This window comes from Petromyzon marinus, chromosome 21 (genome assembly GCF_048934315.1).
Source record: "Petromyzon marinus isolate PM22_M1 ecotype Great Lakes invasive population chromosome 21, UKy_Petmar_22M1.pri1.0, whole genome shotgun sequence".
Lineage (NCBI taxonomy): Eukaryota > Metazoa > Chordata > Hyperoartia > Petromyzontiformes > Petromyzontidae > Petromyzon > Petromyzon marinus.
In genome coordinates, this window is record NC_133687.1 from 2326038 (window position 1) to 2377054 (window position 51017).

Below are 51017 nucleotides of genomic sequence, written 5' to 3' on the forward strand. Positions count from 1 at the left end.
CACTGCAGCACCACGGACAGCTACGTTCAGACGGACGAGTCCATCCATGGTTGGAGCGGAGGAGGAAGGAGGGGAGAAACAGCTGCCAGGCGCTGTTATACTCCATGTTATAAACCATACCATTAACCGTGGTGTCAAAGGTATTAAGAGTCAGTGCCAGCAAAAGAGCTGCGGTCTGAAGGTCCTCGTAAAATACAATTAATTAAGAACCGAAATGGTTTAAAACATCTTTCCAATGGTTACTAAGCCAGAATCCATTTTCTCGTTTGAAATCGTCTCTGTGTTTGTATATGTGGATGGCCTCATGAACGAATCTCTCATGGTAGCCGGTTGGTTTGCAAAGAACCTCTGTCTTGGAGAAGTCAATGTCATGTGAACCCACTGAATTATAACAGTGATCTGCCACGGCAGAGGATTCCGTTCTACCGTGTTTTAAGTCTGCTTTATGTTCGCGGATGCGGTCCGAGATATGTTGTTTGGTTTCTCCAATATAGCTACTACCAAAGAGGCACTTTAGTTTATAAACGCCCGGGTACTGTATGCCTGGAACAGCATCTTTTACAGATGGAACCAGATCACGGATTTTAGGTACTGTGTTGAATCGGACCTGGATCTTGTATTTATTCAGGATTTTGGTGATCTTTTTAGTGACCCCTGCAATGTAGGGTAAGGTGTTGGTTTTGAGTGGCTCCACAAGAGGATCCTTCTTCCTGACTGGAGTGATGGCTTTGCGGATTGTGTAGTCGGAGCAACCTTTAGCTCTGAGAGCCTGGTGTACGTGCTTGAGTTCACTGGTAATGTGTTCCTGGTCGGAAATGCATTGGGCTCTATGGTATAGAGTCTTGATGAGTGAGTTCTTCTGGGATGGATGGTGGTGGGAATCCGGTTTCAAGTAAGCATCTGTATGGGTAGCTTTCCTCTAGACAGAGTGGCTCATTGAACCATCAGGTCTCCTTTTAATTAAGATATCCAAAAAGGGTAGTTTGCCATCTTTTTCGACCTCCATGGTAAATCTGTTGGCTGGGTGTATGGAATTGATGTGGTCGCGGAATTGGTCAAGAGGAGGCTGGCCATGTGGCCAGATGACAAAAGTGTCATCCACGTACCTCTTCCATAAGGTCGGGCGTAGAGTGGCAGTCTGGATGGCGTCAGTTTCGAATTTTTCCATGAATACGTTGGCTACAACCGGAGATGGGGGGAGCCCATTGGGGTGGCCTCAGTTTGTTTGTAGAAAGTTCCATTCCAGGTGAAGTATGTGTTGGTTAAGCAATGTCTCACCAGGGGGGGGTACATCAGTGTGCAGTCCTTGATGAACCAGGTCTTCAATGATAGCGATGGTGTCAGGTACCGGAACTTTGGTGAACAAGGACACCACATCAAAACTGACAAGCAGGTCGTCTGGGGACAGGGAAATGCCTTTGATTGTCGATACCAGGTGAGTGGAATTTAGTACCGCAGAGGTGGTTTTTCCAGTGAAAGGTCGTAGTATATCAGCAAGAAAACGTGCCAGTTTATAGGTGGGGGAGTTGATAGTAGAGACGATGGAACGAAGGGGTGTATCTTCTTTGTGTTTCTTTGGGAGGCCATATAATCTTGGTGGTCTGGCAGCAGAGGGTTTCAACGAGAACTGTTTGGTCTGATCAATTAATGCTGTTGAATCAGAGATGATTTTGTTGGTTTTGGTAACCAGGCTGTTGGTGGGATCTCTTTTTATTTTTGTATAGCTGCCATCGTTCAGTAGTTCTTGAATTTTGTTGTTATATTCTGTTTTGTCCATGATGACAGTGGCATTGCCCTTGTCGGCTGAGAGGACGACAATATCATCTCTCTTTTTTAATTGAGATAATTCAAAGCGTTTATCTTTGCTGATGTTGCTAGGTGGCATCTTAGCGTTTTTGAGGGTTGCAGCGATTTCTGATCTTGCTACGTCTGCAGAGATGTGACTCAAGCCCTTGAGTGCAACGTCGACATGGGCAATGATATCATTAACTGGTATGTGTCTCGGTGTGACGGCAAAGTTTAGAACTTTAGCTAAAACGGATTTCAGGCCATCAGAAATGGAACTGTTACTGCGATTAATTACGACTTTGTTGACGTCTATCTTTTCGGTGTGTGGATCCGATTTTTTGTTGGAGAAGTGATTGAATTTGTAAATCAAATTGTCCCTACATTTAGTCGATATAGTGGCAGCCGAAGAGGTAGTCATATTGTCTACATGTTCCCAATCCGATGTAGACATTGTTGCTGTCAATGTTAAGTGTGATTTGTAGAGTGTCTTGTCTAACTGATCTAGTTCGGTGCGTGTAAGTCTGATGTTTTCCGAGATAAGAGCAAAGCTAGTTCTAGCTAGAATTCGTTTTGCATTGAGAGAAGTTACAGCAGCAGCAGAGGTTAGTGTAAATGCGGTTGGTATTACCTTAGAGTCGCGGCATCTCTTCAGAAAGGTGAGAGACTCGATTAGTTGAGCTTTCTTGTCCCGGAGTCTATTGAATGATCTTAAGGTTGTGTGAAATCCTTCCCCGTAGCGGCGGTTAAATTTCGATTTGAAGCTTTCGTGACTGCAAGGATTCATCTTCTTTGGTTCTTTCGGTCAAGTCAATGCATTTCCGACCAGGAACACATTACAAGTGAACTCAAGCACGTACACCAGGCTCTCAGAGCTAATGGTTACTCCGACTACACAATCCGCAAAGCCATTACTCCAGTCAGGAAGAAGGATCCTCTTGTGGAGCCACTCAAAACCATCACCTTACCCTACATTGCAGGGGTCACTAAAAAGATATCCAAAATCCTGAATAAACACAAGATCCAGGTCCGATTCAACACAGTATGTAAAATCCGTGATCTGGTTCCATCTGTAAAAGATGCTGTTCCAGACATACAGTACCCGGGCGTTTATAAACTAAAGTGCCTCTGTGGTAGTAGCTACATTGGAGAAACCAAACGACAGATCTCGGACAGCATCCGCGAACATAAAGCAGACTTGAAACTCGGTAGAACGAACTCCTCTGCCGTGGCAGATTACTGGTGTAATCCAGTGGGTTAACATGACTTTGACTTATCCAAGACAGAGGTTCTTTGCAAACCAACCGGCTACCATGAGAGATTCGTTCATGAGTTCATCCACATATACAAACACAGAGACAATTTCAACCGAGAAGATGTATTCTGGCTTAGTAACCATTGGAAAGATGTTTTAAACTATTTCGGTTCTTAATTAATTGTATTTTACGAGGACCTTCAGACCGCAGCTCTTTCGCTGGCACTGACTCTTAATACCTCTCACACCACAGTTAATGGTATGGTTTATAACATGGAGTATAACAGCGCCTCGCAGCTGTTTCTCCCCTCCTTCCTCCTCCACTCCAACCATGGATGGACTCGTCCGTCTGAACGTGGCTGTCCATGGTGCTGAAGTGGAAGGAAAGAATCCACCCGTTTTTTCACCATATAACATTGTGATATAACATTGAGGTAATTTATATTTTAGTTTTTATTGGTTTACTATATGATATTCATTATATAGTGTAGTGTATACCCAGTTAATGTTAATTGATCAGCTTATTGAAGAATATATTGAGTACATTTTTTTATATTGATGTAATTTAGAATTAGGTTTTTCACATCGCTTTACTGTATGACAGTTGAGTTGTTGCAGCCCCCTTTGGCGTCCATGTACGAGGTGCCTCTGTGGATGTGTAGGCTTTGACTTTAACATCTATTTCTGTGACCAGTCACAAGCTAATCCCTTAGCTATTTCAATGCTAAATTACTAGTTGCCTCTGTGGATGTGTAGGTTTTGACGTTAACATAGCCATTTCCGTGACCAGTCACAAGCTAATCCCTCAGCTATTTGCACAAGCTAATCCCTTAGCTATTTCAATGCTAAATTACTAGTTGCCTCTGTGGATGTGTAGGTTTTGACTTTAACATAGCCATTCCTGTGACCAGTCACAAGTTAATCCCTTAGCTATTTCAATGCTAAATTACTAGTTGCCTCTGTGGATGTGTAGGTTTTGACTTTAACATAGCCATTTCCGCGACCATTCACAAGCTAATCCCTCAGCTATTTGCACAAGCTAATCCCTTAGCTATTTCAATGCTAAATTACTAGTTGCCTCTGTTGATGTGTAGGTTTTGACTTTAACATAGCCATTCCTGTGACCAGTCACAAGCTAATCCCTTAGCTATTTCAATGCTAAATTATTGTTGCCTCTGTGGATGTGTAGGTTTTGACTTTAACATAGCCATTTCCACGACCATTCACAAGCTAATCCCTCAGCTATTTGCACAAGCTAATCCCTTAGCTATTTCAATGCTAAATTACTAGTTGCCTCTGTGGATGTGTAGGTTTGTCGACCCGACAGTTCTGTACCTTTCACCTGAAGACGGCCGCTTGCGTTGTGGCCGAAACGTCGTGAGAATTGTATTGTTATTTTATTATTTTATTCTCATTCTACGTGACTTTACCGAAAGAACCAAAGAAGATGAATCCTTGCAGTCACGAAAGCTTCAAATCGAAATTTAATTGATCAGGTTAAATTAATCTGTAAACATTGTGGCCACGGCTGGCGGGTTTAGCCAATTCCAATTTAGATCACCCACTAAAACAATTTCACCTTTTGGGAGGCCCTCAAAAAGCTCTCTCAGTGCAGATACAGCTTCAACATCCTTCCCACTAGGCGGTCTATAGCAGCACACTACCAATATCTGTTGATTATTTGGGAGAGTTATTCTGAGAGCTAAACCTTCAAAGCAACATTTTTTAAACAAGGAGTGAGCTGGTGAACATGCAATAGTATTACGAACATAGATGGCAATTCCACCTCCTTTAGATCCTCGGTCAAGCCGAAAAAGGTTGTAGTTGTCAATCGTAATCTGCAAGTCATTGACGGCAGGAGTGAGAAATGTTTCTGTAAGGCAAAAAATGTCCGGGTCAAGTTTTGCCACTTCTAGTTTTAGTTGACTTAATTTAGTCACAAGCCCTTTGATGTTGACATGTAGAACACCCACATCTTTTCTGCTAGAAAAATCTAATACTAGTTCTTTACATTTGGGCCAAGATGAAGCTCAATACCACCCAGAAATAAGAAAAGTTGAATTAATAGTTTGCACAAGTATTTTACATGTGTAGTGTCTTCAAAAATAATTCACACCGACACTTTGAAACAGGTTACCTGCTTACACTTTAATCACCTATTCTTGCACCAGTTGTAGGCACACCTATAACTATCTGTACGGTCACGTATACTCAACTTCTCCCCGTTCCTATCTATTCTGTACCTCACTTAGCCTGCACTTAGCAGCTTTGCTCCCAGCGACTCCGCAGACAGCAGCTTCGTACTCCGCGATTCCGCACACAGCGTCTTCGCACACAGCAACTCTACACTTCCACCGATGCCCTCGCCTACGCTCCCTCAGACCCGCTCACCCATCTGTCCCGGGCGGGGGGATCAGCCAACACCCGCCTGGCGACGTGCGAGGGTTCAGGTCCCGTTGACGGCTGGAGCGGCAGCGGCGAGATATCTTCACTCTCCGTTCCCGGCAACAACCTCTCCACTCACGCACACACCCTTATATCACCCCACTAATTATCCGAGACCTCCCCGTGTGTCCCTTTAGCTCTCGCCAGGCTGACACCAGTTGGCCCATCAACAGCAACCTCCGGTCGCAGCACGTGCACCTGCTCGACCTCGGTTGCACCCGGTTGCTCCCCTTAATTACTGCCAGTTTGTTGGTGCAAACCTAACGTTGCACATGCGCATCTGTTTGCCTTTGGTTGCTTTCGGTTAACAGTGCGCACCACGTATTTCACGACGCTACACACGTTTAATTTAACTTCTAGGACTATCACCATCTGACACTTTCTTAGCCAGACGTATGAGCGTCTTGATGGGAGAATTTCTGTACTGGGTGATGGTATGACTCTACATTCAGATAGGCATCATTGTGTCTTTTCTTTCAGTAAATGCTCTGTGTTGTGATGCTTGCATAATGCACATGCATCATGTACATTGATTACCATACAAACAACCCAACAGGCAATGGATACCCATCGTCATTTATATGGATTCAATAATCCCACCCCCCATCACATCTACCCCTCTATATAAGGAACGAAACAGGATGATTTTTCCACAAATCTGGCTGTTGCCTGATGAAGCTAGTTGTAATTACTGGCGAAACGTTGTACTCACAATTGTAAATCTTGACTTAAAGCTTTCCTGACTGCAAAGTCACGTAGATAAGTTCAAATTAATAAAAAAATAAACAAAAAACGACGACGTTTCGATCAAAACACAAGCGGCCGTCATCAGGCGGAGAGAAAGGGGGGGGGGGGGGGTAAGCCTCTAAATGCAACTGTTTATAAAGGTTTAAAAGTGGGCGTAGCCCAAGTGTCAAAACGGAGTGGGTGGGGCACAAGAGTCTAGGTCAGCAGTGGATAGACCATCCTATAGAGAACGGAATGGGTGGGCACAAGAGTGAAGGCCACGAGTGGATAGAGCATACTATAGAGATGGAGTCTAGGCCATGATAGAGCAAAAGCTATAGAGATGGAGCCTAGGCCAGCAGTGGCTAGCGCAGGCAATAGGCATGGTGTACTAGAGTTAGTCTAGGCTAGCAGTGGATAAAGTATGCTATAGAGATGGTGTACTCGAGGAAGTCTAACCTAGCAGTGGGTAGCGCATGCAATAGGCATGGTGACTAGTGGTAGTCTAGGCCAGCAGTGGATAGAGCAAGCTAAAGGCGTGGCGTACCACAGTGACGTGCGGTGAGGTCAATGGCTGGGGAGGCACTTACTCGTGTCAGAGCCAGATTCACACACTGAGGCGAGCGTGGCCTCACTGAGGGGCATGTCCTCACTGAGGGGGGCGTGTTAGACACGTACCCCTCAGTGTGGCAGATGTTTCAGTTTCATTTATTTGGTATAGACCTGTGAGCTATTCGGCTCTTGAATCGGGTGCAACCGCAACAAACAAAAACATGAACAACAAACATCTGAAAGTGACTATGTGCAAACAGAAAAATCCAGGAAAAAACAGCAAAATCTTCCAGAAAAAGCACCGTACACCAACGCTGTGCAAAAATCCCAGTGGGATGCAAGTCAAACAACAACAACAACCACAAGACAACTTAGATCAAAGCCATCAGTTTAACTCCGTACTACAACAAACATGGCCAAACAAAAAAAACGTTTTCGAAATCACCTAAATAAAGCCATAAAAGCAATGTTACAGTGATCATAGGAACTGTGACCGAAATTTCACAATAAACGACATAAACAACATGTACCACCAAACTCTGTAGCCATCGCTGGCTGCATGAGTCACTTCACAACAGCAAGAGCATCAGTAGGAGTATAAAAAAAAATGCACCTTTAAAGATCAGCACAGATGTGATAGCTGCCTCCCCTGGTGCTTTTTCATTGCAGTTTCATGACGAGACCAGCGAGCCTAAATATCTTTATACACATACGTGAAATAAGTTACCTGGAGTATGGAAGGCGATGACATGAAATGAAGGGGTCTACAAAAATTACATTGGTGACATACAGAGAGATAGTAACAGGCACGCGCTTATCCAGTTACTGAGGGGTTGCGCAATCAGAGGGGAGGCTGAGCTCGTCGCTGCCTCACCTCTCGTCTCTTCCTGTATTTGCAGCGGTGCTCCGCAATTTTGGCGATTTTGACTATAAAAATGATAGGAATCGTACAGAAATGACATTTATAACACAGATCAGTGGAAAATCTTAATATTTATTTTATTTGATTCTTCTTTTTCTTTTTACTTTTCGTAACAGATATTTTCATTGGAGTATGACAGGTGAGGCTCTGCCTCCCTTGACCGCACGTCCCTGGTGTACTAGTGGTAGTGTAGGCCAGCAGTGGATAGAGCATCCTATAGAGATGGTGTACTAGAGTTAGTCTAGGCCAGCAGTGGATAGAGCAAGCTATAGCTAGTAGTCTAGGCCAGCAGTGGATAGAGAAAGCTATAGAAGTAGTAGTCTAGGCCAGCAGTGGATAGAGCGGGGCTCCACGCCTTAGCTCTCTCCCCGGCGGTTGCAGGCAGAATGATTGGAGAAGGTTGTGTGAGGAGTTAAAAATCTGGTGAGCTTCAGAGAGTGTTAAAAATGGAAACATTACAGCAGTTATGACCTGCACCTATCCACGTGACTTTACCGAGAGACCCAAAGAATATCACATTGTAAATGTTGTGGTATTGCTCCACAACACACTGCTGTGCTAGTAACGAATTGGCATGTTCTGGTTACGTGACAAACCCCTACTAATTGGCTGTGTCGGATGGTGGCGGGTTTAACGACACGTTTATATATTTACGTGATCTAACCCAAAAACCCTGTTCAACGTTCTAATTAGTTATTGAACAACGATACATGGATCTTCTCATGGGAAGATCTCGATTGGTCAAACGGCACGTCACGTGTCCCACGGGGGCGTTGACGTTTCGTGAGGGAAAACCGTTAAACGCTGACGTTTCAAACACAAATAGTGGCCGCCTATTGGTTGAGCTGCTGATCACGTGGGGATGACCGCGAGCAACTTTTCCAGGGGGGCGTGGAATAAAAGGAGGCGTGGTCAATACTCGCGCATGCGCAGTGCGGCAGTAGCCGTGCCGTTCGAACATGTGTGACAATGGCCGAGGTGATGGCAACAGCAACAGCAGGAACAGCGGCAGCAGACGAGACAGAGGAGACAGGGGGAACCGCAGCGGCTCGGCGGCCACACCTACCGCCGTCGATCCTCCTCTCGTCGCGTCGCCGCCGCCGCCAAGTTCACCCATCGCGGCTCCCCGGCTGCCGGAGAGGCCTAACCGAGTCGAAGCCTGCGAACGCTGCCCAGCAGGGCGTGCCTTGGCCGGCGGGGCGCTAGGCGACAATGGTTCGGCGGTCGTACCGGGACGACCACACGGACGGGCTCAGGTGATGATGATGGTGGCGGTTGGATGGGATTGGAGGCGAGAGAATTGGCTTTGAGGATGGTGGCGAGGGGATGAATTGGCTTCTTCAAGCGTTCGGGGAACGGTGGTGGTGTGGTTATAACAATACCCATTGTGGTAGTCGTTATAACGCATATTCATTATCACCGGCACGAGTAGCATCGGCGTTATCCTCGTCAACAGCAGCGTCATCAGTATGGTTTCCGTAAAGGAGTCATCAGAGTACAGTACTTGAGTTAGTAGCATAATCATCGTCAACGGAAGCAGCGGTGTTATGATGACATCAGCGGCATCCAAACAATCGATCTTTAGTAATCGCCATCATAGCAGCATTAGAATGATAATTATAGCTACCGTCATGAGCACCATCATAATAACCATTCGCGACCGTCCGCGTCAATACTCTAGTCATAATTGCCCTATTCTCTGCATTGTAACGCGTTTCGGAAAGGTTACAGAAACATACAAGGCACTTCTCAAACGTGAGGACACGTCATAAAGTTAAGCAAATCTAATAGCCCACTTATGCCTACAGTACTGGATTATAATACTGTACAGGGAAGAACGTGAGTCTTATATTACGGAGAAAATTGTACCGTAATAATCGTTAACGCAATTGGCGCACTCGCATGACCGACACGGCTGAGCACACCTTAATCCAGTAGTGGACTGACATGTATGTGAATTGTTTTTTTTATAATTATTGACATTGACGATACAAAAGTGAGTTTTGACGAGTCGGGTGATTGACAGCCGAAGAGGACTTCGTCCGTGGAGATTGAGCGATAAGATCAGTTTGCGTGCAAGGAGTTTCTGAAATGGGTATGCCCACATTTAGCCGATCAGCGGAGGGGGGTAAAGTATAAGCCCTCGCCTCTTCCAAGCTGTGGCCAGCATGGAAAAGTAGGCCATATACTCTTTAGAAGGGTCTTACGCTCCGTCTGCAGAGGTCCGTCTGCCAGCAGTAGCATGGGCAATACATTCCTAGTCTGCACCATTGCAAACGTGCATCTAATTTTGCGTGTGTACCAGAATCGGTGGGTTTTTTTCGGTGCGTATACGTTGTATGTTATTGGTTTCACGTCACTTGCGCATCCATTAGAGGCCACTACATTTGGAGTGGAAAAAAAAGAAGTTATTGAATCGAATTGTAATGATGAATCATATCGCTAGTGAATTGATGAGATGGAACCAAAGCTGAACATTGCTCGTGCGCTTGCACACGAGTATGTGCTATACATCTCCATATTATAAGCCACTTTGTTGAGCTATAATTTTTGACCAGGTCGCTAAAAAATAAGCTGATAGCTTAAGGGGCATTTTCCCTGGTAAGATAAAAACAACATTGCTTTATCTGTACGTATTATTTAAGTGATTTGTTTACACTTCCTATACTTTGCCCTCCTATCGTGCTTTTGTATTGTTGTAACGTTCTGACCGGCCCCTACTGCACATCTGTAAAAATGAGTTTTGTAGCTCATCAGATTCCGCCAGTATACACAAATATTCTCATTCTGAGTCTATCTGCCCCCTCCGCCTCTTCCCCTTCACTGGTACAAGGAAAACGAGCGATTGCCCTGCTGGTGCCCGTCGTCCCGCACCTCGCACCAGCGCTCTCCGCTTCAGGAGGAGGGGAACGTGGCTGGAGGAGGAGCGGCAATCGTTTCTCCCGTGTCCCATGTGTCGCCCGTTAAGATGGGAGGCGCTCCAAGGAGAGGGACCCGTCCGCACAGTGGTAAGGACCTTGATTGTCATTGTCAATCTTGGTGTATACATTGCTGCATGTAACAATCCACCCAACTTCCCAGTACATTAACAGATTTCATCGCTCCTTCTTTGCCGGTGGATGTTCTCCGGGACGTGTTTCACCTGTGCATTTCTTTAAGAATTGAGTCACATGACCTCTGTGATCTGATTGGAAATTGCCATCCCAGGTGCCCACTGCGAGGAGCTGCAATAGGGTAGGTTCATGTTGTGGCAGTAACAATGAGAAATTCTGTGGCATTGCCATTGACAATTGTCCTCAAATTGCCTCCAATGGATTTTGATCTTAAGAACCGCAGAATGGACAGACAAAAAATATGGATATGAACCGGTGAGAGCGTTTAAAAATATTAATGTATTACTAATGTAATGAAAACGTGCTAAACCCCCCATAGAAGGAAGTGTTTAGTCAGTCTATATTATACCGACTTAGGCCAGAAAAGTGGGGCTGGTGAATGCAGAACCCAAGTCCTGGGACCCCCCCCCCCTCCCCCATTCATTAACCCACACTGACCAGCTTGGTTAAGTATGGGAAGACAAAATAATCCCACAATCGATATAGTGTCAGGAGGTCGCTTTCCATTGGTGCATTTAGAATGACATTAAAAAATGTAAAACCTTTATGCTGATGATACAGTTATTGTAAGAACCATTGGAAATGCACAAGAGCAAATGATGAATAACTTAATTCAGAGGGTTGCAAATTTGGGATCAAGATACACATGGGCAAAACAGAAGTCGCGTACATCAAGTTCGCTAAACACCAGAGTTTATATTCTTTGGGTCTTTCGGTAAAGTCGCATAGATAGGTACAAATTAATAAAAATAGTAAATATAAAATAAACAAACTACGACGTTTCGATCACAACACAATTTCAGTTTTCAGTTTATTTGGTATAGCCCTGTGAGCCATTCGGCTCTTGAATCGGGTGCAACCACAATAAACAAAAACATGAACAAGAAAATATCTTAAAGTGACTATGTGACTGTGCAAACAGAAAATCCATGAATAAAAAAGGCAAAATATTCCTGAAAAAGCACCATACACCAACGCTGTGTGCAAAAATCCCAGTGGGATGCAAATCCAATAACAACAACCACAAGAAAACTTAGATTAAGGCCATCAGCCTAACTTTGTACTACAACAAAACAAACATGTCCAAACCAAAAAACTTTTCCTAATCACCAAAAAATAAAGCCATAATTGCAATGTAACAGTGATCATAGGGACTGTGACCGAATTTTTTTTTATATTAAACTACATAAATAACATGTAACACCAAACCCTAGAGCCATAGCTGGCTCCATGAGTTACTCCACAACAACAGAAGCATCAGTTGGAGTATCAAATTTTCCAATGCACCTTTAAGATCAGCACGCTAAATCAAAATACAGATAATGCTTTGAAGCGTCATCCAGAGCAAAACATTTTATTTTATTTTACGCCAATGAATAGCAGTGGCAGCTAGGGGTGTACAACTCCTCTAGAGCAGTTTTGAGAGAAGATCTCATTGGTAGCGATTCAAGTTGCAGTTTATTGGCAATAGCATTCCAGACCCTGGGGGCATCAATAGCAAAGGCCCTTCCTCCAGTTTTTGTACGGCAATAGGGAATGTGAAGCTGGTAAATGAGCGAAGACCTGAGGTCAAATTTGTTCTTTGAAACAGAGAGGAGATCCAGCATGTAGTCTGTGGATTATTTTTTAAGTACATCGTGAATAAATAAGATCTGGTGCACAAGCCGTCGAACATTAAGAGATGTTAAGTTTGACCCAATGTAGAGATCACAGTGGTGAGTCCTGTATGGGCAGTTCAATGTAAAGCTTAAGGCCGAGTGATAGATGGAATCAAGCTTCTTCAGTACAGTACTTGGGGATGAGTTATACACGATGTCACAGTAGTCAAGTAGAGGCAGTATGGTAGCTTTTATCAATTCCAAACGGAATATTGGGGGGAAACAGTGCTTGTGTCAATACAGAAAACCAATTTTTATTTTTGTCTTTTTCCCAATATAATCAATGTGATCTTCAAAATTCAGTTTTGAATCCAGGATGACCCCAAGATACTTATAAGATCTTGACTTGCTCTATTTGATAATTATTTAAGGAATGTAATTGGGGAAAAATAACTTCCAGCTTTAGTTCTGATGAGAAGCATAGCACCTTGGTTTTGGAGGTATTCAGGACTAATTTAACAGCAACTAGCTGATGTAGTTTGTTGAAATCACCCTGTGGCTTAGCAATCACGTCATCCGGAGAGCGGCCAGCAGTAATCAGTATCGTGTCATCTGCAAAAAGATTTACCCTGGAATGATCCAGGTCAGTGCCCAAGTCATTGACATAAAGAGAGAACAAAAGGGGGCCGAGGATGGAACCCTGTGGAACCCTTTTTGTTATCTTAACACTGTTTGACCTCCAACCATCTGTGAATACAGTTTGGGTGCGAGAAAAGAGGTAATTTTGTAACCAGTTTACTGTGTTTTCTGAAAAACCGAGGTAACTTAGTTTACTAAGCAGGGTGTTGTGGTCTACTGTATCAAAAGCTTTGGACAGGTCAAGAAAAAGACAGGCACAGTACTGCTTATTATCAAGGCTACTGTAAATGTGATTCAGAGAGTCTAACGCAGCAGATGTGGTGCTGTATTTTTTTCGGAATGCAGATTGTTTTAGATTGTTTTAGATGTAGTAGATTGTTGGTGGACAGGAAACTGCTAATTTGGCAGTTCAATAATTTTTCTTAAATTTTCATCAACGGGGACAAAATTGAGATAGGTCGATCGTCATCAAGAGGAAAGAGGGGGAAAGCTGCTGAATGCAGACTTTTATAGGTTTCAAATGGGTGTAGGCCTCGGGCCATAACCCTGGATCATGACCCTAGGACTACATGACCCAATGACTTACACCCATTTTAAACCTATAAAACAGTCTGCATTCAGCAGCTTTCCTCCTGATGACGATCGCTTGTGTTGTGATCGAAGCGTCGTAGTTTTTTTGTTTATTTTATATTCATTATTTTATTAATTTGTACCTATCTACGTGACTTTACTGAAAGACCCAAAGAATATGAATTCCTGCAGTCACGAAAGCTTTAAGTCAAGTTTTAACCAGAGTTTGTCGGAGGGACAACTGGAAAACACATGTCACTGCATATATACCTATGGCAGTTATTGAAGGTGGTTGTGTGTCGCACTTATGCAGCCTCATATGAGCAACTGGCACAGTGTGTGTACACCAAAACTGAAACTAAACTATTTTTATTTTACCAAGTAAGGCTCACTGAGCTATATAGCCAATTTTTCAAAAGTGACCTGGCCACAAATGATAGCTCACCGAAGTGACTTATTTGGAATCGTATAGCAGCCAAATTCTCTGAACGCATGTTGATTCTAAATCTGGAGGCAAAATCCAGGAGGACCTGGAGAAAAATCCAGATGACCATGGGAGGAACATGTAAACTCCAAATATACAGGAGTCTCAGGGTCAGGATCGAACCCACACTTTCCTGTATACCAGGTGAGCTAGTTAACATCTCGCCACTGTCGCTCTCTCACCACATCGGCATTAATACGTGTTTGCCAACATCACTTGCCCCGACAGTCTGTTTAAAGACGATACGGGGGATGTTTTGTCTTCGTGTCATACCCGTGCAGGTAAGGGCAGCGGCAAGCCGCGGACTGCGCCGCTGCTTGTTTCCTCCACACTGCGGTCACCCCAGGCCTCCGCCTCCGCCACCACCGTCAAGTCACCTTCTTCGCCAGTGGGGAATGGCCTGCCCTTCACTATCCGGTCTTACACGACAGTGGGGTCGCCAGCCGCTGCTGCTACAGCTACTATTGGCTCGCCAACGATGACGTCGCCGCTTGCTACTGCAGCAGCAGCAGGGAACTCTCTCCCGCGGAATAACGTGGGAGGGAGGCGGAGAAACAGGGCGAAGAGGTAAGGGGGCCCCCGGGGTGCTGCCCTGAGACCTGTGATAATTTACAACGTAAAAGGTAAAGGTTCAGCCCTGAAATTGCTTGCTTGCACCACTGATGAAAGATGGCCCTCCACTAGAGTGTGCTCTAGAGAGCCACTTGAATGATGCTATTTGGTCTACTCTTCCATGTTGGCCTGATATCTTGAAAGAGGTGTATTGATTTAATCAGAATTTGTGTAACTTAATCAGTGTTAGTAGGGTTTCCAAGATGTGACGGGACAGAAGGAAGTGTCATCAGTTTACTGTCTTAGAAGATTGACATGTACACCCCAAATAGAGATCCCCACACCACCACAGAGCCCCACAGACTTCTGCAGAGCCCCCACAGACTTCTGCAGAGCCCCCACAGACTTCTGCAGAGCCCCCACAGACTTCTGCAGAGCCCCCACAGACTTCTGCAGAGCCCCCACAGACTTCTGCAGAGCCCCCACAGACTTCTGCAGAAACCCACAGGGATACTACGCCACTGCTTCCCATGTGCACACCACGCAATTTGCACAGTTCGTAAATGCACATGCGTGTTGGTGTGTGCAAGCAGGCAGGATGCTGTGCTCGCTCACAATCGCAAGGTCACAGACTACTTTCCTGTGCGGCGAAGCCTACGACGGTGCAAGTCCCAGCTGCAGGTGCCTTTCTCTCTCTCCTCCCTATATAGCTCTGTGCGAGTCTGGAGACGTGTGAATCAGTAGAACACGAAAAGTTTGGTTCTCCTCCCTAGTCTGTAGGTATCTTTGGTGATGTATGCGAGTCCCAGTGAATTTGAGCCTTTGGGTCTCTGTTACTCTGGGTCTGTGTGATCCTGTGTCTCTTAGTTTGTGTGTATCATTCAATAAATGAGTAATGTATTTGTCTCTATGTATGTTCAACTTCTTTCAGACCATACATAGCCAACTGTGCTAATCGGAGGTGCAATCTCCGATTGTGTGCCAGCGTCATCGTCAAAATTATCAAAATTTTAAAATAAATAAACTTGCAAATCTATTTTTATTATACATATCAGACATTGACTTAAAGCTTTCGTGACTGCAGAAATTAATATTCTTTTGGTCTTTCGGTAAAGCCACGTAGAATATCACAAATGATATTTTTATTTTTTATTATTGTTTTTCTATTTCCGTGGCTTTACCGAAATACCCAAAATATATCGACCACCTCCTGCAAAAAACTTGGCAGGACTCTCCTGAAAAATAGTTTGGAGACTGGGCAAGTCCTTCGTGGGTAATGGGCATAATAAATAGATATGGATCATGGGTCAGGTGTGGTTCATATATGACTTTTAAACCAAGTGCATGGCTCTTGAACGGGGACCGCTTTACTTTTGACACAAGATGGGATGGTATATTTTGTGTTATCGGTCTCATGTGTTCGTTTCCTCTCATTTGTATTGCCCGTGTTTGCTTGTTCTTGTGCTCTCTAATTTGTATTGTCTCATTTTTTTTCTTGTATTGCCTGCCTCATCTATTCTGCCTCATTTATACATTTAAATTGTTTTGTTTTTACCATTTTTTTCCATTTATTTAATCAAGTTTGCATTGTCTATCCCTTAAGCTCTGTCTCGTTTGTAGTGTCTTTGTTTGATCTGCATCATTCATTTCATTGCGTTTGTAATTTTACAGACGGAGGAGCAAAATCAAATTGACGACGCGATTCTGTGTGGAAAAGAGGAAGGCCTGGAGGTGAGTGCCGACTTAAGAGTACTTGTTCCAACAGCCTCGATGGCTATATCGGGAATCTTTGTCATTGTTTGTGCATGCTTGTGTATACGTGCATCTGTGTGTCTGTTTGGGTGGGGAGTGGTAATGTCGTGTTTATCAGGCTGCGCTACGAACCTGCGACCCAAGTTCGATTACTGCTCATGGCCTACACCAGTGACAAATATCTGAACGAGTCCTGGGCCTCCCCTCGGTTGACTCGACCTCCAATGAGTACCTGGTGTGATGTGTATACCGCCATTCGGGACGCAAAGGCTGCTGGGCATGGTGCTGGCCACCCACCCCCTTGCGGGCTATGCAGGCTTTGCCCCAAAAGTCTCTTAAGGCTGTATGGGGGATCTTTGTCTTTGGGGGGAATCTTGTTTTTATTTTTCCACTGATAAAACGCGGCAAACGATTGCAGACCCTTCTGAATATGACACACATTGCTGCATATTTGCGGCAAACTAACTGACGTTACTCGCAATTAATGCATAGATAGCCCCTCGCTCTGGCGCTGCATGGCCCCTAAGCAGATTCAGATGAGGTCAGTGAATCAGTTTGGTTCCGGCTCTGTAAATGGCCAATGGAAAACCACCTGTAATGTGAGGGGGGCCCCCCTTTACCCCCCTTCCCACCACGCTGTCTCTGCTACGATGGTGCCAGTGGAAAACGGTTATCTGTCTCTGCGTGCGTGATCAGGTGCGGGAGGTGCTGGGTAAGGGCCGTGGCGTTTTCGCCACCCGCTCGTTTGGACGGGGAGACTTTGTGGTCGAGTACTCGGGGGAACTCATCGGGCTGACTGAAGCAAAGACGCGTGAAGTGAACTATGCCCGGGACCCCGATAAGGGCTGCTACATGTATTACTTCTGCTACCTCAACAAGACCTACTGGTGAGTGCGGAGTGCGTGGGGTCCCAGTTATTGCTTGGGGCGTGCCCTTTAATTGTTCAACATCTCGCCGCGCCTGGTATACAGGAGATTGTGGGTTCTATCCCTACCCTGACGATGCCTGTATATTTGGAGTTTGCATGTTTCTTTCCCTGTGGTCGTGAGGAGTTTCTCCGGGTCCTCCTGTTTTTCCCTCCACATTTAGAATCCAACTTGCGTTTAGAGTATTTGGCTGTTATAAATTCCCACACGATCATAAGCCACTTTGTTGAGCTATCACATGTGGCCAGGTCGCTTCTGAAAAAGCTATATAGCTCAGTGGACCTTACCGGGTGAAATAAAAATAGTTCATAGTTTTGAGATGAGATGTGGCGGAAGGCACTTGGAGTTGCGGAGGCAGTTACGCAAGTCCCGTAGGAATGCAAAGCTCGTCATTATTGTTTGTAACTTGTCGTTAGTGTCGACGCCACAGCCGAGTCTGGCCGCCTGGGCCGCCTCTTGAACCACAGCAAGATGGGCAACTGCAGGACCAAGCTACACCTGGTTTGCTGCGGGGAGGGGGGCAGCCCGGAGAGGGGTCGCGGCGGCGTGCCCCGCCTCATCCTGGTGGCGGCGCGGAACATCGGCCTGGGCGAGGAGCTCATGTACGACTATGGCGATCGCAGCCGCGAGGCGCTCAACGCTCACCCCTGGCTTAAGAGCTAGCGGGGTGGGGGATGTGATTGGATGGATGGGAGGGGAAGAGTGAACGGGTGAGTGACAGGGTTTGTGGATGGATGAGTGTGAGCAAGTGAGTGAATGCTCAGTGCTCGCCTGTGGTTAAAGAGCTAGTGGTGGGGGGGTGTGGGAGGGGGAGAGTGAGCGAGTGAGTGACTGGCGAGTGAGTGTGCAACGCTCGCTTTTGGTTGAAGACCTAGCGGCGGGAAGTTAGTGGGTTGGTGGGTGGATTCGAGGGAGAGTGAACAGGTGAGTCAGTGGTGAGTCAGCGCCTTGCATACAGGAGGTCATGGGTTTGATCCCACAACCTCAGGGCTCACCCTTGGCTCAAGAGCTCGCAGGGGGAGAGTGGGTAGTTGATTGGACAGGTGACTGGGTAACAGTGGGTGGATAAGTGAATGGGTGCGTGTGGTAGGGGTGGATGAGTGGGTTGTGTGGATGAGTAGGTAAGTGGGTGGGTGGGTAGATGGATTAGTGAGTTGGTGGATGAGTGATTGGGTCAGTAAGTAGTGGGGCAAGTGAGAGTGAGCATGTAAATCAGTTGAAGTGAGCAAGGGAGCAATAGGGTAAATGGGAGTGGCCACAAGTGAGGGCAATTCATGCTCACCCTTGTCTCATGGACTAGCAGGTGTGTGGAAGGGTGGGTTCGTGGGTGAGGCCAGTGAATGGATGATTGAGTGTAAGTGTACGTTTCTGTGGATATTAAACGCACAATGAATTTACATGAAAAAAACTTGCTGTTGAACATAACACATCTCACACGAACAACACACACAGTGCACACCACGGTCGCATATGCATTGTTGGCAAGATACACAGTCAACTACACATCACATGTGTACTTCGCAACAGCAGCAACAGATGCCATTCTTCACGAAAGGACGGCGACATCTCCACGGTGCTTGTGCCATGCTATGTGCACATTGAGGCTATCACGTGTAGTGTCGAAAACTTGCTGGCAGGAGGTTATGTAGGGGTTGACTGAGATGACTGGCAGATGTTACCACCTGTCCACACTATACCATGAAGACCAAGATCTCCCGTTTCGCCTTAGCAGACTGTTGGGGCAAGTGATATTTACAACACCTATTAAGGCCAGAACAGCACACCAGGGGGTGGGTTGCTAACACCACTCGGCCACCTTCCTCTCCTCGGTGCTGATCTTTACACATTGCACAAGGCAATCGTACAAAGGCTGAGTCGATCTAGGGTAGTCCCATGACCGGTTCAGATGTTCGTCATTGATCTTTGATTAGCACGGTCTCGCGTATGGTGTGAAAGACGTTCAACATACATGTTGGCTGTGAGCAGGAAACGAACATAGGTCTCCGGGTTGGGATCACGGCGTGCTAATCACTGCGCCACCACTCTACTAGGCCGCACCTGCACACACGTTGACCCCATCACACTCGGATGTGTCTTAACAGCAGATGTGCTCAGCTGTGAGTGACGGGCACGTTTGCGTGATTTTGACTCCCCCCCCCCCCCAGCCTCTGGGTCACTTGAAGATTGCGACGCAATATTGTTTAATAAACGCGATGATGCCCGGGTTGCACGGACGGCCAAACTCAAGTCGACTCGAGTTGGTTACGAAAAATTGTAGCATAAATGGTCACTGATCGGTCACCAATGTTTGTGCAACAAACCGCTACATAAATTTGGTCCGGCACTCGTATTAATATACAGTATACACATTACTGGACATCTGTGAAAAAAGCTTCATAGCTCATTAGATTCCTCCAGTCTAATAGAGATTCTTATTGTATCAGTTTCACTGTCAGGCGAATCATGCACTCTTCTACGGATTGAGTGGGAAAGGTGCTGTCTGGTGTTGGCCACTGGGGAAACAAAGGTGGCTGGGCGTGTCGTTAGCCATACCGCCTAAAGTGCCATACGATCCTTACTAGGTGCTCGCTAGCAGCGCTCGTTACAACAGTTTATGGCTATAACGAAGGTTTTTGTGTACTCTGCGTGGACTGGATGCCGCTTGAAGGGATCTCGGAGGTAGTTCTCAACACGAAGGGATGCTCTGCGAGTAATCCCCAATGGAATTCTTCGTCTCATTACATGCCATTTAGCACAATGGATGTACAATTATGGGGAAAATTGCGCTCTTAAAAGTGACATTTCCATGAATTTCCACGTTTTGAAGGCGTTATCATATGAATTGGGGATGCATTTATGCTCGGGCTCCAACAGCCTTGATTCTGAGGTTTTGGGAATTCGGGGCAGCCCATGAAGCGATATTGGTACTGACAATTTGTACCCAGGTCCGAAGTGGCAGCCCAGCTCGATTTGACAAGAACGGGCACGGAAACTCCGTAGCTGGATGGCGGCAGCTTGTGTCTTGAGGAAACGTGGTTTCCAAGTAGAAGGTCCAAAAATTGTCTTTAATATGGCTGGGGGGTCGGGAGTTCACAATATACCCCTTAGCCCCCATTCTCACAACCCCTTCAAGCAAGGGGGGTTGGGGGCTGCAGGGGGTGGGGAGGTGCTTTTTCTCTGAACTCCCAAGGGTAGTGGAATCGGTAGTTTTGCTTATCGCTTCATTTTCTCGAACGTACATTTATACCGACAAGGTATTTTCCACTGCACGATCCGAGCCACGCCGGAGTTGTATCGAGTCAGCCTGGCTGGTGTGACTGGTTCCCCTCCCCCCCCCACTGCATAAAATGCTATCCGTGCCGATGACGCCACACGCAGTGGAGTCGAGGTGCGTGCGGGTTTATGACGCGTCGATGTTGCATGCAACGAACGCGGCATGAGCCCCTGTTCCTGCTTGGCCGACAGCCAGATGTTGTCTTGACGGATAATCACGGTTTGGTTTCCAGCTCGGCTTTGGGGAAACAGTGGAAAATAACCTGAACCAGGCTCTGCTCGGACGTGTTGGTGGAAAGTGGCTGTGTTTGCTAACGTTCCAGTTTCAACTACCTGAACTCTGCGATAAGTTATGGGATTTTGCGTTTTTGAAGCCACCACGTTTTTCTTACGATTTCTAAAGTTTGCGATTTTTAAAGCTTGCGATCAGGTGTGAATGTTGCAGCAATGTTTTTAAACCCTCTGGTGGCTGCAGGGGTAGGGGGAATTCTCTACAGACAAACGTATAAGAGTGCAGCCCTCTGTCAATCCACTGCTCGATGAAAGCGTCTCTATTCCGCATAATTCAAGTGGTAATTTGGTCATATCTCTCCATGCTGGTCCGTGCTTTTAGTAAAGGGGGTTGGTGAGGACAGAACCGCCAATTAAAATATAACTCCGCCAATGGTAGCCGTGATTGTGAATCTAAACCCAGGTGCCCAGGTTGGTGGTGCGGTGCGCTGCGCTACACCACCACTCTGCCCATTGACAGTTTGTGAATGATTGCGATGTCACTATCGTGCTGTCGCAGTCTAAATGGTTGACACACCAGACTTGCAATCCAGAGGCGGATGGTTTGATTCGATCTCCCGGTGCAGCAGTTGAAATAATTGTGAATGTATTCTAAATAAATCCCCCCCAACCTTATCTGTGCTGTCCGCCCAGTAGTATAAGTGGGTACACCACAGTCAAATCAGTAGGTGTCCTGTGTGGTGGGGTAAATTGTGGGTACAGTTATCTCTTCGAAGACGTCTGGCCAACGTGTAGGGTAGGCGGAGCTCCCTCTCGCGAAGGCTTCTGCCAGCAGTGTTGTGAGCAAGTACTTTTAGGGCTGCATCTTTTATTATAGTCTTGGTAATTATAATATTCGATAATCATGCGTGGTTTTGGTCGTACGTGTGAGTCCAGACCATCGGTGTACCCACGACACTTGCCAGGAAGTTCGTTTGTTTGATCTAAATGAAGATTTAACTTCCCAAACGTGCTTTGATTATATATAATACTCTTTCAGCGTCGTTGTGGCGATGAATGAATTACTAAAATTACCCTAACTTTCTCATTGCTCTTCAAGTAAACAAATAAACGTGTTTCGTAAACAACCCGACCGGCTGCACAGCATTCATTAGATCAGCAGCGTTGGTTCATTCCAAGCAAACTCTGATAGTGTTTGCGACTGAACATATGGCAGTTTACCAGCGTTCCAGCAAGCCTCACTGCTGGTGAGATGCTGCAATGTTGAAACCGGCCCAGAGTTTGCTTGTATTGAACCAATGCTGCTGATACGATGTACTCCCGGAAGGCCGTGTGGCCGACGGGGTGTGTAAAAGTTGTTTTTTGTCACGTGGAGAGACTGATGTGGGGGAAAAGGCGTATTTTATTTTGAGACGTATTTTAAAGCGTTGTTATAGAATCGATTGCAGATTCCAAAGGTTTATGATGATCGGATGATTGAATACGCTTTAGCCTTCAGTTAACATTGGAGGTGATTGTTGGGCGAACTTTGGGTCCCCGCAGTCAGTTCCGAAGCGCTTGGTTGTCTGTGTGCTCTCTTGTCTTATTAATAAGACAAATACAACCATGATATGAAATGTATTATCCGAAACCAATATGCGGCTTCGAGAGTATGATGTTACCTATGTTATGTCACTTTTGTGCTAAACAATTACGTGGAAATTCTAAAGGATCCGACATTTTAAAATGGAACAAATCGGATTTCCACAATGTGCTATCCATAACTCATTCCGATTACATAATAAATGTTAAACAAATTCCTCTCAATCCACTGCTGGATAAAGGCCTTACCCTCACTGCGTGTCGGTCCTCTTGGGGCTTGTTTGACCATACTTCACAATGATCACTTGGTTGGTGATGGTTGGTAAACCGATAATCAAGTTTTGGGATGTATCAGTCATGCTATCAATGTACAAAAACGGATATTAGCAATCCTATTTGTATTTCACATAACCTGGTTAACAACTTGATGCATTGTTTTGTTGGATTCTGCCATGGTGTAATGGCTCGTGTGCTAACTTGCAATTCAGAGGTCACTGGTTCGATCTTCAGGCGCGGCGGCAGAAACAATGGGGCAGTTTCTGAAATGGCCCCCACTGCCTCTGTCCACCATGTGATATAAAGGCATACTCCACAGATGTATGTATGTATGAATGGGGAGCGGAAGTGTAGCGGTTAGCGCGCTACGCTCCGAACCTGGCGACCCGAGTTTGATTGCTGCTCACGGCCACCGCCAGTGACGATCATCTGAACCGGTTTTGGGCTTCCCCTAGGTCGACTTTGCGTCAAATGAGTACCTAATGCGGCGTGTAAACAGCGTCACTGGGGAGACAAAGGTGGACGAGCGTGGTGCTGGCCATCCACCCTTCATAGGTGCTCGTTAACAGCACTTGCCCCAACAGTCCGTTAAGGCTATACGGTATCTTTTTATGTATGTTGAACTTCTTTCGCACCGTACGTAGCCAACCATGCCAATCAGATAGTCATGTGGTGGGATAAAGCGTGAGTACTCAGATTTCTTCCAAGACGTCTGGCCAGTGTGGAAGAGTAGGCCAATATAGAACCTTCTAGAGGAGGTTCTCTGGTGTCTTCTCGTGGGGGCCCTTCTGCCAGCATTTGTGTGACCAAGCAAATGCAGGACTGTGGCTTTACCTACATTGAAAACTCATTTCTAAATAGAAAACGTATTTCTTTAACTGCTTTTTTTTAATGTATTGTCCTTCCGCACCTCCGATTAGCACGGTTGGCTACGTACGGTGCGAAAGAAGTCCACACATACATGTTTATCAGTAATTTGTATTATTACAACATAGATGCGACATTTAAAACAATTGCAAGCTAGTTCTTGAAAGCTGGGTTTCTTTAATGCTATTTCGTCTACGTGATGCAGTACAGCCTCGCATTTCTGATTCGTGGGCATTGAGGTATCGGCCGATATGTGAAAGGGTCTTGTATGTGAACATCCATACGAAATGACAGTTGCACCGTGCGCGAATAGGCTACTGTGATAAAATAAAACGCAACCTATTTTAAACGTGGAAAATTAATTCGCTGTTGTTTAGCAGGACGCGAATGTATGCGAGATTAAGAATATATACACATAACTGCGTGTGAAGAGGTCTGGTATCTTAACATCTATTGACAATAAAACACTGCACTGGGTGTGTGCGGTTAATTGGTCGTCGGATATGCGACGTTGTACTACATATACACACGAGGTGATTATTTATGCTTTGGAATTCCACATGCTTTTGGTGAGTTTATTCAAAGGACAGAGAACACCAGTTTTCGCAAAGTAGTGCCACGCATTTTATTGACCTTCGAAGGGACGATGATGGTGCCTTGATTTGATCACTGACCAGCAGTTGAACTCGCTACCCGAGTGTGCGGTCAATCGCTTTCGCAACTGGTGGTGGTGGTGGGGGCAGGGATAAGTCAGAGGTCAGGGTTAGACTTCAACTGTGCCAGGATTTTCAAAACTCACAACAAACTTTAGCGTTTCGCTCATTACACCACGTTACACGTGCGTGATCATTGGTAAACAAATCCCAAGTGATGTAGAGTGCCGCGGATGCAAAGTGGAGATCGAGGTTGCGTGCGTGAGATCTTGTGTCCCACGTGTAGAGAATTCCGATTCACATAAAAATAGAGATTTTGTGTGTGTGTACATGTCCCACAGTGCATAGCTCTTATTATTAGTATCACGCTTGTTTACCCAGGAAGGCCTCTCGTGACTCTTGTTCAGGAGGGTCCTGCCAAGTTTTCGCAGTAGGAGAGGGGAGATGATTGCTTATGTATAATCCTAATTGAGTAATTTGCGGTCTTATTTTGTCGTTGCAAATTTGGACTGACGTCAGCACACAATGGCTGGTCGACACTTGCGAGTGACGTCACGGAGTCGTTAACGCGCACGGTGAAGCGGACGGCGCTTATATTATTTTTTATTACACGCAATAACAATCACCAGGGCGTCCGCTGGATTGCAACTGTGAACCTATGCAACAGGCGACTGAACGCGCTATCTCGACGCCACGTCACCACCACCAGCTCTTGATTTAAACTTAGAAACCTTGTGCACGCATTGCGTGGTCTCCACATGACGTTCAGAGGTCGACAACTGAATTTAAATCGGCGCGCTCTGCGCCACGCGTGTTAGCCCGTAACTTTGCATTATAACGGGGAAGATTTGGTACGCCTGAAGAACGGTGGCGCTGTCCTGCTGCTGTTGGTGACGCGCGGACTGGATTTAGGGACAAAACCCCCTGCACTGACGGCATCGTCACAACCGTGGGGAGTCGCGGCTTCATTATGGCCGCTCTGCTCATGTATTCATTGGTGCTCTGGCCCACATTTGCCTGCTGAGGTTGAGTAACTTGTGACTAAATGATCACAGCGCGTGTCTGACCGTCTGCCTGTGCTTAAGAGACCAGATGGGATCGAGATACGAAGCTGGGTGTTGTTTCCGCACGTTTGATAATAAATGTGGTCTTTGATATTTTTAAGTGGCTGGTGAGATTTTGTTCGTTTTGTTTGAGCATTTTTTTTTATCCCTCCCCCTCCCAGATTGTGCCATCAATTATTAGTTTGGGGGGGGGGGGGGGAAGATGCCGATATTACGGGACCAGCGGATAGTGCATTGTGGATGAATCGAGCTACCCGAGTTCGAGTCCCAGCCACAAATAACAACACCATGCAGTGGGCGAGGGATATCTCAACCGGTTTGAGGGCATCCACCCCCTCGACCCTTCAATCAGCACATTGACGAGCGTGGTGAAGTATGGTCACAAACCCCTATGATTGACGTGGTGCTGAAAGGCCCTCATCCAGCAGTGGATCGACACGAGCTGTAAGCTATCGACTATATCTGGGATCATTTGCCTCCTTTTCATAGTTGAATCCCAATTCACCCTTTTCTGTTTGAATAATTGTTAAAAACACTGATAACTCTTGGTAGTTTTAGTAGTTTATTAATATGTAGCCATGAAGCATGTGGTATGACGGTTAGCACACTGGACTTGCAACCCAGAGGTCACCGGTTCGATTTGTGGCGCGGTGGTTGAAACGATGGTTCAAGTTTATGAAATCCCCTCCCACCCACTCGCCTCTGTCCCACCCATTATTTCACCCAGCAGTCTAACTCAATGGGTAAACCGCAGTCGATCGGCAAGTCACGTGTGGTGGGGTAAAGTGTACCCCCACATCTACTAAGACGCCTGGCCAAAGACCCTCTATAGTCGACAGGTCCTTCTGCAAGCAGTGCCATAAGCAAGGAATTGCAGGGCTGCACCGTTGCCTTCGAATTACATCCAGCCAGAGCGCTTCACGTGGAAGAATACGAATCTTGATTTAAAGTTTTCGTGACTGCAGGAATCCATACTCTTTGGTTCTTTCGGTAAAGTCACATAGGTAGAGCAAATAAAATAAATATATTACGACCTTTCGATCGCAACACAAGCGGTCGTCTTCAGGCAGAAAAAAAAATTATCCAGCAGCGGAACTGCTGAACCAGGAAGAAACAGCTTGTGTTGCGATCGAAACGTCGTGATATATATATTTTTTTATTTAAAGCTTTCGTGACTGCAGGGATTCATATTCTTGGTTCTTTCGGTGAAGTCACGTAGAAGGGAAACAATAAAATTCTCACGACGTTTCGACTGCAACACAAGCAATCATCATCAGGTGTGAAAACCACAGCAAGAAAATTAAAAAAAGTGGCGTTTTTTTATTGTTTCCCTTCTACGTGACTTTACCGAAAGAACCAATAATATATATTTTTTATTACATTTTTATACCGATGTGACTTTACCGAAAGAACCAAAGAGGATAATCATAATCTTATTTATCCTTAAACAATCTGACGAGCTATGGAACAATCATTGGAAGGATGTTATTCACCAAGTTAAACCCTAGCTGCCTTACAGTTTATATTCATATCCACATCACCAGTCTTTTACTCCCAGCCTTGCACATCACTAGGAAATTTGAGATGCAGCTTTCCAATCGTGTAGTAGTTTTGTCCGATTCCACTCTCCCCCGCTTCCCCCCCCACCTGTGGGACTTCAGCTGTATCCCCAGCTTTGGGAATTACTCCCCCAGCCCACACCCCGCCCCCATACCCACCCTGCCCTCTTCCCCCCCACCCACCCTCCTCAGCCATCTCTTTGACATATCTCAGCAACTGCCTTCGCTGTGTTTGTCCCCACCTGATGACGGACGCTTGTGTTGCGCCCGAAACGTCGTGATTTAATTAAGTTTTTATTTTATTTTTTACCTACGTGACTTTACCGAATAAAACCAAAGAGTAGGTTTTACTTAACTTGATTCCTCTGTTTGTCGTGGTCAAATATTGTAATCAAAATTTCGTCCAGTTCCCGTTGTCCAATCAATTCCACATTTTGCACACGTACTCAGATCCAGTGACAATGCATGCTTGTATCAAAATCAATTAATTCGCTACTTTAAAGCAATTTACATTTTGTATGGACACATTTATATATGTGTAGGTCAAAAATGCCGCAGTCCCTAAACTGTGGAATCGGCTCGCACAAAAAGCAGGCGCCGCGTGTCTCAGGCGCCACTGACGTACTTCTCGACCGTGAGTTAAACGAAGCTGTTAATAAAACCGTTGTTTTATAGCAGTCTATCGAACGAGTCTCACGTTTTTGTTACGGGGTTTGAGTACACCTTAAAGTCTACGCACAGAAATGTGCAAACGTGCACACATGACAACACGCGTGCTGTAACACCCACACGCGTGCTAAGCGCACTGATGCACAGCATAACGCTACATTGTTTTAGATTAGCACGGTTGGCTACGTACCGTGCGAAAGAAGTCCAACATACAGATTAACAAGGAAAACATCATGTGTGCGTGGAGTCTCACGCTTCCCCACGTGCGTTTGGACTAATTTCTTTTTAGAAATATACTGTTTCCTTGGGGTAACTACTGAAAAACAATGCTATTTACTAATAGTCGTAGGAAAACGTTCCAAAAACATTGTTGCTAATTATGGTAAGTGTGGTGTTGGTGAGCTGTGTGGTTAGTTTAGCGTTCCTATTGGTGAACTGGCGGTGGTTGAGTCTCAGCGATTGGCTTTAGGAGTATGGTGAATTGATGATGACTGGTGGATGCTGACAAAGAGTGACTGACGATAGTTGTTTTATTCCAACATAATGACAGCAATCTCTGCATGATCCACCAACCATTTTCTCTATGCTCACCCATACCCCCCCCCCCCCCCCCCAACTACTCTAAAACCTCTTCACACCCTCCACACTTTTCTACTCAATGCGGTCCTCTCCGCGACCTCTCGAGAACCTATCTGTCCATTCTGACCCCACATTGACCCCGCCACAGTCTGGCCGATCGAGCAAACTGACCCCAATGGACCCCGCAAACCCCTGCCGCGCTGCGTAGTGCAACCCTGCCCCGTATCGCCACACGTCTTCGTCCGGCGCCGCGAGCCTCGTGTCAATTGCCGGCAGCGTGCTCTGCGCCACGTCCTGCTCCTTGGATGACCACGCGAATTCCATGCTGGCTTCGGCGCACGGGCCCCGCTCCACGTGGCCATCTGACCAGGAAGGTGGCAGCTCGAGTCCCTGTATGGACGGGAAGCTGCAGACGGTGGGCGGCGGCTCCTTCCAGCGGCCCTCGTGTGCGCGCAGATGGCCCGTGTCCGGCTCGATCGGGGTCTGGTGGACTTTGAGGGCGAGGTGTCTGCCCCTCTTAAAGAAGGCCACTCCCGTAAGGACGCAGCCCGGGTCAACTCTCACATCCTGGAGGTCGATGGTCGCCCTCCTTTGCTCGCGAGAGACGGAATAAGTTTGCGCCAAGGTCGCTTCGGTTCCATTCCATTGTGTGTGCTCGTTCGCATCGTTGGATCGGCTCCTGGTTTCAAAATTAGTTCCATGACTGCCAGTTGCCCGTCTCCATCGCGGCTCTGAAGGTTCAGCATGTCCGAAGGGTCGAGCTCGGCCCTGCCTGACCTCCAGCCGGACTCGTGTTCTGCTTCCTCGCTCATCCATCAAGGTGGAGGCCTGCATGGCTACCCCGGTCACCACCATCCCTCGTTCTGTGTCGCTTCGCACCTCCCCAAGGTCGAATTCAGCCGTATTCCTCCACGGATCCTCGCAGATGCAGAAGCAGGGACGGCATCGCCAGAACCACCTCGTGTAGGCATAGTCACCGGCAAAGCTGCCACCGCCACTCACTTCTTCCCACGTAGGTAGCCGCGCCGTCTTCTGACCCCACCTCTCGGCCACAGACTCCTTTGGACCCCAGATGTTCCCCATGGCCAGTATTCGCCGCCAGTCCCCACTGGGGGCCAGGTTGAGACCAACGTAGTCCCAGGAATCCTGGCACTCCAGCAGAATGCCTTCGCAGTGTCGTGCGCGTGGCTGGGCAGGGGGTAGCACTTGACTGTGCGAAGTCTCGCACGTGGCCATGCAAGAGCCATCTCCGAGCCGTGCCTCGTTCAACTGGATGCCTTGGAAGACTGTGAACAGCGTGTGTGTCTTACCACTATCTCCATTACCGCTACTATCACCACCACCGTCACCGCACGCAAGGACCCGGTCATCTGCCGAGCGGGCGGCGCTGCGCAGGGCCATCTCCTGCTGAGCAGTGTGTCCCTCGAACAGCTCGAGCTTTCTCAACATTTCCGCCGTAAAGTTGGTCGCCGAAGCCGCCCCCGCGAGGTTGTAGGCCGCCATGAGTGCCTCGAGTGCCTGCAGGCGGGCACCCTGGACAAGCACATGCAGGGAGGCCACGGCACCCAGCCGCGACGTCCCCGCGTAACACAGGATCCCCTCGTTTCCACGCGCCGCGAGGGAGTGCGTGTACGCCGTGTACAGCGCACGGCCGCCGGCATCGCCGCCGCCGCCGGCATCGCTGTCCAGAATGAGCGCGTTGAGATCCAGAAGGACCGCGAAGATGCCCGACGTGGGGTCGATCGCGTTGGCTGCCCAGGTCTCGGCGGAGCGGGGGTGCAGGGCGCCACCGGCACCCTGCAGCTCCGCGAGAGGATGGTGGAACACACGAAGGCGGGAGAGCAGAGAGCGCAGCGTGGCGCGCACGTGGAGCCACTCCCCGCGTGCCTCCATGCGCTCGAGCAGCGATGGCAGGGACAGCAGGGATTGCCGTATGGAGCCTGTCGACAATCAACGCGAGGCCGTTATAAACGCAAAGTGTGAGGTTTGTACTCCATCATGTGGACGATATAGCATCAAGGAAACCCACCTTTCAAGAACTAGCTTGCAATTGTTTTCAACATCACGTCTATGTTGTAATCATACAAATTACTGATAAACAGGTATGTATGATCAACTTCTTTCGCACTGTACAGCGCCAACCATGCTAATCGGAGGTGGCGGGGGAGAACAAACTAAACACAAAAACTGTTCTAAAGAAATTAGTTTTCAATCTATAAATTAGTTTTCAATTTAGGTAAAGGTGCGGCCCTGCAATTCCTTGCTAATGCCACTGCTGCTGCAAGGGTCTCATCCACTCGAGGTAAAGCTCCTTTGGAATAGATGGTAGTACCAGCACTTCACCCTAACCACATAGGACCTGCCATCGAGGACAGAGGCAACCGGCATGGTTGGCTATTTACGGTGCAAAAAAGTTCAACATACAACAAAATTAATTCTCAAACATCGCGCCAGGAGATATAATCTATCCAGCGACCTCCTGATTACAAGTCCAGCGTGCCAACCATTACACTGACAGCATCACCACAAATTTTTGATTTAAAGCTTTCGTGACTGCAGTAATTCATATTCTTAGCTCTTTCGGTAAAGTCACGTTGAATTTTGTGACCTCGGAACATCTATTAGTCTCTCTATACGATGTAGGCATGCCTGAAGTGGTGCAGGAAAATGAGTGTTTAGTGGGTTCAATATCTCTTTATTTAGAACTTTTTGGTGGTATTTGAAATATAATTTAGTGCAGGAAATAAGTATTTAAGTATAAAATGAGCAACCGTGGACCGTGTATATCATATGGTAGCGTCAACATATCGCGGCAGCCCTAATTTATACAGATATCTCTATGAAGAAAGGTACTGGTGAGAAACGATGTACGCACACACAAGGAGATGGAGGGACAAATAATTGAGGGTATGCCGCCACGTTCTGTATCATTAATGCATACTGCATCGTACCGTTCAGCCACGCAGCTAAGAAAGTAGTTCTTCGTCTACTACTCAGAAACTGCGTTATAATGGTGCGCATTCCACATTGTGCGAAAAACGTTCCCTAATGGAAGAACCACATGTAGTGAAAACGCGTGTGAACACACGTTAAGCGAGGACTCGCCTACTGTATATAGTATGAGACCATATTTGTAGAACTTTATTGACCCACCGAGTATCCGTTTATGGATGCGTCTTTGCTTTTTGGCACGTCTTATTAATCTGGTGAACACGATGAATGATGTCACACGTACCTGCGGAACCTCTCATCTCGTGTGCGAAATTGCGCCATTCCTGCTGCCACCGGTCAGCCCGCGGGTCTTCGTACGCGAACTTGATGGCGTAGCCAACGACCGTCCTCGCCAGCCCGAGAATGTCGAATTTAAACGGCCACACCTGGCGTTTGGATCGACCGAAGTGAGCCAAGTCACGTGGCATCGGGGAAACGAAGGAAGATGAGGAGGGAGAGGAGGAAGAGGTGAGTGAGCGGGGAGGATGAGATAACACGGATGCGTGGAATGCGATGAAGATGATGAAGATGATTTTGTAGATGAACACAGAAGGTAGAATCGGAATAGAGGAGTAAGCCATTGTGAACAAACTGGACTGCACGGTTGTTAGGCAATGTGTGCGTCGTAATGTTCTCAACAATACAGAATAATAAAATAAAACAAATGTATGGCAGCCAGACTGTGGTTAAATATTAATAAAGAAAAATAATAACTGTTCTTGCGACACAGATACACAAAATACAGGCATCCCTGCAACATCTGGCTCACGCCACTGTTGGCAGAAAGGCCTCCACTAGCGAGAGCTATAGAGGACCCCTCAAATCTTGGAAGTAGTAAATACCCACACACTTTTACCCCACCACCTGCTGCCAGTCGACTTACTCGTGTCGCCATTTATGTATTCTATTAGTCCATGGGCCAGAGTGGAAATTGGTACCGAATAAGGTAGCAATTGTTTGGTACCAAATACGGTAGGGAAAGATCCCCCATATCGTCTTAAACAGGCTGTTGAGGCAAGTAATATAAGTGAGCACCTATGAGGGCCGGCACGGCACGGCACGCGAGGGGATGGTGTGGCCAGCACAAGTTCATATATTCTTCACTGATATTAGCCGTTGAATGGGAATCGAACTTAGGTCGCAGGGTTTGTTGTCCAGTGTGCTAACCACTGCACCACCGTTCCCCAGATGGCACGCACAAAGACAAAGACATGTTCAAAATTTAACTTTTTTGCTGCTAAACATTTTATCTGAGCCCACACAACACGTGTGCAGATCACATCTGCACAGCTCCAAAACCGTAAAAAGCAGAACTTCCCAAATTACCCCATAGATTAAAAAATATATATAAAAACATAACTAGAGAGTGGGGGTAGCGGTGGCGCAGTGGTTTACGCACTTGACTATGAACCAGGCTAGATGAGTTTGATTCCCGGTCATGATCTAAGTCATTGGCGAGCGAACTATATCTGAACCGGTCCTTCACTCTTTACCAGCATGGTGAGGTATGGTCAAACAAACACCCCTTCCTCAATTTCCAACATGGCATGGGGAGGCCTTCATCCAACAGTCGATTGGAAATGGGCTGTGAGTTATTACTATTATTGAGAGATGCATGCTTGTGTAGTGTGTGACATACAAGGAGGCGCACACACTATAAGTTGGAGACAACACGTTAAATAAACAAATATGAACACTTATTTTTTAGGTCTTTTGGTAAAGTCACGTTAAGTGATGTGACCAAAAGACCCAAATAATCTGAATTCCTGCAGTCACGAAAGCTTAAGTCAACTATGAACACTCTGGTTATTTCGGTAAAGTAACGTAGAAAGAGAAAATAATAAATTAAATAATAGCATACGACGTTTCGATTGCAACAAGCAATACTCATCAGGTACAAATGAAAGAGAAAACAAACCTAGTAAACTTAGAACTATAATGCAATACAACACAGATAGTCAGCTAACATAACAGTCAACACCCTACCTGGTTGATTACGTTCTTCCAAAGATTGCTAAATTTAAGAGAGAGAGATAAAACACAGAACCGGAGACAAATAGACAGACACATAAGCGGAGAGAGATAACATAGAGACACAGAGAGAGACGCACACATAGGCACACAGACAAACAACGCCTCTGTGTCGAGGCCTTAAATAGAGAGAGAGGGGGGCAGAGAGAGGGGGGGGGGGTAGAGAAATTAGCATGTCAATGAGAGACCTGGCGCAACTGCAGGAAACAAGAGCAACAAAACGAGGGGAGACAGAGAGAAACCACACAAAATCAAACAAACTTAGTAAAATTTTGAAATGTAATGCAATGCAACAGAGAGTCAGTCAACACACAATGCATGGCCTGGTTGATTACGTTCTTCCAAGGATTGCTAAATTAGAAGTTAAGTGTGAAATTTGAGAGAGACACGGCACAGACACGGAGACACAAAGACAGACATGCGGGCAGAGAGAGAGAGACAACACAGCGACACAGAGAGATAGAGAAAACAAACTTAAAACCTCCCAGCAGAGGTGCTTCAAATTTGTGTAACTGCAGGAAATAAGAGCAACAAAACGGGGAGACAGAGAGAAAACACTAAATCAAACAAACTTAGTAAGATTTGGAAATGTAATGCAATGCAACACAGAGTCGGTCAACACACAATTGACGCATGGTCTATGAACACTCTGAGTCTATCGCTATATGCGTGTGAGTTAACTAACGAACGGGTCAACAGCACACCTGCTGCTTGACCTACGAATCCCTGGTTCAGACTAAACGACGAACGAGGAGCGAAGGCTCCCAGTTGATCCCCACAGAACGAGCTCCGATCCCTGTCGGGGCTTCCCCTTTATTCCCCTGGCCGTGACTTAGCCCCGCCTTCGGCCCCACCCCATACTGTATGAGGGCAGGGCTCTCGGCCCCTGGTCACATGTCCCTCCAGTACCCGGCGCTACAGTATAGAGACAGTATATGTCACTACACTATCCAGCCGACCCGGCTGTAAAACTCCAGAATTTAGAAGGGGAGAAAGAGAGGAGAAAAATAAAAAATAAACTCAACATTTGCGCACAGCCAACCCAGCTGAACATGCCCGGCTGTGAAGAGGGCGGTGGGGCTGTAGAACCCGGCACTCTAAAAGCACCAAATGCTTAATGTGGCATTGCTAACCAGAAAGTCAAAGGGGTGACAAGCAAGCACCGCGAGTGCGCCAAAGAACATAAGGCGCGATGAGAGTGCCAACTACAAAAAAACAAAAAAATTCAGTTGACACGTCGAACGCGAACCCCCCCGCATGTAGCAACCAATTATGATATCAATGGCAACGAAGTACAATACAGCCGCGAATACGATGGGGGGGGGGGGTGGTGGTGGGGGAACCAGGCACAACCCATGGGGCACCGAACGCGCCCACGCCAACCACCCGCAACCTGGTAGACGGTACGGGACGGTATCCTGTGCTGAAGACGATTCACTTGAACTGTACACTTTTTGAGCGAGTCCTCGTCGCTGGACCCCCGGACGGGGTGAGAGAGCCCTTTTCGAAGGATCCTGGGCCTGGCTGGCAGTGGCCCAATGGGCGCCGCCCCTCCCGAGGTGGAGAAGGAGGAGGCTGTCCGGCCTGAGAAGACGGAGTGGGCGACGGATGCACTTCCCCCCATTAAGCCGAACCCGGCGGCGTAGCCGGGATTGGAGATGAAGAAACGCCGTTAGGCGGCCAAAATTTTTTAAGACGTGACAAGTTCACGAACCAGCACCTGCGGCTGAATTGGATGCGAACACTTTGCGGGCTCTTAACCTGAACAATTTCCACGGGACCCCGCCAGGGTTTATATAGCTTAGGGGATGTCCCCACGGGGACCTGGGGGCAGTGAAGCCACGCCCTATCCCCTATTTCCCATTTGGTCCCCGTTACCTGGGTCCCCACCCGCCGCTCGTTAGCAGCTTGTTTGAAGGCCGAATTACCTCGGGAGGCCTCCCTAACCTCCGACAAGCGCTGGAGGGTAAAACGTACAGGGTCGGGCATTTTCTTACAAGCCAGATCCGGATTCATCTGGACATCAATTTGTGGATCTTGCTCCCTCCCGTACATGAGAAAAAATGGTGAGCAGCCGGCGGATGCATGAGGGGCCAATCTATAAGCGGCAAAAACACCGGGACATGCAGGTCCCAGTCGGTTTGTTCCTCATTGACCTGCTGACATAGCATGGATGTCAGGGTCCTATGTAGGCGCTCCACCATGCCGTCGGTCTGCGGGTGATAGGGTGAGGTGCGGATCTTTTTGGTGCCCAAAAAGTCACACACCTCCTTGAGCGGTTTAGATTAAAAATTTCTGCCCTGATCCGTGAGCAGGCGTTCCGGGGCTCCCTTATCCAAAATGTACCCATGGAGAAAAGCGTCCGTGATTGTCGCAGCCGTCTGGTCCGCCACCGGCCAGGCCATCGGCCACCGAGAAAGGTACTCCACACCCACCAGCAAATACTTGTTTCCCCGCGGGGTGGTGGGGAAGGGACCGAGCATATCAAGCGCGACGAGCTCATTCACACGGGAAATACAAATCGATTGGAGAAGGGGGCACGCCAATTTTGGTGGAGGTTTTCAGCTTGCACATGCAATGCACCCTCGCAGCACATTCTGAATGTGAGCAGCCATGCCGGCTCAGAAAAAGTTAAGGTGAAGGGTGGACAGGGTCTTTTTGACCCCCAAATGCATAATGCGTTCGTGCGTTGCCCAAATCAACTTGCCCCGCAGGAGGTGGAAATGACCACATTGTCCTTTTGTAATTCAGCATCCCATCGCATCAGGAGCCCCCCTCGCAGGATCACCGTGGATAACAGTCATCGGCTCTCGCCCTCCATGAAGTCACAAACACAGTGCCTAATGGTGAGCAAGCATGTATCCTCCGCCTGGAGTCACCCCCACTCGGTGTTGGTGAGACCAAGCGTGTGGTCATGCATGTCCACTGCGTCCGTGTGTGCGACATCGGCTGCAGCGACAACCATACGGGGTGGAACTGAATCGGCGGGCCTACACCGTCCCACGCCCGAAATGCATGCGCACTTGTCACCGGGTGGTAAACGTGACAATCCGTCAGCATTGGTGTGGCGGACACCCTTTCTATAAGAAACTACGAACGCATAGTCCTGAAGGACCTCAAGCCAATGGGACAGCAGGCCGGACGGCTGCTCAACACGCAGCACATACTGCAGGACCACATGATCCGAGCGCACCTTGAACTTGCGTCCTTAGAGGTACGGCCGGTACTGCTGGACGAAATAAACAGCAACTCACGACGTGTAAAGCAGTAGCGTTGTTCCGCCGGAGACAGCACCCTACTCCCATACGCAACCACCCGCTCTACTCCATCCACAACCTGGGACAAAATGGTGCCAATACCCGTGTTGCTAGAGTCTGTATCAAGGATGAAAGGCAAAGAAAAATCGGGGTACCGAAGGGGAGGCGCATTGACCAGGCCGTCCCGTATCCCGGCAAATGCAACCTCCTCCTCCCCCACCAAAATTTCTGACCCTTGGCCGTGAGGATGTGGAGCAGTTTAGCGATCGTGGCGAGCCCGGGGACGAAACGTCGATAACAAGAGGCAAACCCGACAAAACTACGTACTTCACCCACCGACTTGGGGGTTGGCCACGTGCGCATGCACGCAGTTTTGTCAGGGTCCGGTGGCACTTCTGCGGCGTAAACTTTAATTTTGCAGCCCTCATTTTGATGAAAACAGCCCACAACCTCTGTAGGTGCTCCTCGAACGTACATCCGAACACAATGATGTCGTCGAGATAAATTAAGCACGTGTCCCATTGTAGGCCTGCTAACACCAGCTCCATCAGCCATTGGAACATGGCCGGGGCTGAGTGAAGTCCCATCGGAAGCCGGTTGAACTCAAAGAGGCCCTCAGGCATGCAGAATGCAGTCTTTGGCCTAGAGCTGTCATCTAAAGGCAACTGCCAAACTCCCGACAGTAAATCAAGCGTGGAGAATGTTGTATATACCGGGTCTTGAAAATAAAAAAAAATAAAAAAAACTTTAATTGAAATTTAAAAAATACGTAATTATCCGAAATCATGTTAATTTATGTAATTATGCACATAAATTATGCTAATTATGGAGGTGCCATCTTGTTACGTTATGCAATTGCATGCGATTATGCTAATGCAAGCCGTTATGACAATTAGGCCCTGCCTCGTTGTCGAGGGTAGTATTATCAATCGGGATCATAAAATAAATTGTATGAAGTTATGCAGGTGTGCTGTAAGTATGCTAGATTAAACTCGGCTTCGTCGTCTAGGTTCGTATTATCAATCGGTATAATACAATTATTCTCGCTTAACATTTACTGACTATGTCTTAGTGTGTTTATGTCTCCAAATTCAAATCTCACCGCAGGATACAGTTCTTATAATTAAGATTATTACGCATGAACTTAGGAAGGCACCACTCAGACACTTCTGTGTTAAGTAATTTTAATATCTAAACAAAAACATACTTTACTTGGAATGGCACCTTCTACAAACAAAATGAGGGTACCCCCATGGGTTCCCCCTCGTCACCAGTGATAGCCAATGTTTTCATGGAGAAATTTGAATCAGACGCCATCCAGACTTCCACCCTCAGACATTCCCTGTGGAAGAGATATGTAGACGACACTTTCGTCATTTGTCCACATGGCCTCCCAGCTTTGAACCTTTTCCTAGACCACATCAATTCCAGACACCCCGCCATCAAATTCACCATGGAAGTGGAGAAAGATGGCAAGCTGCCATTCTTGGATGTTCTGTTTGAGAGGAGACCTGATGGCTCATTGGGACATTCTGTCTACAGGAAACCCACCCACACAGATTCCTACTTGAAACCTGATTCCCACCACCACACGACGCAAAATAATTCTCTCATCAAAACGTTATACCACAGGGCTCATTGCATTTTGGACCAACACCACCTGACCAGTGGATTAAAACATGTACATCTGGCCCTCAAGAGGAACGGATACTCTGATCGTACCATCCGCCAAGCTGTTTCTCCCTCCATACAGAAACAACCACTTGATACTCCGATCAAAACCATCACACTACCATATATAGCAGGCGTTACTAAAAAGATCTCCAAAATTCTAAACAAACACAAGAACCTGGTCCGGTTCAATACAGTACACAAAATCCGTGACCTGATCCCTTCCGTGAAGGATGTCATTCCTGACTTACAGTACCCTGGGGTTTACAAATTGATCTGCACCTGTGGTGACTGCTATATCGGGGAGACGAAACGACATGTCTCTGACCAAATTCGCGAGCACAAATCAGATTTGAAACACGGCAGAACGAATTCTTCTGCCCTAGCTGATCACTGTTACAATGCTGTGGGTGATCACGATATAGTTTTCTCCGATACCAAGGTTCTCTGCAAACCCACGGGTTTTTATCAGAGATTTGTCCACGAGGCAATTCAGATTTACAAACACAGACACAATTTCAACCGAGAGGATGGTTTCAAATTAAGCAATCATTGGAAAGATGTTCTAAATCGAACCAAACATTAACCAAATTTTCAATGGTACAGTATATTTATTCAAGTAGTGGCATCCCAAACTTACACAGTAGTACATCAACAGTAGTACATTTTATGCTAATTCCTTTGTCAAGGCGTTTTCTGTTTACCCCCTCACAGCTTAAAGGAGGCGACCTGGGCTTGGCTGTCTACACTCCAATGCTGTCCTCTGGACAGTCTGGTCCCTTCACCTGATGAAGGCCACTTGTGTTGTGGCCGAAACGTGATTTTTGTTGTTTTATTTTTTACCAACGTGACTTTACCGAAAGAACCAAAGAAGATAGAACCAAAGAGTATAAAAAACATAACACTCTAATATGCGAACTCTAATGCTTGGAATTGTCACAGTACTCCTGGAGATGTTCTCCTCATCTATCCATATATTTAACCCTCAATGATGACGTTGTTAACTGGGTAACAGTACAATCGATTATTCCTCAGAGTACACGAGCATACACGGCGAGAAGAAAAGTCCTTAAAAATTCATGCAACGATATTTATACGAAGGCAATAAAGAAACATGTCCTGAAGGCAAGAGTAGTTATCAATAAATTCATTAGTAAGATTATGCAATAAAAAACGAACGACTAAAATACTTCTAAATGACCGTATCCACGTAACTCAATGGGCTGCAATGTTCTTCGTTATCAGCTAATAGTTTACACACTTATCATGAGTCTTCTTGTATGTGTTAATGTGAGTGTTGTTGGTCTTCATGCGTTACGCAAACGCCGAGGTTGGGCATCCCTTGTATCAAAAATGTGTTTGTTCCCTGCGGAGCGGTGAGGGTGTGAGGGTGTGTGTATCATAAGGACAGCTTGGCACTCCCTCTTTCACACGGGCGGCCACAGTTTCTGTCCACAGCTGGGTGGAAGAGTCGGCACGACGCTCGCCGTCGTGTGCGATGATCCCGTCATCAGATAGCGCCCGCAGCTTGTCCGCTGGCAGCTGGCACCCTTGCTTGGTGACGCTGGTGTGAGTGTGGGTCGAACCCACGGCGCTCTCGCCGGTGCTCTCCTCTTCCTCACGGGCGGCTAGTCAGGCTCTTTCTCCTGCTGGATGAGCCGAGTCGGCACAACGCTTGTCCACTGGCAGCTGACACCCTTACTTGGTGGCGCTGGTGGCGCTGCTGCGCACTCTCTCCGGCTCCGTGCTCTTTGGTGATGCTCGATTGCGCGTGCAGCCCGTTCGCTGGTGACAGACACCCTTGCTCGGTGGAGCTGGTTCTCTGTGATGCTGGCTTGGTCGATGCTTGGCGCTTTCCGCCCTTTCTCCAGGTTGATTGCTTGTCGTCGCTCGGCACTCTTTCTCTCTCATTTCTCTTGCTCTCTCCTTGATCGTGCAGCTGCCAGCTTCACACGGACACCCGCCCTTACTTCAGGGCTGCGCTTTGTCGTTGCTCAACTTTCATGCTCTTCACCCTTCTTCCAGGAGGGCTCTTGCTGTGAGCTGCTCGTCGCTGGCTGGATCACTCACTCTCAAAACTTGAAAATTGTATTTGCACACCTCTTACACAACTCTGATAGCTTAGTACAATACAGCTTATCGCAATCCTCGATTCTGTAAGCGACTCAAAACATCAGGATGAATGTAGAATCACTTTCAGCGATACTCTGTCGGTCCATGCCGAACTCAGCACCGAGCATCACCTCGCCCCTCTTCTCTGCGAGACACAGCACCCATTGCTAATGTCGAGGCCATGCCCTGGTGCCTGCTCGTCGCAGTACTCTGTCGTTCGCAGCACTCTTCCTTGCATAGCCCGTGTCCGTGCTTAAATGTGAAATTCTCTCTCTCCTCTCTCCGCGTCTCTTGCGAGAGAGAGAAAAAAAACAGATGCCCTCTGTCACCGTCCTCCTCCCGTGGCAGCAGTGGCCTGGCTGCCCCCCCCCCCCCCTTTTTGACCTTTGACTGACTATTTTACCAACATATTTTATGTTTGTTTGCATTCCCAACCCATCCCTTCGTGGTGTCTGCTAAGAGGGAGGGGAGGCACTCTCCCTTCATACGTATTTTATGGCTACCATGTGTTTGTGTCAATTGTTGGAAGACAAAGGCAGCCGGGGAGTATCTGATTCCATGGAATACATATGATCTGGTCTTGTGTGTTTGACCTATTTTTTTGTATCTCTTTTGAGTTACCCTAGGTCTAATCTTGTGATTATTATTTGGTTTATGTTTAACCAAGATTTGTAATGTCATTAGATGTTACCTCCGGTATTTCAAGGGTTTTATTAACTTTTGCTCCCTGTCTGCATCCAGGGATCCATGCTTTTTATTCTCGAGGTCAGAGATATAGCTTACTTTGGACTTAAGTTTTTGTGATTGCAGGAACTCATGTACTTTGGTTCTCTTAGTAAAGTCACGTAGATAGAAAGATACAAGAAGAAATAAAATAAGGAATAGTGCAGTCTATCATGTTGACTTATTCTTATAGCCAGGCTTCGAACTTTTATTGTAAAAAAAATATATCAGATATAATGTCCGTTTGAACTGTGCTCTGTGTCCGTGCCTGTGATTCTGGATATTTGTTTGTGAACTGTCCAAAGCGCCAAGAAGGTCATGGCATGCGTTCCTTTGGCAATCTGGAGATTTTGCAGATCGTGGTAACCTCCCTTTGCCCCGGAGTTTATTATTTAATGGCCTTTTACGACCTCCAGATGCTTGGTGCTTGTGGGAGGTAGCGGGTTTGAGGGTGTTTTATTGAATTATTTTATCGATTATTATTATTAAACAAATGGCAGAATTATTCTTAATATAAATTTTTGGAAAAAGGCCTATATACAACAAGAAGAACTGCGCCCCCGACAAAGCGTCCAACGAGTCGTCCATCCGTGGGAGCGGGTACGCATCTGCCAAGGAAACAAGGACGATGGGCGCTCCCCATGGACTGTTGGAAGGAGAGATAATGTCGGCAGCCAACATCTCGTCAACCGCGTGGTGCACATGATCCTTTTCCTTGGGACTTAGGCGATAAGGGTTTTGACGAATGGGGGCAAAATCTCCCGTACCAATGTGATGGTGCAATAGAGGTGTGCAGCCAATATCGAATTTGGATCTGCTAAAAACATCGGAGAATTCCGTAAAGAGTGCACGCAGATCGAGCCTCTGTGCTGTTGACAAATCTTTGCTCTTGGAACAGAGCGTATCCAACCATTCCTCGTCACAGTCCTCACCCTGCCCCGCAGCCGCTGCAACACCCATATTCCCGCCGTTTTTCCCCTCGCAACATGCGGTCGACGCATAAGCCAACAACGCACCCAGACCGACGTTCAGAACCTGAATGAAAGGTTGTTGATCACTTGCCATCAATGTCTGCGCGTAGACCAAATTTTGGGCACGAACCGCCCAGATAGAGGGGAACAGCAACAACCCTTGCGGAACCGTTTGGAGATCAAGATGTTTCCTTAGACGCAATGGAATTAGCATCTGAGGACCGTGATGAATTTTAACTGGTTGGTTGGCCATCGCAGGGACCGAAACATTCGCTGTGCGGAACAGAGTCGGCGATGATAAGAATGCAATTCGGCGGCCCGATGGTAACTCAATGGAGCCCTGATCCACAAGGATCTTGAGCGGCATTTTACCTAGAAAATACGTCCCTAACAGGCAGGGTAAGGCGAGGGATTTTGAAATGAGCACCGGCCCCATCAAACTGTCACCGACGCAAATTGTAGCCGAAATCTGCCCAAACACATTCCTGCGGAGGGAGCTGGTAAGAACGTTGGGTTTCTCGGTCAATGGCCAGGGTCAATGGCGGCGTGGTGTATTCCGCAAATATGCCCGACTGTGAGGGCGGGGACAAGCCGGCGTGAGTAGGTTAAACGTTGAGTTTTATAAGGGCACCACGGGGTGACCAGCCCCACCCCTCCCACCCCCCACCCAGCCCCACCCTCCTCAACCAGTCCCACCCTCCCCACCCAACCCCTCCCCACCCTCCCCTCCCCACCCAGCCCCACCCTCCCCTCCCCACCCAGCCCCTTCCTCCCCACCCAGACCCTCCCCACCCTCCGCTCTCCATCCAGCCCCACCCCTCCCATTTTTGGATGCACGACGGACAGACGGACACAATAATCCTCTGTGGGCTAGTGTAACCAGGAGGTTCCTACCAGTATAATTCCTAACGACTGTCCGTTCGCGGCAAAACAGAGAATAAAAATGGGCGAAATGGCGCACGATTTTGGAGGCAAGCACTCGAAAATCAGTTCTGAAATGATAGTCGCCGACGCGCCGATGTCGACAAGGACCCGTACCTCAACTCCCTCGTACGGTCTCGTACGAGGGGACCGTACGAGGGAGCTGCCGCTGCCGCTACAATACGGCGTGCCAGGGCCGTTAATTGCATGGGGTGTTGCGGCCAACCCTCGCCCGCAAAACCCTGATCGGCCTACGACGCATCCCGACACAAATCCGCGACCCGTGACTCTGAAATAGATGCCTGAGGTGAGACAAAGGGCTGCATGTGAGGTGCGCCGCGACTCGCCTGAGGACCCAGCGGAGAGAAGGGGCGACGATCCGCAGACGGCGTCGGCGTGGAGGGTCCTCCCCATTGAGCATGGCACCCCATGGACACATGTCCTGGCAGCCCGCACTTGAAGCACATGATCGGACCGTCCGTCGGGCAAGGGAAGGCCCTCCTTGGCCGGTCTCATACGCGCAGGTGGAGCTCCTCCGACCCCTTCCGCTGTGCCCCGGGACGGGAAACAGCGGCCTGTAGAAGCCGCTCTCCTGTAGGTGCTCCCTCCTCCATGGCTCGCGACCATGCCGGCACGCTGACGGGTGTTAAGATGGGCTTTGAGGCACCGCGCAACTTGAAGAGACGTCAGGTCGTCGTCCTCCGTGGCTGGCAAGACGACCTGAAGATCCTGAGCCAGCAGCATTTTCTCCAGGATGAACGAGTCCCGCCCCACCTGGTCCATCCCGGGAAATGCCGACTTCACCAAAGCCAGGAGTGCTATGCGATAGGCGAGGGGCGTCTCGGCCTCCCCTTGCCCACACGTAGCAAACTTGTGGTGTTTCGTTGAATGGAGGGACGAAAATCGCCTCCATCTGCGCAAGTGCTTGGGTGAGCGTTGCCTTGTCGCCGTCGGGTATAGCGTCAAACGCCGCCAGTGTGTCGTCGTCGAGCACTGTCGGGAGAGCCCGCAGCGCCATCTCCTCCGTCCACCCCGCCAGTTTGCAGGCGGTGGAGAAGCGTCGGCGGAAGGCCTCCTAATCGCTGCCAGCAGCGGCGAACTCCCGAACGAAGGGAAGATGCCTTAGCAACCCGCGGTCCGCTTGCAGCGCTGTTGGCGGGAGGTCGGTTTTGGCGGAGAGACGAGTCCTGCGCATTTTTAATTTTGGTTGGCTCCCGCGCAGCGCGCGGAGGTCCACGGGCACGGCGTCGGCGTGTCATCGACATCCTGCTGTAGTACAACAGCCACAGCTGCGATGGTGATGAAGAGATCGCTGAGGCAGTCTTTCTTGGAGTGGCACTCCATCCTTGGCGGAGGCGGCAAAGCCAGCTCTGGTTCCCGCTGCTTTGCCGGCGCCAGGATCTCCCCGCGTTCCATTAACCTGGGGCCGTCTGGGATCACCCTGTTGTCTGTTTCTTCATCAGAGGACGACTGGGAGAGAGCCTTACATCTTGTTAACATTTCTTATCGCTAATCTAGCTACACCTAACTTTGTAATCCCTTCTGGCACCAGTGTAGCGTGTGACATACACGGAGGTGCACACACTATAAGTTGGCGGCAACACGTTTAATAAAGAACTATGAACATACTCTTTGGTTCTTTTGGTAAAGTCACGTAGGAAGAAAAAATAATTGATCACGATGTTTCGATCCCAACACAAGCAATCGTCATCAGGTGAGACAACCACAGCAAGAAAAAAAACTGCTGAAGTAGGCAAGAGATCTGCCGTGGCACGAAGGGGGGGGGGGGGAGAGGAGGCAGGGCAGAAAGTGGACCCCGCCGCAGCACCCGGGTCACTAGAATGAAGTGGGCCATCACAGTCAGTTAAGACTTTATCTGGTTAATAACGTCCTTCCAATGATTGCTCAGTTTGTACCCGTTGAAGTTGTGTCTGTGTTTATATATCTGGATGGCTTCATGAACAAATCTCTGATAATAGCTGGTGGGTTTGCAGAGTACCTTCATCTTGGAAAAGTCAATTTCGTGTGAGCCCACTGCGTTAAAACAATGATCAGCAACGGCAGAGGTATTGGTCCTACAGTGTTTCAGATCTGCCTTGTGTATGCGAACGCGGTCCGAGACATGTCGTTTCGTTTCCCCAATGTAACTGCTGCCGTAGCCACAAATCAGTTTGTAGACACTCGGGTATTGCATATCAGGAATCACATCCTTTACACATGGGTCAAATCACGGATTTTGTGTACTGTGGGCTGGTGTTTGTTTAAGATTTTGGAAATCTTTTTGGTAACCCCTGCTATGTATGGAAAAGTGATGGTATTGGTTGGATGGCTGGGGAGACAAGCTTTGCGGATTGTATGGTCAGAATATCCGTTCATCTTGAGGGCTTGGTGTACGTGCTCCAGGTCACTGGCTAGGTGATGCTGTTCGGATATGCAACGGGCCCTATGGTGTAGTGTTTTGATGAGGGAATTCTACTGGGCTGGATGGTGGTGGGAGTCAGGCTTTAGATAGGCATCCGTGTGGGTGGCTTTCCTGTAGACAGTGTCCAAACGAGCCATCAGGTCTCGTCTCGATCAAAACATCCAGGAATGGTAGCTTGCCATCCTTTTCCACTTCCATGGTGAATTTAATAGATGGGTGTATGGAATGTATGTAGTTGAGAAATTGGTTCAGTGCTGGCAGGCCATGTGGCCAGATGACGAACATGTCATCTACGTATCGCTTCCACAAGGAAGGACGTAGGGTGAATGTCTGGATGGCATCTGTCTCAAATTTATCCATGAAAACATTCGCTACCACTGGCGATAAGGGAGAACCCATTGGGGTACCCTCATTTTGTTTGTAGAATGTACCGTTCCAGGTGAGGTAAGTGTTGGTTCGGCAGTATCTTACCAAAGTTGGTACATCTGGATTCAGTCCCTGTTGGACCAAGTCTTCAATGATTGCAATGGTATCAGGTACAGGTACCTTGGTGAACAGGGAGACTACATCAAAACTGACACGTAAATCATCTGGAGACAGTGAGATGTCCTTGATTAGAGAAACCAAATGAGCTGAGTTAAGTACAGCTGAGGTGGTCTTGCCCGTGAAAGGAAGCAGAGTCTCAGACAGAAATCGGGCCAGTTTGTAGGTGGGTGAGTTAATGGTGGAAACGATAGGACGGAGCGGGGTACCTTCTTTGTGGATCTTTGGAAGGCCATACAATCTGGGTTGTCGAGCAGCCGAAGGTTTTAGAGAGCGCTGCTTGTTCGAATCAATAAGAGAAGTTGAATTGGTGATATTGTTGGTTTTTGTAGCTCGGCGGTTGGTGGGATCTCTGTTGATTTTGGTATAGCTGCCATCATTAAGAAGGTCCTGAACACTCTTGAGTCCGCTTGCTAAGTGTGGCTATCTATCGCTATCTGCGTGTGAGTTAACTAACGAACGGGTCAGCAGCAAACCTGCTGCTTGACCTACGGATCCCTGGTTCAGACTACACGACGAATGAGAAGCGAAGAGTGAAGGCTTCCAGTTGATCCCCACATAACGAGCCCCGATCCCTGTCGGGGCTTCCCCTTTATTCCCCTGGCCGTGACTTAGCCCCGCCCTCGGCCCCGCCCCCTACTGTATGAGGGCAGGTCTCTCGGCCCCCGGTCACATGTCCCTCCAGTACCCGACGCTACAGTATAGAGACAGTATATGTCACTACACTTGGAATAGCACTGAGGTACAGAAAGAGGAACTCGCAGACTTAGAGAACATTACCCAAGTTAGAGATGTATTGACTGTTAAATGGGCTTGGGTAGGACACGTCCTTGCAAGAAGTGATGTTGACCAGTGTTTGGGACTAACAGCAGTGTCAGTGAAAGGAGAGGGGACACCCGAATCGATGTCCAAATCAGCTTGCGTGCAGGAGCTAGATGGATTGTGGTGTTGCAGGACCATGAGAGACGGCAACGGCTTGAATAGGCCTTCATTCAGCAGTGGATAGATCATGGCTGTAGCTGATGATGCTGCAGCTGCTGCTGATGGTGGTGACAAAAATAGCTGAGGCTTTTACGTGGTCAGCTCTCCAGTTTATGTAAAAAAAAAATCCACATCCAATGCTCTCCATCAGCAACACGTGGTCGCCACATGTTGCCTTGGCCAAAGCCCCAGATGGGGGAAGGGCACAGATTCTGAAGTTTAACGTGAAATTTCACCAATGTGTTGCATCACTTTTCATTGCATAACGCTTCTCAATATTGACAGCGTTTTTGCTTTAATGCCGTCCATCTAGCTGTTCGTTACGTGGGGATTATGATAACTCTCCAAAAGAAGATCAAATTTGAATTAAACTTGAGGAATTAAGTTGTCTTCCAAGTGGGGGCTTACCATATGGGAAACCAGTGACAATGATCAGAGAGCAAATGCATTTGCACTGTCTGTCTGTAACGGGGGGTCGTGATAACTATTGTATACATTATCCAATATGAACGAACCTTGAGTATGAAGTTGTGTTGCTATAAGAGACTTGCTCTAGAGCAGTGGTTCTTAACCTTGTTGGAGGTACCGAACCCCACCAGTTTCATATGCGCATTCACCGAACCCCTCTTTAGTGAAAAATAAAATGTGATTTTTTTCAAATTCAAGACATAGATATGTTTTTTACTGGTACACAAAATGAGCCGTGCATGAACATTACCTTGTTCAAAGAATAAAACCAACACAATGCATAAACTCACAACAAATTACATACCTGGAAATCAATGTGACTTCTGCTGTTGCCTTTGAGAGATCAGTTCAGATATGCGTGGCTTCACCTTGGCAAGTGCCACTCTCATGTCATTTTCACAGCAAAGTCTGTTCCTTTTCTTCGTTTTTATGTCCAGCATCCTCGAAAAGGATTGCTCGCAAAGATATGTTGTAGCAAATGGTATAAAAAAATCCAGGGCTTTCTTAGCAATAACTGGATACTTGTTCATTTGTCGACACCAAAACGTTGAGAGCGTTGTTGTTCTGAAGAGTTGCTGTTGAACCTGGCTCTGCTGAATTTCAATTATTTCGTCGAGGAATTCATCATTGACATCTGCTGTTTCAACAGCAAACGTGAACGGCTGTCTCACCCATGCTGGATATGACTCTCTTGTAGGGAAATATCCGTCGAGAGACTTTGCAAGCTCATCTAAGTGCGTGGCAATTGTTTGCTTCAGTTCCGTGGATACAGAAATATCTCCGATTCCAGACACATCTTCGATCTTACTTGCACAGTCGTCCAGAAGCGGGAAGTTTGCGAAGTTATTGTTCTCTGTTCGTCGTTTCCATAACGGTAGCTTTTTTTGAAAAGCCTTCAGGTGTTCTTCCGCTTCCATGATATTGACTCCACCACCCTGTATCTGCTGATTGAGATGATTGAGAGCTGCGAATATATCAGCCATGTACGCTAAAATGAGAATGAACTCAGGATTTTTGAAGCAATCTGCATGGCAGTGTTGGTGCTCTTGCAAAAACAGGGCTAATTCCACACGCATGGCAAAAACACGATTCAGCACCTGTCCCCGGGATAACCACCGAATATTAGAATGGAGCAGAATTACCTCAAATTCAGAGCCCATTTCTTTACACAGCTCACTGAAGATGCGGTGCCTCAGAGCACTTTTTCGCACATAGTTCACACATTCCACCACAGTTTTTAATACTTCTGCCATTTTGGAGGTAAGGTTTTTGTTGCCAACGCATGCCTGTGCAGAATACAATGCGTCACAATGATGTGTGGTGCATCGGCCTTTACTAGCGCATCAAAACCAGACTTTCTTCCCAGCATGACTGGAGCTCCGTCCGTACAAACTGCAGAAACCATATCCCATGAAAGATTGTTGTCTCTGAAGAAGTCATCCACAAGCTTCTTCACATCGGCTGCCTTCGTTGTTGTTGTAAGAGGCTTACAAAATAAAAACTCTTCTTTTATCATGTCGTCTTTCACATAGCGTACAAAAACAGCAAGCTGGCTTAGATCAGAAACGTCTGTGGTTTCGTCGAGTTGAAGGCTGAATTTTGCCGGGCTTGAAATCAGATCCGCGACTACTTGAGCCAAGATGTCTTTACTCATGTCTTCTATTCTGTCACTGACGGTGTCATTTGAAAGGGGAATTTGGGATAATTTACCTTCGGCCGCTGTTCCGAGTATCAGATTCGCCATCTTTAATGCAGCTGGTTTCACAAGTGTTTCACCAATGGTGTGTGGCTTGCCCTGCTTTGCGATCAGGTAAGCAACTTCGTACGATGCTGTCAGGATCGGTTTGTTAACAGGTACAAATCCAAGAGCAGGCAGAGTGGCCCTTTCATCGAATCTGGCTCTCTTCACCCTGAATTCAGCAAGTGTTGTGTTCTTGTATTCCCCGTCTCCATGCAGCTTCAAGAAGTGTTCCTTTAGTTTTGCCGGTGCAAGACTAGAGTTGCTCAACTTGGCGTTGCAAATCATGCAGATAGGACGCTCACTCCCATCACGTTCCATGATACATGAGAATCCATGTTGTACATATTCGTCCGACCACTTTCTTCTTTTGCCCGACATAGTTAGTATGGATAAAATATTAAAGAAATCACACGACGTACGACAACAACAGTCACACGTTGAGTACTGAGTACGCACTAAATTCCCCGCAGCGCTGATTGGCCAAGCAGTGTAGCATGATCATCTGCAGCCAGTGATGGTCAAGCGGGCCGTGTGTGTCATCACAAATTTACACAATAATTCAAGTGTGTCCGGACCTCCGTGGCGGGGGCTCTGCCGAACCCCTGAGATCGACTCACCGAACCCCTGGGGTTCGATCAAACCCAGGTTAAGAACCACTGCTCTAGAGAAACCCAGTCACATCAATCAAGGAGTTTCCCAAAACTTTCAGCGTAGAAACAGACTTGTATTTAAAAATTGCAAACGCATTTTGTCCCAATAGCTTTGGTGCACTTCGAGAGTACTTTTTTATACATGTGGTGAGACTGTTTGGTTACTATACATTTCCACAAGATAAGGTGCTTCGTTGAGCTATCGTTTGTGGCCAGGTCGCTTCTGAAATAAAGCTAGGAGCTGAGTGGGCTATAGCTGGTAAATAAATGAATGATTAAACACTTAGGATCAGAAATTATTATCGAATACATGCGTAGGCACGCTTTTTTATTATCTATTCATGCCAGTTATAGTATTTCCGAACAATCTGAATTATGTAGTTAAACACATCCTTCTAGAGTCGACCAAATGTCACCACGAGAAGATTCACCAAATATATTACAAATACTCCATGCTCTGGACTATAAGATGATCCGGAAAGTAAGACACACCCTAAACATCTGGCCGGTATTCTTAAAGTAATACGAACCTGTTTTCACACACACACAGGATTATAAGACGCACCTCCAACCTTTGTATTTAATGCCAGGGAAATAATTGCATCTTATAATCTGGAGTTTAGGGTAATTGTGAACACGGGCACATCGCGATCTTGTATCACCACGTTGTGGTTTCACAACAATTCCAACACAGTACCCTGGTGGAGTAGTGGCTGTAACAGTTAGGAAGCTGCACTCTAAACCCAGTCACCCAAGTTCGACTCCCGGCCATGGCTAACATCAGTGATGAGTGGTATCTTAAGTGACTTCATTGATCTGTACTGACCAGCGTGGTGAAGTATGGTCAACAGACACTATGACCGACATGGACTTGCAATCCAGAGGTCCCTGGTTCAATTGATCTCCAGGCGTGTCAGTTGAAACAATGAGGATAGTTTATGTAATACCCCCGCCTGTCCACTCAGCAGCTTAAATGGGTACACCACCATTGGCAGGTCACGTGTAGTGAGGTAAAGTGTGGGACCTTCCACCTCTTCCAAGATGTCTGGTCAGCGCATAAAAGTAGCAGGGGTTGCGAGATGTTATCTCCTTTATCTGGTACACAGGAGGTCGTGGATTCGATCCCGGACTCTGGCGATGCCTGTAGTATATTTGGATTCCGCGCGATCTCTCTCCCCGTGGTGTTGGCGTGGATTTTCTCCGGGTTCTTCCGGTTTTTTCCCTTTGCATTTACAAACACGAGTTTACATTATTTGGCTGCTGCTATAAATTGCCACATATAATAAGCTCAGTCGCTTCTGAAAAAAGCTAATAGCTCAGTGGGCTGTACTTGGTAAAATAAAACACTGTAGTAGTACTAACATGTATGTGTATTTAAACTTGTGGTTTTCCTCGCTGCATTACTATTGTTATGTATGTGCTGTATGTTGAATTTCTTTTGCGCAGTACGTAGTCAACCGTGCT

At 47.3% G+C, this 51017-nt stretch overlaps 2 protein-coding genes across 5 annotated transcripts; one reads left to right on the plus strand and one right to left on the minus strand.

Annotated features, from left to right (window-relative positions):
* The first annotated feature begins 8563 nt into the window (after positions 1–8563).
* Positions 8564–25364, plus strand: KMT5A (lysine methyltransferase 5A). 3 transcript variants are annotated; one of them, XM_032958401.2, is made up of 7 exons: positions 8564–8941; positions 10519–10693; positions 14371–14656; positions 15232–15322; positions 16313–16372; positions 17090–17280; positions 17750–25364. In XM_032958401.2, the coding sequence occupies exons 1-7, from the start codon at positions 8645–8647 to the stop codon at positions 17973–17975; spliced, it is 1326 nt and encodes a 441-aa protein (XP_032814292.2). In that variant the 5' UTR covers positions 8564–8644; the 3' UTR covers positions 17976–25364. The 3 variants fall into 3 exon arrangements, with proteins under 3 accessions (XP_032814292.2, XP_032814293.2, XP_075924520.1); XM_032958402.2 differs by having other exon boundaries at positions 8568–8941; positions 17736–25364; XM_076068405.1 differs by having other exon boundaries at positions 8571–8941; positions 15235–15322; positions 17736–25364.
* Positions 25365–27011: 1647 nt separating this feature from the next.
* LOC116944661 (uncharacterized) lies at positions 27012–34335 on the minus strand. Of its 2 annotated transcripts, XM_076068404.1 has the most exons (3): positions 32098–34335; positions 31307–31448; positions 27012–30011 (listed from the first exon to the last, which is right to left on the minus strand). In XM_076068404.1, the coding sequence occupies exons 2-3, from the start codon at positions 31320–31322 to the stop codon at positions 28144–28146; spliced, it is 1884 nt and encodes a 627-aa protein (XP_075924519.1). In that variant the 5' UTR covers positions 31323–31448; positions 32098–34335; the 3' UTR covers positions 27012–28143. The 2 variants fall into 2 exon arrangements, with proteins under 2 accessions (XP_075924519.1, XP_032814290.2); XM_032958399.2 differs by having other exon boundaries at positions 31307–34335.
* Positions 34336–51017: the final 16682 nt, after the last annotated feature.

What these genes read in the sequence shown, in the direction of transcription:
- KMT5A (XM_032958402.2), top strand. Translation starts at nt 8,645, where the DNA reads ATGTGTGACAATGGCCGAGGTGATGGCAACAGCAACAGCAGGAACAGC. An exon ending in GGTGCAAGTCCCAGCTGCAG is followed by an intron (nt 15,323 to 16,312) that starts GTGCCTTTCTCT and finishes GTAATTTTACAG; the next exon opens with ACGGAGGAGCAAAATCAAAT. An exon ending in TACCTCAACAAGACCTACTG is followed by an intron (nt 17,281 to 17,735) that starts GTGAGTGCGGAG and finishes ACTTGTCGTTAG; the next exon opens with TGTCGACGCCACAGCCGAGT.
- LOC116944661 (XM_032958399.2), bottom strand. Translation starts at nt 31,643, where the DNA reads ATGGCTTACTCCTCTATTCCGATTCTACCTTCTGTGTTCATCTACAAA. An exon ending in CGAGATGAGAGGTTCCGCAG is followed by an intron (nt 30,012 to 31,306) that starts GTACGTGTGACA and finishes GATTGTCGACAG; the next exon opens with GCTCCATACGGCAATCCCTG.